The 71,580-nt window shown below is 38.7% G+C and overlaps 5 protein-coding genes across 10 annotated transcripts; 4 read left to right on the plus strand and 1 right to left on the minus strand.

Annotated features, from left to right (window-relative positions):
• Positions 1-1,355: 1,355 nt before the first annotated feature.
• Positions 1,356-33,539, plus strand: LOC127438108 (ceramide synthase 5-like). 5 transcript variants are annotated; one of them, XR_007896648.1, is made up of 10 exons: positions 1,356-1,703; positions 15,741-15,846; positions 18,213-18,343; positions 19,323-19,380; positions 19,634-19,684; positions 21,097-21,189; positions 22,556-22,684; positions 29,309-29,415; positions 29,707-29,929; positions 32,084-32,222. XR_007896648.1 is itself a non-coding variant. In XM_051693380.1 (10 exons), the coding sequence occupies exons 1-10, from the start codon at positions 1,531-1,533 to the stop codon at positions 32,243-32,245; spliced, it is 1,167 nt and encodes a 388-aa protein (XP_051549340.1). In that variant the 5' UTR covers positions 1,357-1,530; the 3' UTR covers positions 32,246-32,389. The 5 variants fall into 5 exon arrangements, 4 of the variants coding, with proteins under 4 accessions (XP_051549341.1, XP_051549342.1, XP_051549340.1 ...); XM_051693380.1 differs by having other exon boundaries at positions 1,357-1,703; positions 29,707-29,863; positions 32,084-32,389; XM_051693383.1 differs by lacking the exon at positions 1,356-1,703 and adding an exon at positions 3,649-4,923 and having other exon boundaries at positions 29,707-29,863; positions 32,084-32,389.
• A 2,382-nt stretch (positions 33,540-35,921) lies between these two features.
• LOC127438109 (pre-miRNA 5'-monophosphate methyltransferase-like) lies at positions 35,922-39,519 on the plus strand. 2 transcript variants are annotated; one of them, XM_051693385.1, is made up of 2 exons: positions 35,922-36,296; positions 38,710-39,519. In XM_051693385.1, the coding sequence occupies exons 1-2, from the start codon at positions 36,111-36,113 to the stop codon at positions 39,223-39,225; spliced, it is 702 nt and encodes a 233-aa protein (XP_051549345.1). In that variant the 5' UTR covers positions 35,922-36,110; the 3' UTR covers positions 39,226-39,519. The 2 variants fall into 2 exon arrangements, with proteins under 2 accessions (XP_051549345.1, XP_051549344.1); XM_051693384.1 differs by having other exon boundaries at positions 35,932-36,296; positions 38,668-39,519.
• A 2,430-nt stretch (positions 39,520-41,949) lies between these two features.
• On the minus strand, positions 41,950-49,735 carry LOC127438467 (keratin, type II cytoskeletal 8-like). Its single transcript, XM_051694074.1, has 9 exons — positions 49,053-49,735; positions 46,642-46,850; positions 45,862-45,922; positions 45,161-45,256; positions 44,345-44,509; positions 44,092-44,217; positions 43,795-44,015; positions 43,645-43,691; positions 41,950-43,417 (listed from the first exon to the last, which is right to left on the minus strand). The coding sequence occupies exons 1-9, from the start codon at positions 49,338-49,340 to the stop codon at positions 43,314-43,316; spliced, it is 1,317 nt and encodes a 438-aa protein (XP_051550034.1). The 5' UTR covers positions 49,341-49,735; the 3' UTR covers positions 41,950-43,313.
• Positions 49,736-52,244: 2,509 nt separating this feature from the next.
• LOC127438468 (piggyBac transposable element-derived protein 4-like) lies at positions 52,245-53,449 on the plus strand. Its single transcript, XM_051694076.1, has 2 exons — positions 52,245-52,945; positions 53,034-53,449. The coding sequence occupies exons 1-2, from the start codon at positions 52,590-52,592 to the stop codon at positions 53,209-53,211; spliced, it is 534 nt and encodes a 177-aa protein (XP_051550036.1). The 5' UTR covers positions 52,245-52,589; the 3' UTR covers positions 53,212-53,449.
• Positions 53,450-64,733: 11,284 nt separating this feature from the next.
• On the plus strand, positions 64,734-71,027 carry LOC127438466 (piggyBac transposable element-derived protein 4-like). Its single transcript, XM_051694073.1, has 3 exons — positions 64,734-65,019; positions 68,893-70,170; positions 70,279-71,027. The coding sequence occupies exons 1-3, from the start codon at positions 64,841-64,843 to the stop codon at positions 70,691-70,693; spliced, it is 1,872 nt and encodes a 623-aa protein (XP_051550033.1). The 5' UTR covers positions 64,734-64,840; the 3' UTR covers positions 70,694-71,027.
• The last annotated feature ends 553 nt before the right edge of the window (positions 71,028-71,580 follow it).

Raw genomic sequence — 71,580 nt, forward strand, 5'->3', positions numbered from 1 at the left:
AACAAGGAGTGTGGCGTGGATGAGGGTGGGGCTGGGCCAGAATGACGCACGCCCGGACCCCAATCAGCCTGATGAGGCGAGCGAGGGATAAAGGCAACCGGGGACGGCCGTTCAAGAGAGAAAGAGAACTATGGGCAGCTGCCCTGCATGTGTTTATGTTTGTGTGTTTTTGTTTAAGTTTATTGTTAAACTATTATTTATGTTGTCAAGCTGGTTCTCACCTCCTCCTTTCCCTATAACCCCTTTACAGCTGGAGTGTCCAAAAGTACAAGGTGCCAAGTGCTCAGAGACATGGCCAAGGTCAAGAAGGCTGAAACACAACCACCACTGAATATATTCACAAGTTGAAGTGTCAAGATTGGGCAAAGAAATACCTGAAGACAGATTTTTCAATGGTTTTATGGACAGATGAAATGAGAGTGACTCTTGATGGACCAAATGGATGGGCCCGTGGCTGGATTACTAATGGACACAGGGCACCACTTCGAGTCAGGCGCCAGCAAGGTGGAGGAGGGGTACTGTTATGGGCTGCTATCATTAAGGATGAGGTAGTTGGACCTTTTCGAGTTGAAGATGGACTGAAACTCAACTCCCAAACCTACTGCCAGTTTCTGGAAAGTACTTTCTTCAAGCAGTGGTACAGGAAGAAGTCCTCAGCATTCAAGAAGGCCATGATCTTTATGCAGGACAATGCTCCATCGCATGCATCCAAGTACTCCACTGCTTGGCTAGCCAGCAAGGGCCTCAAATATGCCCAAATAATGACTTGGCCCCCTTCCTCACCTGACTTAAATCCAATTGAGAACTTGTGGGCCCTTCTCAAACATGAACGCCTCTTTGAACAGCATTTGGGAGGCTGTGGTTGCCACTTCAGCGAAAGCTGATCGTGAACAGATCAGGAAACTGACAGACTCCATGGATGGAAGGCTCATGGAAGTTATTGAAAAGAAGGGTGGCTATATTGGTCACTGAATATTTTTGAAAGGCCAAAAATGTTATTTAATTGTAATTTTGTGTTACTTGTTTGTTGCACCTACTCTAAAAATTGAGAATAAACAAAATAAATTATTTTTGTAATTTAGTTGCCTAATAATTGTGCACACATATATTCCCCTGAGAAAGACAAAACTCACTTTCCTTCATTAAACATTCAGGTTTGAGGTTCAATAACATTTTGGATTGACTGAGAGCATTGTGTTTGTTCAACAATACAATTAATCCTGAGAAATACAATTAGTCTAAGAATTGTGCATGCAGTGTATTAGCAGGGTTGTACTTGCTCGTTTTGATTATTAGGGGTTACCTCACCGCATTCCCCCATGGAATCTACGCCCCTGACAGTGCGTGAGCGCGCATCCCACGGTTGAGCTGCACTTCCTCATGCAGCAGCTCCATCACGGGTGTGGAAACACCTTTAATACATTTACACTGAAACAAACAGTCGGAGGGAAAGAGAGAGGGAGGAAGGGGCGTTGAATCGTTTTTCTTTAAGTCCTCTTCTCTCTCTGAATCTTTACTTTTCCCTCTAACATGGCTGCGCTCTCAGTCTGGTTCTGGAACGAGCGCTTCTGGCTTCCGCACAATGTCACTTGGGCGGATCTGGCCGACCCAGCGCCCGGGGTGGAGTACCCGAAAGCCGGCCACTTGCTCTCCGCGCTGCCGCTGGCTCTGGGGATATTCGCGGTACGGATCTTTTTCGAGAGGTACGATGGTTCGGGTTGGATGGCAAACTGTTTTTGGGGTTTGCATCCATTTGATCACCAATAACTTGGACTGAAGTCATTTGAGATGGAGATTGCAATCTTTTAAACACACATGACATGTGACATGCATGGCTTTTTAATTCTGTAAATGTGGATGCATGCATGCATGTAAACATTTCTGGTCCAAACTTTTGAAACAAGTTGGTTCGAGAAGTTAACTAAGCCCATTTGGGCTGGTTGAACATCAGAGAGAAATTTCAAGCCTGCTGGCTATGAACTTACAGCCCAATGAATCTGTCAGCTGACCAGCAGGGCCTAGATTTAGTAAAGAGGATTGCATGTACTACTTGAAACTAAAAGTAACTAAAAATCTGTTTATTTGTCTTCTTGCGCTTGGCCTACCTTTTACAAATGAACCCTCAGATTATGGAGAGCATGCTTATCAGACAAACTCCCAGAAGTGCAGGTGGATCTACAGGAGATATGGTTGATTATAGTATATTTTGGCTATTGTTAGAAGACCTTTGAATTTAGTGTCATAAATGAATGAGAATTGAATTGCACATCTTATAAAACCTTTTTGCTGTGATCTTTGGAGGGGGCATTTTGACATTTAGGGTTGGCAATAGGTTGGTTCTCGGTCATCCCACTTTGGGGAGGGTGCACAAGGAATATCTATGGGTCCTATGCCCCCTTAGCCACCCCCCATAGACTCGGCAATGTCGAGAAAGCTACTTTTTTTAAGGGCTCGTTCATCTGAAAATGAAATATGATTTTATGTTATCATTGCATAAATCATATGCACTACTTTTATGGTGCTTATCTTCTTTTGTCATACAGGTTTCATCATGAGGGCGAGTAAATAATGGCAGGATTTCTACTTCTGTTTGAACTATCTCCCTAATAAACAAGCTACTGATTTTCACACTGTCTGAACGTTAAGGCAGATTACTATGCAAGTTACACCAAACCACAGCCAGTCATAACATGATTTTATCAATCACAGCTTCTCTCTATCGGCTGTTGGTTTGGTGCAGGAAACGCACTGAACGTCTTGAACTTGTATTTTAGATTTAGGACTAAGAATAGACTGCAGAAACATTCCAGAGCTTTCTCTGCTGAACGTTGGGTGGGTGGGATTCGCAACAGTTCTCACTGGACATTTAAACCCCAATGTGCATGGGTAAAACTTGCCTTTTTTCACTCTTACAAAAAGTATCAGATGGTAGAGCTATGGTACTTTGATATATACCATAAAACATGATCTTACAGCATGGACAGTCCAGGATACTGCTTGAAATTTCACATCAACGACCCATTTACTTGGTACGCCAAGGTATTTAAAGGAATTTTCCGTGTTCAATACGAGTTAAGCTCAAATGACAGCATTTGTGGCATGATGTTGATTACCACACACATTTATTTTGACTTGTTTCTCGTTTTGCCGAAAAAGAGGACAAATTTGGGTTACAGTGAGACGCTTGCAGTGGAAGTCAATGGGGCCGATTCGTAAACGTTAAAATGCTCACCGTTTCAGAAGTATAGCCACAAAATGTAAACGGTATACATGTTAACATGATTTTAGTGTGATAAGATCGCTTGCTTGTTATATCCAATTTTTCAACTTTTTTGCCATGACGACGTAATGCCGTAAACCTTAACACAACCGTAAAAACGACAATTTAAACAATTTCACAGCTCAAAAATAGTACTTGAGTTTTAACAGAAGAGCTAACCTGTGTTTTATAACATTTTAAGCTTCACATTTCAACCTTTTAACCCTCCAAAAATTTGCCCCTTTCACTTCCGTTGTAAGTGCCTCACTGTATTTAAACTTTATTTTTAAAGAAAACGAGGGATGAGTCGAAATTATTTTTTGCGGTAATCAACATTATGCCACAAACGCTGCCAATTGAGCTTAACTTGTACTGAACCCAGAACGTTCCTTTAAAAGAATACCTTGACGCTACCATTGAATATGTCAAAAAAGAAAAAAGAGAGTACCATGTAACTCTTATGTTAATGTCAGTTCCTGACGGTTTGTTGACATGACGAAAGACAGATGTCTTGAGGAACCTGTTAGAAGTATCGTCGTTACTTTCTTACCGATCCAGTTGAGGTAAAAGTATTTAGTGACTTTGATTCTGGTTGCACCAGTTCTGTTAAAGCGGTTTAAAAGAATATTCCACTTGTTTCACTTGTGCAGTATGCAGCAAAGCACTAAAAATATCAAGCAAAACCAGTTCTGAAAACTAGCTCATTGGTCTGTTGCCAGTTGTGATTGGCGAATGGTTTCTTCTTGTATACATGTAGAACTGTACGTAAAAATTAACATACAAAACAAGATTTCTGCAAGTGTACTTACCCTCACTATATAAGATTCCTCATAACGTGAGGAATCAAAATTTCCTTGATCTTTTTACATATAAGAGGTCATTGTACTATAAAAACATCCTGTAAGTTTCAGAACCAAGCTGCAAAAATATCTCGTTTGGAATTCGTGGAACTTGTGATGTCACAAGGACCAAATACTTCTATTTTTCATCATTGCACCTTGCTTAGTCAGTCACACAGGTGAAGAGGAGAGAGATTGGGCCTATCATGGGAAATTCATCCAAAGTGGACTTACATGGGACATCTTCATGTGCCTGTCTGGATTTAAATGTTTTTCTACATAAACGTGCACGGCTTTGACCATTATGATACATCTCGCGACGCTTTTAAAAGACGCAATGTCAAGTTATAACTCTAAAATGGAGACCCCCATTGTGTTTCATTGAGCTGTCTTGCTGTTGTGCTGTTTTGAAGGCGTCCTGGACCATTTTGCACACATCTGTGCTATTTTTCATTGTTGGCCTTAGTAAACATGCACTCGTTTGACGTCTTTGATCGTTTTGATGCGTGTTCGGCAATGTGCGATGCATTTTAAGAGCAGTACAAACACAACTTTCAAAAACGCGGCTCATTCTGCTGCTGCTGCTGACTTGGAGAAACACATGCAGTCCTGTGTGTAAACAAACATGGAAGACGTGAGATGTGATGACCAGCTTTTCTGCTTTGGCCTGTTGAAGCCAGTTGAAGCACCCAACATCACCACCATGGACTGTTTACGTTCGTGTATTCAGAACATCTCATATTATGAGCGTGATTGCTTGTGAACCAGTCGCAGAAACTGTTATTGAAGGATGGGGCAGATAAAACTGTATTGGACTGAAAATCTGTAAGTAAATATTTGAATTCATGAATATTTCATATGTCATGACTGTTTGATAGTTTATGGTGCTGCTTGAGTGCACAGTTTAATACATTCAGTTGAAATGCGTTGGATGTGGGTTAGATGTTAATCCTGAAATTTAGTTTTATAAATGTTGTGGTCTTGTGGAGTTTGTTCATTTTCTTTAGATTACATTTCAAATATGGCTTTATTGGAAGGGCTGCATGATGTTAGCCAGTCACAACAGTGGGCATTTACATTGAAGTCTTAAAGGGCCAGACATATTAAAACTGAGCGTTTCAGACAGAGGGCCAGAGAAAGGGTGGAAAATGATTCTATATGACTAAATTATGTTTTTGTACAAAAAAAAAAAACTATACTAACATTATAAGTGGACCTCAGCGAAGATAATAAAATGATAAAAAAAAAAAAAAAAAAAAGAGTATGTCATGACCCCTTTAATATTGCAGTTTGTTTATTATTATTATTTTAGTTGCGCCATGTTAGTAATGTTTTTGCCATTTACTATAATTCTTACATGGCATTCTTTGTACTACCATGGAATACTATGTAAATTCCATGGTGTAATAACAATGGAAAATGGAAAACTCCCAAGTTCCACCAAGTAACCAACCCATTACATCACTGTACCATTGTACTTCCAATGTACCATTTTTGTAAGGGCAATATAGACCATAAAAGGTAGCTTTTATATGTACTGTGCAAAAAGATTGACTAAAATGGAAATTAGTATTTTGTTTTGGGTCTAGTTTTCATATCTTTGTTTACTTATGGGATATACCCCCATTCACCTTCAGCATAGTTGCAGTAAGTGTGTTATTTATATAGTTGCAGTACCATCTTTGACGGTATGAAATCTTCATCTTGTTAATGAGCAAGTCTTGAGAATGAAGCCTCACCTCATTCTTATCGAAGAACTCGTAGATGTTTCCAATTATGGGTTGCTTCGGCGTTTATCATGCAGGTGTCAGAGTTAAACGATGTTTACATTGCGGATACTGACTCTCAGGTCAATTGGGTGTCTTGTTGGCCTACTTGGTTTCTTGTTAGACAAGCGTTGTCAGGCACGCCCCTGTCATGTTTCAGTATGTTCTGAATCTGATGTCGCGGATGTGGCCAAACCTCTGAGGAGGCCAATTAAGCTAGTTGGTCCACTGGAGGTTGGTCTGGTTTCAGAGGGACGTCCATGTGCAATGGGATGGCTCTTAATTTATTCATCAGTGACTGCAGACCACAGATAGTGTTGATGTCCATTGGCATTGTGGAGTTACACACAGATAAACCTATGTATGTGTCCAAAAGTCTGAGCCCACTATTGAAAATGCTTGCATGTTAATACTTAATTTTGTTTACAAATTATAATAGAAGCATAACAATTTCAGTGAAAAGTTGCAAAATTACCATGAATTTCAAGTATGTATTAAGGCCAATGTATACTTCAGTTTTCCACACGTCGCGCACAATGTGCATGACGCAAATGTCAGCATCAGTACGGTGTGCACGGACTGTCCGCGTGCAGCCTTGTTTTTCTAGACAGTCCGCGTCTTTGCACATCGTCTACACATGCTCCTGTTGTTGACTGTGCTGCGCGTCCATATGGGCTCACGGTCAAAAGAGTTGAACGTGTGCAAGACAGAACAGTTCGCAGAAAAACGTATTATAGGTTAAGTAAGTATTATGTTGCCCTTCTGCTTTAAGACAGCATGCACTTGAGCTGACATGAACATAACTTGATGATTATGTTATTCAGCATGATTTAAGAATGTTCCAAAAAGCGTCTTGTGTAATTGAATCAAGGAAATTTGACCTTCCGTACAAAGTAGTTATTGTCAATGTAATTTGCTTAAATTTGACTAGTGACCTACTGCAGATGTAATGCAGAGTCTTGTATATCTTCATTTTAATGCCATAACTTTGATTGTTTTTCCATTTTTCAAAGTAATAAAACTTGCCATTTATTTCCGTGTTTAAATGGAAAAAAGCCCCAGATTTTCAATGTGGTCTCAGACTTGTTCAACGTCAAAATTAGAGGCATACATTCATGCACAAACAATCCTGAGGTGTATCATTGTACTCAATGCACAATTATGCAAACAACTGCATTGTGTCTCTATTTGCTGAGGACTCAAAACTGTCATTCAACTTTCATTCGCACCACAGCGATTACTCACACTTCTGCAGCGCACACACTTGTGCTTATTCACACAGCGCTTGTTTGGGCTCATTCCCTCAAAGGAATGTGTTGAACTGTTGTGCCGATATCATCAGATCATAATGATGCTGCAGGAGTGAGTTTGGTATTTAGAGACAGTTACTCAAGAGGTTTAGTCTTGGAAATGTGTCATCACTGGTTTCCAGGATCCCTCCCTCTAGAATTCAGTCTGTCACTGAATAGTTTATGCAGTAAAGCTCTCCTCTAGTCTAGAAAACAGTTAATGTGGGTTAAGCTACAGGTGTAAAAATGAATTGATGCATTGTGATTTGGGATGTCTGTACCATTTTTTTGAGGACGAGTACAAGTACCGATACTTCATTTTTTGTGCTCACCGATACCGAGTCTGAGCTTATTTCAAAATGGTGTTTAAATAAGTGAATTCATTAAATCTTTAATCAAATGAAAATATAACAATTACTTTTCAACATAATATTTTATTATTTTTATCAATTGAAGTGCTTAGAACCTCACAGCACAATCCAAAATACAGCATTGGACTTATAATTGTCAAATAAATTGCTGCATAACAGAGCATCACGAATGTGAGATATTGCTTCAATATAATACAATTACTATTAATTTTTTGTTATTAGTAGTAGTAGTAGTAGTAGTAGTATTACAGTGAATAATGACGTACCTTTACAGTAGGATATATTTCTGCCATACTTTTTTTTTTATTTAAATTGAGCTTTTATTTTGACGGAGCTTTTATTTTGAAGTGTTTCTGTGTGATGACGGTAGCTTTTCAGTCCGGAAAAGCTGGTCGCTACGTGACTCTAAGTGAATATTAAACTGCAAAAGCCTGCTATTTAATTAAATAAGTATGTAGTCTGTATGTGCCTTGTGCTACAAAGTGACTTTGTCATCTACAGAGCCCTCGATGCTCATGACGGTGTTGTATGAGTCAAGTTGGAGCTTTAAAAGGAAGTGCGCCGCATATGCAAACTATATATTTATCTCATTAAATCGCAGGTTTTGCGGTAAAATAATCTCAATAGGACAATGTGATTTTAATCTGTGCGCTGTGTTTACAGAATGACATTCGTATGTCAGATGGTATCGGTTTTTGGTATCGGAGCATTCTTACGAGTGCGAGTACATGAACTTGGTGTTGGACCCGATTCTGATACCAGTATCGGTATCGGGACATCCATATTTGCGATAAAAAAAAGCAATGTGCTACCTGTTCGTTTCTCATCTAAAATACAATTCTTCACATATGATTTTTCACTTAGGTCACTTCTTAAAAATAAATGTGCTGTGAATGTTAAAAAAAAAAAGATCAGATTTTATTGTGTCGCGTAACATAGTAAAAATCGTAATGTTTCGAATCGTAACCAAATTTCAGATGTCATGATGCATCGTGGCATTTAAGTAAATGTAAACATATAAATTAAATCATGACCAAACTTCTGATGTCATTATACATCGCGTCATTTATTACCAAAAATGTAAACGTATTGAATCGAATAGTGACCAAATTTCAGATTTCATCATGGATTGTATCATTTAGTAAAAAAATTTTATAGTATCTAATTAAAGATCATCATGGCATTTTATAAGAAAACGTAAACGGACTGACACAAATAGTGACTAAATTTCATATTTCATGATTCAAAACATAATTTAGGAAAAAATCTTAATCGAATTAATTCATATTTTAGATTTTGTGATGCACCGCTTCATTTGGTAAAAAATCATAATTGAATCAAACTTTCATGATATATCGTATCGTTTAGTAGGAAAAAACGTGATAGTATCGAATTGTGTCCAAATTTCAGATCTTATTATGCGGCGTGGCATTTTATAAGAAAACCTAAACGTACCAAATTGAATTTTCTGATTTCATTTTATGCATAATTTAGTAAAAACAAAATGTTGTGACCAAATTTCTGATGTCATGATGCATCGCATCATTTATTAAAACATTTTAATCAAATTGAATCACAACCAATTTTCAGATTTTAAGAGGTATCGTATCATTAAATAAAAAAATCGTAATCGCTTCGAATTGAATCGTGAGCAGATTTCATGATACTTCGTCATTTAGTAAAAATGTTTAATCTAATTAAATTGAATCGAATTGTGACCAAATTTCTGGGTTCATGATGCTTTGAATTATTTAGTATAAAAAAAAAACGTGAACTGAATTGCGACAGATTTTCAAATTTCAAGATGGATTGTATCATTTAGTAAAAAATCTCAATCTAATTGCACTAAATCGGATTGTGATCAAATTTCTGGATGCATTATCCATTACATCATTTAGTAAAAAATCTGTTTTGAATTTAATCGTAGTTCAGATTTCATTGTGCATTGCATCATTTAGTAAAGAATCTTTACTAAAGTGAATATTTACAACCCTAGATTGAAAAGTTGTTGCTTGGAATGGATGTGATTTTGCAGGGGTGTTGGTCATTGAAGCTTAACCTGAGTCATCGACTGGTTATCATGTGTTGGGGGTCATGTTTTTATGACTTTGGCTCGTTTTTTCCAGGAGCTGTTGTCATTTTAAATCTTTAAAGTCTGGTAAAGACAGTGAGACTTGCAGGACGTGAGTCTGAAACAAGTTTACGCCCACTTGTGAGTCGTGACATGGTCAGATCACGTTACACTTATCAGTGACTCAAATCAAATTAGCAAGAAAATGCCAGACGTTGTAAGCAGGGCTGTCCTGGTTTGAGAGGGGTTGTACAGAGTGCAAAATATAAGCCTGGAAGACCAGTGAAGATTTTTACAATTCTGAATCTCTGATATGAAAACATCAGCGAAATCTGTGCCAGAAATGACGGATGTGACGGCAGTGATGTAATCCTTATGAATCAATCATTCAGCTTTTGACCCTGGGCAGTTGTACAGATGTCACACTTCTTCCTGTATTGGGAAAGTTCCCCCATTTACGTCCTAAAGTTGTTTCAAACCCATATAACTTTCTTAAAAGGTGAATTAGTGTTTGGACTACTATTCTGTCAATTTCAGGTCTTGAATGAAAATATTTTGTTCCTTTATCATGTGCTCAAGTATAAGCCAGCAACTGTATACATTCGTCTGGCTTTATACCCAACAAAAGATCACATGATTGCAGTGATAAGGCTGTCTATTGTCCTAGGAAAAGCTCTCGCTCCACATTGACTCTGAATGTTCTCATGGAGCCGATTGTTTGCCTTCAGACATCCCACCAATGTAGTCCATTGACCTGAAACAAAACACAGACGGTCATGTGACACGAGGCCAAGATGTCTTTAACAAACATAGTTGCTTAATGCACTCATTTTTGCTGAGACCGGCAGTACTAACCTCTGAGATTAACTTCCTGCCATTTTTAAACACCTTAGGTCTCCTAAGTAATCAAATTGGCCTAGGGAGGGTAGAGTCACATGGGGTAACCTACTTGTGGTCGTGATTAGGGGTTCTCGCTCTCAATGGGGCGTGTGGTAAGTTGTGCGTGGATCGTGGAGAGTAGCATGAGCCTCCACATGCTGTGAGTCTCCGCGGTGTCATGCACAACGAGCCACGTGATAAGATGCACAGATTGACGGTCTCGGAAGCGGAGGCAACTGAGACTTGTCCTCCACCACCCAGATTGAGGTGAGTAACCACACCACCACGAGGATCTACTAAGTAGTGGGAATTGGGCATTCCAAATTGGGAGAAAAGGGGATATAAAATAAAATTTCAGATTTCGAAATACTTAAAATATGTCTCTCTTTCTGGATTATATTATATCATGCAACAGTAATATCTCTCCGTCCTAAATACTTCACTTTCACACATTATTTTAAGGCTCTCTGATTGACCCACTTAATTCCCATGAAGGAAGACGATTATATTTTGGCGGAAATTTGGCGCAAACCACCGCGGACAGCCCGCACATCAGAGCGCTTCAGAAGCAGTCAATATTCACTCTTCAGCCATTTCTACATTCGCTTAAAATCTCCATATTTGGACAGTAAAATGTGGTTGGAATTTAAAGTGCAAAATAATTGCGCTTAGATCAAATAATCAGGACTAAGTTACTTAAATCAAGATCAGTTCTCTGGGGGAAAAAGTTGATATTTTTACTGAAATAACAAGACAAAAATACCGATTCTTTGTAGTAAACATAATTTTTTAGTATTAAAGATGTGTTTAATGGGATGTACTTGGGTATAAGTTAGGTTTTAGAGTTCAAATTAGTCATTTAGCATACCTAAAATGCTTTGGCGATGGTCCATAAGCTAATATTTAGTTCAAGCCCAACTGAAACTTTGGCCCTGTCGTTATAAGGGGATATTGCGAATGTCCTTGTGACAAACAATGGACGTCACTGTTTACACAACTTAGTTTGTGTCTTAGCCTTGTGCAAGCCAACAAGACCAGTTTAAAACACTACTGAGGTTTGAATACTTACCTCACGCTAGATTAAACACCATGAGATGCTAATGATTTTTTCCTGGTTTTAATTAAAACACATTGGTAAAGTTAATTTTTTATAGCGAGTGTCAAATTCCACAGTCTTGATTTAGACTTCATGGGTGACCAGCACAGTTTAACAGGCTTTGAGACATAGTTCACCAGCGTGTGCCGATTTCAGGTTAATGAACTGCTCAAAACGACCATTGTCAACACGTCTTCAACAGCCATTGAGTGTTTAGGGTCATTATAGAGCTGTGTATTTATTAAGCTGGTTTTATAGCCTGAGAGGCTCCGAGTGATTCTGTGTTATATTAAGAACTTTGACCGCAATCATGTTTGTGTTATGAAGAGATTCATTCAAGTAAACATGAAATCAAAATGTACTAATTTACTTCCTTAATACACATTCTTGCTTTTATTGCACACGATTAATCTTTTGTGCATTGTTCCGATGGAAAAAACACCCATTTTGTCTTCGTAATCTTTCATCAAAATATGCTAACTGTGTTGGTCCATCCTTCTTATGGAGCGCCCACTTTTCACAATCCAATCAATTCCCGCCTTACATTTATTTGCATTGAATATTCAGTCTTTTACAGAAGTTCAATGGGTTGCGTATGATGTTTCATGTTGATATATGATCTTAGTTGTTGTTTCTTAACTTCTTTAAGCTACATTTCTTAGAAAACCAAGTCTTGATCCATTAAAAGCAAGCATTTACAAAATTAGACATTTTTAACCTAACCCTAAGTGCCTATCAAAGCTTTTACTATAAAAAGCCTTGCTTAAGGCTCTATGTACTTGTTTTCAGTATAAAAATGTTTTTAAAAACTCTCCAACCTCCATTTCTTTTCCACTGAGAACAGATCACAAGTCAAGGACGTTTAAACTTGACAGTACATGGACGTATTTGATTCTTATTTGATTTCTTTATAGTGCGTTGCCTGACAATGTGAGATCTTTTGGATTTAGCCATGCAAATAAATTTCCATTTTTGACTGGCAGTTTGTTTTTGTCTATTCCTTGATCTAAACTAATCTGTAACCTCCTGTGCCACTATCGTAAATTCATCAGAAGCTGCTGAGACTCATAGACTCGATATTTGTTTTGCATTTTGTTCCATGTTTTAGGAATGTAGTTGGATTTTGCATCAAAGTCAAATTGAGTGTTGTTCTTCAACTTCATAAAAGCTGTTGATAAAGGCAATGTGAAACATTTCAGAGGCCCAGCTGCTGAAATCGTAAAAACCTGTTTTATCTGAATTAACTTCCTGATATTTACTATTTAGATCGGTAATCAAGCTGGCAGAGAATTCAGAGTGGAATCTTTGAGCTCTGAGTTCGGTATGTAAACATAATTCATAGTGTTTTTGAAATTCGGTAATTCCCACTCTGTAATAATATATAATTACAAAGGTCATGTTTGAATATGCAACACTATGTTGGGTTTTTGTGTTGAACTGGTTTGGAATTGGAAAATAAACCTCTTCTGACAAGGATTACCAACATATTACAGCATTTTTATGTATAATGACATTTTTTGCTGATTAAGTCATTAGTAATGAAATATACTGTATCGTAAGAAAAAAACAAAATCGAAGCATTTTCTCATTAACTTCGGGCATTTTCATTAGAGGTAGACCGATATATCGGTTTTACCGATTAATCGGTGCAGATAGTTGCTGATATTTTTATTTATTTAATCAGGTAATCTAAATTGAAGCAATGCATGCAAAGAAAAATGCGACTATATGTAAAGTGCCCTATCAGCACATATCTTATGAAAAATAATCAACTTTATTTGTCATTAAACCTCATCTGGTGAATATATAGGCTATAAAAGCTTAATTTGATGTGTATATAGTTAATTATACAACGTTGTGGGGCCTGGGTTGCTCAGTGAGTAAAGACGCTGACTATCACACCTGGAGTCGCGAGTTTGAATCCAGGGCGTGCTGAGTGACTCCAGCCAGGACTCCTAAGCAACCAAATTGGCCCGGTTGCTAGGGAGGGTAGAGTCACATGGGGTAACCTCCTCGTGGTCACTATAATGTGGTTCTTGCTCTCGGTGGGGTGCGTGGTGAGTTGTGCGTGGATGCCGCGGAGAACAGCGTGAAGCCTCCACACGCGCTACGTCTCCGCGATAATGCGCTCAACAAGTTGTGATAAGATGCACGGATTGACAGTCTCAGACGCGGAGGCAACTGAGATTCGTCCTCTGCCACCCGGATTGAGGCAAGTCACTACGCCACCACGAGGACTTGGAGCGCATTGGGAATTGGGCATTACAACTTGGGGAGAAAAAAATTATACAGCATTGTAACATGAGCCAAGTCAGTCATTTTAAAATAAGAACCTCTTGTTTGTTTTGGGCTTGTTTACAGTTAAAAGTCCGACAATATGAACCAAATCTTAATTTTTGTTTAACTAAAAGCTGAATCTGGGATTTTATTCATGTTGGACTCTTGTAGCCTCTATGTCTGTGCCCGTTATAGTAAGAAAAGACTGAGATTTTTTTATTTTTAAGAATTCTTTAAATCTATTTTATAAACTATCGGCTGATTAATTGGTTATTGGCCTTTTCCACCACCTTAGTTATTGGTATCAGCAAACCTCTAATTTTAGTCCCAGGGTCTGATTTTTATTCAAACAGATTTAACCTTTTTTTTTTTTTTTTTTTCTTTTTCTCCCAATTTGGAATAGCCAATTCCCAACGTGCTTTTAAGTCCTTGTGGTCACATAGTGATTTGCCTCAATCCGGGTGGCGGAAGACGAATCCCAGTTGCCTCCGCGTCCGAGATCGTCAACCCGTGCATCTTATCACGTGGCTTGTTGAGCGCGTTGCCACGGAGACCTAGCGTGTGTGGAGGCTTCACGTCATCCACCGCGGCATCCACGCTCAACTCACCATGCACCCCACCGAGAACAAACCACATTATAGTGAACACGAGGATGTGACTCTACCCGCCCTAGCAACCGGGCCAATTTGGTTGCTTAGGAGACCTGGCTGGAGTCACTCAGCACGCCCTGGGATTCGAACTAGCGAACTCCAGGGGTGGTAACCAGCGTCTTTACCACTGAGCTACCCAGGCCCCGCAAACAGATTTAAACTTTTTTTCTTTTTGTAATATGAAGGTCACATTAAAACTGAACTGGAAACTTTTTACCAGGCCTTCATCATTTATTTTTGGTACTTTTCAAATGCCTTTTACGTACAGATTTGACTGTTTTAGTGTAGTCGCAGACGTAGACTTTCAATATTAAACTATGAAAATCCGTTATAAAAATACTTATCATTACATATTTATGATTATCTAAACCATATCAATGTTTATATTGTGAAAATGGTTTTTATAAAAAAAAAATTCAATTACGACCGTCCCGCTGTTGTGGCATCATTTCCAGCACGCCAAACAATTTTGCCCCTAATAAAGTTTTTTCAAAAGTTAGTGTACTTGTTAAACAAGTGGACAAAAGTGTCAGTGAAGAGCACGCTTGAGATGAAATATGAGACGAAACAAAGAAAAATCAAGGGAAATATCTTGTATTTTTACTTGGTGCAATTTCCAATCAAGCTGTAATTTTGCCAGATTACACCAAAAGTGTGAAAGTATTATTTGTGTGTATTTAGGATACATAAAATGTTAGCTATGAAATTAGTCTTAGCATGACAAATGAGTCGGCCATGTTACTTCTAAAACATTAAAAATGTAATTTGTCGACATCATTTCCAGCACAGAAATCTATTAAACACAATACAGAATTTGAGATGTGCTGGAAATGACACTGTGGAGGAAAATGTTCATGACAAAAATGTCATAAATCTCCTGTGACACATGTACATACACTGTTGGACATTATTAGTAGACAAATTAAATAAACTAGTAAGAGTGTGAACAATGTTTTAATGAGACTTTCTAGTAGTCCACAGTGCTAAAAGTTTCCAAAGTTAATGGAACATCCACATACCGTATGTTAAAAGTTAATATGTCAAATGCAAAATGTATAAATCCGTACAGTGAATCCCAGTTTGTTCAATGTGAAATACTTAGTCTTATCTAGGACTAGATTAAGATCTAGATTAGTGGAAACGGCATGTAAATGTCTTCTGTTGAATTATGTGCTGATATTACATTGTGCTGGATTAAATCTCTGTTTATTACAGCTGATTAATCTTTGTTTCTCTCCTGCAGGTTTATCGCGGGTCCATGTGCCTCCATTCTTCAGATCCAGACTGAGGTGAGCCGCAGAGCTCAGCCTAACGCGGTTCTGGAGAAAGTGTTTACATCCATCACAAAGGTACACAAAAGTTCAGCGGTTTTAGCCAAAGAGAGCATCATGTGTCCTTAAATTCTTCTACACTGCAAAAAATTGAGAATTTTTGTCTTATTTTCTGGTAAAAATATCAAAACATCCTTAAAGCAAGAAAAAATTACTTGAAAAGCAGAATGGCGTGAGATTAGCAAGTTTTCAGAGAAATCGGACAAAATTTGGTGCGATTTATGTTTAAAATAAGAAAAAACTATTTGCCAATGGAGGAAGAAAAATAAACTTGTTTCCCCTTTGAATTGAGTTTTTTGTCTTAACCCATTTGAAAATAGTTTTTTCTTGCTATTAGCATAAACGTCACAAAATTTTGACTTAATATCTAATATAATTTTGCTTTTTAAGTAAATATATCTTGTTTTAAGAGTCTTTCAATAGTTTGACTAGAAAACAAGACAAAAATGATTTTTTTTTTTTTTGTAGTATAAAATGTTGTAATTTTACTTAGAAACAAGAGCGTATTGGAAAATAAAGCTTTAAGCCACTTCAGGTTGAACGTTACAGTGATTTTTACCACAGTTAAGATTATGTTTAGCCCCCATAACCGTAGTAAAACCACTGTACTATTTGTCAGGGATTTGAACAAACCGTTAACCGTAAAAAACCGTACTTCGTTGCGCAACTCATTTTAAAAGCTCTCTTTTGAAAGCAACATCTTTTGTTTAATTTTGTATGGTATGGCCATTTAACTCTCCGCACACTACTGTGATTTAGTTCTTAATGGTTTTTCAAAACATTTCTCAGGCCTTTTTTTTGTTTTGGCGACATCATATACGTACTTTAACGATTTTATGAACCTAACGCCCTGTTGTTCCTGTGCTAAACTCCGTTTTTATGAGGCCATCAGAGCAATATCTTCATGCAGAGCCTCACCTTTAGCCAAGAAATGGCGTTTAAATACAGTTTGTTCTTTTAGCCTGATTTAGCATTACCAGACAGAATAGAAAAGAGACTATGGGAGTTGTAGCATTTGTCTTTACAGTAGCCAATGACTTTAAAAGCCAACTGCTGCTTTCAAACTGAAGCGTTTTTTGTTATGAGGGTAGATCTTTTCTGATCACTTCAGTTAGCCACGGGAGAAGAGCTGTCGATATGTGGCCTCATTTTGGATTTGCTGTTTGACTGGATACTACGCCGATCAGCCACAACATTAAAACCACCTGCCTAATATTGTGTAGGATCTCCTACTCGTGCCACCAAAAACAGCGCCAACCCGCACCTCAGAATAGCATTCAGAGATGATATTCTTCTCATCACAATTGTACAGAGCGGTTATCTGAGTTACTGTAGACTTTGTCAGTTCAAACCAATCTGGCCATTCTCTGTTGATCTCTCTCATCAACAAGGTGTTTCCGTCCGCAGAACTGCCGCTCACTGGATGTTTTGTGTTTTTGGCACCATTCGGAGTAAATTCTAGAGACTGTTGTGCGTGAAAACCAGCCCGTCTGGCACCAACAATCATCCATGCGAATATCTAATCAGCCAATTGTGTGGCAGCAGTGCAGTGAATAAAATCATGCAGATATGGGTCAGGAGCTTCAGTTAATGTTCACATCAACCATCAGAATGGGGAAAAAATTTGATCTCAGTGATTTGGACCGTGGCATGATTGTTGGTACTGTAAACGGTTATTTTTTTCTGTTGTACACAAGGGCAAAATTTTGAAACATTTTAACGCAACTATCTAACATACAATGACAATACATAGAGACCACAATTAGAAGTTGACCGATAGTGGATTTTGCAGATACAGATAACTAAGTTGGTGGAAATAGCTAATAGTTTTCTAAATTTAATTATATATCTTTCCTTACTTTGATGGGCACAGACATAGAGGCCACAAGAGTCAAAAATGAATAAAACCCTTATGCAATCCCTATTATATATAGACCTGGTGCATAATGTGGGACTTTTAACCATAAACAAGCTCAAAACACTCAAGGGACTCTTCTTAGCAATGCTCTATATTTAAGTATTTACCAAAGTATGCTATTTAAAGCTTGTATATTTGCCAAATGAAGAGTTTTGTGTGTATATATAGAGTATATTCCCCAAAGTTTATCAAAAACACGCATACCAGAGTAATGCTTGTAAAGGTGCCAATTCAAAAAAATAGTCTGAATTTAGAGAAAAGAGAGAGCTCGCACACTTAATCACTGCTCCAATAAATTATGTATAGAATATGTATTCTAACTGTAGAATCAGAGGAATGTAAAAAAATCTATCGGCCTAAATTTTGGCCGATAACTGATATTTAACAATTGGCACCATTAATCTGTAAAACTGATAATATCGTCTGCCTCTAACCACAATTATCTCTTTATCTCTCTTTGTTTTAGTGCCCGGACACACGTCATCTAGATGGTTTATCAAAACAGCTGGACTGGGAAGTTCGAAAGGTCCAGAGATGGTTTCGACACCGGCGGAACCAGGACAAACCCAGCACAAGAACCAAGTTTTGCGAGAGCATGTATGTTTTTATTCTCCGCTTTTTATACACTGCAAAAAAACATATATATATATATATATATATATATATATATATATATATATATATATATATATATATATATATATATATAAAATTGAGTATTTTTGTCTCATTTACCAGTAAAGATCTGTAAACATTTCTTAAAACAAGAACAAAATCACTTGAGAAGTAAAATGGCAGATATGACGTCTTGTTTTAAGAGAAATCTAACTAAAATTGGTGTGATTTATGCTGATATGAAGAAAAAACTATTCACCAATGGGGTAAGAAAAATAAACTTGTTTTCCCTTTGAATCGAGTTTTTTCTTACCCCAAATTGGCGAATCGTTTTTTCTTGTAATAAGTATAAACGTTTCCAAATTTTGTTCGCTTTCTCTGAAAAAAATACTTAATATCTGATGTCATTTTGCAGTGTACTATATATGTGCACTAGTGCACTAGATAGGGTGCAACAGTAGAGTTCCAGAACTAAAAATACCATTTAAAATCTCCATATCAAATAGACAGAACTTCATGAGCTACAAGGCTGTTAAACAATGGTATATGCTTTTGTAAAAGCCACAAGTCAATGATGTCAACAAATAAATAGTTTTTAATTGCGTAATGTCCACTATCCACCAATCACAGAAGTCGCTGCTGTCATCTAAGTTTCACTAGGGCACGCTGAAAGCACTCTAAATGGGCCATACGAGCGTAAATACAGGACTTGATTTTGGAGATGGGTTGTTGTCATTCACAAGGGAAATTGTTGTTACATGTTCTGTGGTCATTGTGTACGCTGCCATGTTTTGGAAACCGAGCCATCTGGGGTCTACGTCTTTTCCTGATTTAGTGATATTAGATGCGTTTGATCATCATTGTATTGCGGTTCGTCTTAGTTTGTAATGATTTATCACCTGTTGTATCCGTGTATTTGAGCTTGTTTCCTCTGTAAATGATTGCTGTGATTTGTCTACAGGTGGAGGTTTATGTTCTATCTGTGTATATTTACCTATGGGATTTGTTTCCTCTGGCAGGTGAGCTAAAGCTGTATGGCTCAAAAATGAGTGTCGGTTTATGGAATTATGTACAGACAAATTTGTTATCTAACGCAATGACATTTGGACATTTTTAAGTGTGGCTACTGTATATAATCATAGCCAGATATCACATAAACAGTATATACCTTGTTTATCAAATGTTGCCATTATAAATGACCACTGTTTTGAGATCAGACTTCCATTTAATTCAGTGTATTTTAACAGTTATTTAATTGTGTCTGTGTTATAGTCTACCTGGATATGGGATACGAGACACTGCTGGTACAACTACCCCTATCAGGTAATGTTTCCTGTAAGATGATATCACATTTAACAGATGGGTTCAAATGAATCTTGACTGTGGGCATTTTCAGAAAACTGGGATTCTGTCAAATATTTATGTGTAATGAGCAATGTTGGGTGTAATCTGATTACAAAGTACTAAATTACTGTAATCTAATAACTATTATGTCTAGGAGTAGTGTAGCGCATTACATTTTAACTTGTAATCCGATTACAGGTACTGAGTAAACATCTTGAATTTACGTTACGGTAATTAAATATTACTTCAGTTACACGTTTCTAAAATAATATTATTTGCATAGAATTATACATTAAAAATGTAAATAACAGGGGGCCTGGGTTGCTTAGCGAGTAAAGACGCTGACTATCACCCCTGGAGTCGCGAGTTCGAATCCAGGGTGTGCTGAGTGACTCCAGCCAGGTCTCCTAAGCAACCAAATTGGCCCGGTTGCTAGGCAGGGTAGAGTCACATGGGTTAACCTCCTCGTGGTCGCTATAATGCGGTTCTCACTCTCGGTGGGGCGCATAGTGAGTTGTGCGTGGATGCCGCGGAGAATAGCGTGAAGCCTCCACACGTGCTACGTCTCCGTGGTAACGTGCTCAACAAGCCACGTGATAAGATGCGCGGATTGACGGTCTCAGACGCAGAGGCAACTGAGATTCGTCCTCCGCCACCCGGATTGAGGCGAGTCACTACGCCACCACGAGGACTTAGAGCGCATTGGGAATTGGGCATTCCAAAAAAATGTAAATAACGTTATTTACGTCTGTTTGCATTACTGCGACAGCTATGAGTTTTTGTGAGGGAGAAAAGTTTACGACTAGCATGCAACGTTAAACAAGGAGGAAATATAGCGACACGTTATTTTAAATTCGTTGAGGGGAAAAACAAACTTTTTTTTGCGAAAAGTGTTTTAGAAAGTAACTTTAAAGTAATTAGTAATGCGATGACTTTTTCGATTAAGTAATCTGATTACATTTTAGTTATTAGTAACTTGCAACAGATTACTTTTTGAGTAACTTTCCCAGCACTGGAAATTATTACTTCGCACGCTGGAATACTTGACTGTGATTGGTCTGCATTCAAGTAGTTTTGTATAATGAGCGCAAAACTGTAATATATGTGGCAAACTACAGAGCTGTGCTAGTTTAATTTCTCATATCACTCTGCACACAAAATAACGTAATTTTAATTCAAATAAATATTTACAGTATTTACTAAGTAGCCGTGTAATAAGCAGAATAATGTGTGTTCAGCTGATCTTTATCGCGAAATAACCCCCGATACAAGGGATACAAGAGCTCTGCAGTTTATTTAGCAATAATGGCCGGCTGACTGTACAATACTTAATTTTTATGACATCATTCATGTCGTTTTGGGACTTTAAAATCTGTCTTTGTGTGATGTAGGTGCTGACTCCAGGCATTTATTATTACTATGTAACAGAACTGGCCTTTTATTGGTCGTTGATGTTCTCACAGTTCACAGACATCAGAAGAAAGGTGAGTATGTATAAGTGTGTCAGTGTGTGTGTTCCTGTTTTGTTATGATTAGTCCAGTTACATATTCTGCATTGAGCATACGCAGCACCGATCCGCTTGACTTTCTTTCTTTAGTCTTAAAATGATCTCAGAAGTAGTCCATATGACTTAATGTGCTATATGTCTTTATGATATTCTGGTGTCCAGATATGACTCGAAATTAAACAAGTTATGAAATACTTTGTGTAAGGGGTTTGTTCAAATCACTCAAAGTATGAGTCGAGAGTATTCTCTAGCTACACATGTTCCCATCAGCTGTCAAATGCACATGGCTTTTGTTTGGCTGTTTGTTTTTGTTTTTTGTCAGTCTTTCGATTCCAGGTATCTCACCGTTCCCTTTTTCAATTCAGCTGCATGTAGAGACATACTTCAGCTTTTTGCAAAGTGGAGCGTCAGTTTGTTCATGATACAGCCCGTGGTGATGTGTCCATTACATAAGCAGTGTTTTGTATAAGTTAGAGTGAGTCCTCAGGGCACAATGATAACAGGGAAATATTGTGCCTATTTTATTGGTGGGAAATGCCTTAAGGGAAGTGACATGGTGGAGACAGATTTGTAAAATTCAGCCTTTAGCATTAGCATTTTAATGCTTTTCTTTGCCTATTCAAATCTGATATTTTCAGCATCTTTTATTGGTGTTTTTATCCACACAAGAAAACTGCAGAAAGAATAAGAGCTTCAAAAAAACAGACCGCTTCAGTTTTGCAGAGACCTAAAACTAAAATGGTTAAAAAGTTAAAGTCTTGGGGGCCTGCTGGGTGACTCCAGCCAGGTCTCCTAAGCAACCAAATTGGCCCGGTTGCTAGGGAGGGTAGAGTCACATGGGGTAACCTCCTCGTGGTCGCTATAATGTGGTTCTCGCTCTCGGTGGGGCGTGTGGTGAGTTGTGCGTGTATGCCGCGGAGAATAGCGTGAAGCCTCCACACGCACTAGGTCTCCGCGGTAACGCGCTCAACAAGTCACGTGATAAGATGCACGGATTGACGGTCTGAGACACGGAGGCAACTGAGATTCGTCCTCTGCCACCCGGATTGAGGCGAGTCACTACGCCACCACGAGGACTTAGAGCGCATTGGGAATTGGGCATTCCAAATTTTGGAGAAAAGGGGAGAAAAATCTAAAGACTTTTTAGCATTTAGCATTTTAGTTCTGTCCTTTCCTCATTCACATCCAAGTTTTATGTATTTTTTTTAATAGTTTTTATTTTATTTTTATTTATTTGTAATGTAAATGCACTTTATGTAATTTACGTAATGTTTTTGTGGAATGTTTGTATTGTACTCTGAAATTCAGCTGTATTTAATGCATTTCTTTTGTATTTCTGCAGGATTTCCTCATCATGTTTGTTCATCATCTGGCTACAATCAGCCTGATCAGTTTCTCGTATGTAAATAACATGTTGCGTGTGGGAAGTCTGGTCATGTGTGTTCATGACGCGTCTGACTTCCTGTTAGAGGTAAGAGCACCTGCAGTTCTGCTTCATGAGGTTTGACGTAATGATGGTCTTGAGTTGTGCTGTCCATTGAGGAATTTTGTCATTTAGTATTTATAAACCAACTTTTAAGGGTTGATGCACATTGTTTGTTTTTTTCCAATGCTATATGGATAGTATGATTATTAATTATTTATTATTAGTATTGACAAACAAGCATTAAACTGAGGGTCATTTTTAAATTCTTCACAAAATTACCATGATTTGTTTTTCTAATGCTACATTTTCTAATGATCCGCCAAATCACATACTAAATGAAAGCTCTTATTCTCGGGAATGTGACTTTATACAGTGATGTGAAAAAGTATTTGCCCCTTCCTGATTTTTTTTTCTATTTTTGCGGGGGTTTTTTTATACATAATTTTTTTTTGGATCTTTAAACGAGATATAACATAAAACAAAGGCAACCTGAGTAAACACAAAACACAGTTATCAAATATATATTTATTTTATTGAAGCAAAAGTGTTATCCAACACCTATATCACCCATGTGAAAAACTAATTACCCCCTTAAACTTAATAGCTGGTTGTGCCACCTTTAGCAGCAACAACTGCAACCAAACACTTCTGATAACTGGAGATCAGTCTTTCACAACACTGAGGGGGAAATTTGCCCCACTCTTCTTTGCAGAACTGCTTTAGTTCAGCCACATTGGAGAGTTTACGAGCATGAACTGCCCATTTAAGGTCCTGCCACAGCATCTCAATGGGGTTCAAGTCAGGACTTTGTCTAGGCCACTCCAAAACTTTAATTTGGCTTCTTTTGAGCCATTCAGAGGTGGACTTACTCCAATGCTTTGGATCATTGTCTAAGTTTTGCTTGAGCTTCAACTCACGGACTGATGACCGGACGTTCTCCTTTAGGATTTTCTGGTAGAGAGCAGAATTCATGTTTCCCTCAATTATTGCAAGTCGCCCTGAAGCAGCAAAGCATCCCCACACCATCACACTCCCACCACCATGCTTGACCGTAGGTATGATCTTCTTTTTGTGGAATTCTGTGTTTGATTTATGGCAGATGTAACGGGACCCCTGTCTTCCAAACAGTTCCACTTTCGACTCATCAGTCCACAGAATATTAGCAGTGGTTTTCACCTCGCCGCTCTTCCATGGATGGCATTTTTGCCCAGTGTCTTTCTGATAGTGGAGTCATGAACGGTGACCTTTATTGATGCGAGTGAGGCCTGCAGTTCTTTGGATGTTGTCCTTGGCTTATTTGTGACTTCCTGGATGAGTCATCGCTGTGCTCTTGGAGGAAGATTGGAAGGTTGGCCACTTCTGGGAAGGTTCACTACTGTGCCAAGTTTTCTCCATTTGGAGATAATGGCTCTCACTGTGGTTCTTTGGAGTCCCAGAGCCTTTGAAATAACTTTGTAACCCTTCCCAGACTGATGTATTTCAATCACCTTTTTCCTCATCATTTCTGGTATTTCTTTTTCGCTTGGCATCGAGTGAGACCTTTTAGCCAACTTCATGCAGCTGAAAAAGTTGTATTCAGGTGTTGATTTGATTGAACAGGTCTGACAGTAATCAGGTCTGGGTGTGTCTAGTCCAGCTGAACCCCATTATGAATGCAGTTTCATAGATTTGGGGATTTAGTAACTAAGGGGGGGGGGGGGGCAGATACTTTTTCACACAGGTCCAGTTGGTATTGGATAACTCTTTTGCTTCAATAAATAACATTATCATTTAAAAACTGTATTTTGTGTTTACTCAGATTGCCTTTGTTTTATGTTCGATTTTGTTTTGTATTTTTGAAACAATTTAGTATGAGATATACACAAAAACAGACAAAATCAGGATGGAGGCAAATACTTTTTCACAGTACTGTAGATAATTTTATTTCCCTAATACCACAGTTTGAAAGATTTTCAAAAGAACCACAAAGTGAATTATGATTTCTGTAACTCATCAAATACAAATGTCTCTTAAGCGCCGATCACTGCTGCTGAAACCCCCAGATACAAAAACTTCATATCTGCTTTTACCTTCGGAAGTTCTCTGGAAAAATGAGCCATTGTTTACTTGTATGAACTTGCTTGTGTGAATAATACAATGTTGTCTTATATGTCCAGAACAACATATTTGGTCCAGCAGGAAAAGCATGCTAAACAAATCATTGGAAATATATGTTATCAACTATTGATTATAAAAAATGAAATTACTAGTATTTATATATATACTTTTTTCTTCTCCCCAATTTGGAATGCCCAATTCCCAACGCCAAGTACTCGTGGTGGTGTAGTGACTCAATCCGGGTGGCGGAGGACGAATCTCAGTTGCCTTTGCGTCTGAGACCGTCAATCCGTGCATCTTATCACGTGGCTTGTTGAGCGCGTTACCGCGGAGACGTAGCACGTGTAGAGGCTTCACGCTATTCTCCACGGCATCCACGCAAAACTCACCACGCGCCCCACCAAGAGCGAGAACCACATTATAGCGACCACGAGGAGGTTACCCTATGTGACCCTACCCTCCCTAGCAACCGGGCCAATTTGGTTGCTAAGGAGACCTGGCTGGAGTCACTCAGCACGCACTGGATGTGAACTCGCGACTAGTTAGCGTCAATACTCACTGAGATACCCAGTCCCCCATATACAGTGGTGTGAAAAAGTGTTTGCCCCCTTCCTGATTTCTTATTTTGTTGCATGTTTGTCACACTTAAATGTTTCAGATCATCAAACAAGTTTAAATATTAGTCAAAGATAACACAAGTAAACACAAAATGCAGTTTTTAAATGAAGGTTGTTATTATTAAGGGAAAACAAAATCCAAACCTACATGGCCCTGTGTGAAAAAGTGTTTGCCCCACCTGTTAAAACATAACTTAACTGTGGTTTATCACACCTGAGTTCAATTTCTCTAGCCACACCCAGGCCTGATTACTGCCACACCTGTTCTCAATCAAGAAATCACTTAAATAGGACCTGCCTGACAAAGTGAAGTAGACCAAAAGATCTTCAAAAGCTAGACATCATGCCGAGATCCAAAGAAATTTAGGAACAAATGAGAAAGAAAGTAATTGAGATCTATCAGTCTGGAAAAGGCTTTAAAGCCATTTCTAAAGCTTTGGGACTCCAGAGAACCACAGTGAGAGCCATTATCCACAAATGGCGAAAACATGGAACAGTGGTGAACCTTCCCAGGAGTGGCCGGCCGACCAAAATTACCCCAAGAGTGCAGCGACAACTCATCCAAGATGTCAAAAAAGACCCCACAACAACATCCAAAGAACTGCAGGCCTCACTTGCCTCAGTTAAGGTCAGTGTTCATGACTCCGCCATAAGAAAGAGACTGGGCAAAAATGGCCTGCATGGCAGAGTTCCAAGACAAAAACCACTGCTGAGCAAAAAGAACATTAAGGCTCGTCTCATTTTTGCCAGAAAACATCTTGATGATCCCCAAGACTTTTGGGAAAATACTCTGTGGACCGACGAGACAAAAATTGAACTTTTTGGAAGGTGTGTGTCCCATTACATCTGGCGTAAAAGTAACACCACATTTCAGAAAAAGAACATCATACCAACAGTAAAATATGGTGGTGGTAGTGTGATGGTCTGGGGCTGTTTTGCTGCTTCAGGACCTGGAAGACTTGCTGTGATAAATGGAACCATGAATTCTGCTGTCTACCAAAAATCCTGAAGGAGAATGTCCGGCCATCTGTTCGTGACCTCAAGCTGAAGCGAACTTGGGTTCTGCAGCAGGACAATGATCCAAAACACACCAGCAAGTCCACCTCTGAATGGCTGAAGAAAAACAAAATGAAGACTTTGGAGTGGCCTAGTCAAAGTCCTGACCTGAATCCTATTGAGATGCTGTGGCATGACCTTAAAAAGGCTGTTCATGCTCAAAAACCCTCCAATGTGGCTGAATTACAACAATTCTGCAAAGATGAGTGGGCCAAAATTACTCCACTGCGCTGTAAAAGACTCATTGCAAGTTATCGCAAACGCTTGATTGCAGTTGTTGCTGCTAAGGGTGGCCCAACCAGTTATTAGGTTTAGGGGGCAATCACTTTTTCACACAGGGCCATGTAGTTTTGGATTTTGTTTTCCCTTAATAATAATAACCTTCATTTAAAAACTGCATTTTGTGTTTACTTGTGTTATCTTTGACTAATATTTAAACTTGTTTGATGATCTGAAACATTTAAGTGTGACAAACATGCAAAAAAAATAAGAAATCAGGAAGGGGGCAAACACTTTTTCACACCACTGTATACACTATGTGGCCAAAGATTTGTGGACACCATATGTGCTTGATGAACCTTCAATTTCAAAACCATAGGCATCAGTTTCCCCCTTTGGTGCAATAACAACTTCCACTCTTCTGGGAAGGCTTTCCACTATACTGTATGTAGTAACATGGCTTCAGGGATTTGCTCCCATTCGGACACAAGTGCATCACTAAGGTCCGGCACTGATGTTGGGCGATGGGGTCTGGCTTTCAGTTGGCGTTCCAGTTCACCCCAAAGGTGTTCAGTGGGGTTCATGTCTGGGCTTTGTGCAGGCCAGTCAATTTCTTCCACATCAGACACAGTAAAGCATTTCTTTATGGACATTGGGTCGATTTGATATTTTTCCCAAGATTGCCAGAATTTGTTTTTTCCAATGCTATGATTAGTGTGATAAGTATTTATTAGAGCTGTCAGAATTAACGTGTTAACACGTGCGATTAATTAAAGTTTCATGTGTTCATTTTTTTAAATCACGATTAACGCATTTACCATTACATTTTATGGGCAGTACTGTAGTAATACTCTCCTATGATAGAGCCGTGGAGGTTGTTATCTCAGTAAATAGAAGAATCTCTGACAGCGCTTCCCTGTTAGTGATAAAATGATGGAGAAAGGAGCTCTCGCACTGTATGATGTACAAAACAAGCCCAGATGGGACTTGTAAGGTGCATTTTAATTACCACAGAAGCAAGTCAAGTCTTAACTATCACTAAAACACAGAATGAGACGTTCTTGTCTGGAAGCGCTTCATGGCGAGTTCAAAGTGGCGCTGACGTCCTGATGCGAATCATGAACGCAGCTTCACGATTGCTGTAACAAAGCGGATAGCCACAATCTACCGGCAGATTAATATTGTAAAAGATGAGAGTTTTAAGAGATTTTATGCGCATTACAATGAATATGCATCCTATGTGTGGACTAGTTCTTTCAGTTAGTCAAACTCCCACTTAGACTTTGGGAAACGTTTAATGTTACTTGAATTGCTGCAATTTTAGTGCATTTCTTGTGGAAGGCTTTGTTTGGAAAATTTTAATAAAGCATTATATTGTTACATATTGTTTTCTTTTCTAAGATGGAAATAAATGCATTTTGACAAGAAAATAAGTATATATAGTGTCAAATCTCAGCACTTTCAAAATCTGCTATTAATCGCAATTAACTGCAAAAAATTATACAATTAATCACGATTAAATACACAAAATGATGCGATTAATCGCGATTGAATGCAAAAAATTATGCAATTAATCGCGATTAAATACAAAAAAATGATGCGATTAATCGCGATTGAATGCAAAAAAATTATGCGATTAATCGCGATTAAATACACAAAATGATGCGATTAATCGCGATTGAATGCAAAAAAAGTATGCGATTAATCGCGATTAAATACAAAAATGATGTGATTAATCACAATTAAATACAGAAAATTATGCGATTAATTGCGATTAAAAGAATGTATCGACTGACAGCACTAGTATTTATATATAATATTTATATATGATTAATATTTATGTCATCTTTAAACTATGGGTTTATTTTCAATTCTTCCCAAAATTGCCACACAAAAAAATGCTTCATGATTAGTGCAATTAGTATATATTTACATTATTTATAATATATATTACTATTTATATTTAATTAGTATTAATAATCTATTATTTAATTGAGGGTCAAGTTTTAATTCTTACCAAAATTACCATAATTTATTTTTCAAATGCTATGTGATTTGTATGATTGTTATTTTTATATAATATTTATATATGATTAGTATTGGCAAACAAACCTTAAATTAAGGGTTGATTTTTAATTCTTTCCAAAATTGCCATAATTATTTTGTTTGTTTTCTCTAATTTTACATGATTAGAATGATTAGTGTTTATAGATTATATTATATAATTAAAATTCGTATATGATGAGGATAAACAAGCATTAAACTGAGGGTAAATTTTTAATTCTTCCCAAAATTACCATAAATAAAATAAAAAATTCTAATGCTACATTATTAGAATTATTAGTATTTATCTCTAACATTTATAAGAATTGATAAACAAGCATTAAACTTGGGGTCGATTTTAAATTCTTCCAAAAAGTACCAAAATCTTTCCAATGCTACATGGTTTGTATGATTAGTATTTATAAATAATATTTATATATGATTAATATTGAGTAACAGAATTTGATTGTTTTTTTCCAGTGCTACATGATTAGAATTTAAACCAGAGATGCTGTAAAAGTCTGTCCAACATTAGCAATATTTTATTATTATTATTTTTTTTTTTATCAATGTACATACATACTGTTTACTATTAGTATTTTTTTAACAGCTAAACCATATTTGTGTCTTTTTATAGGCTGCGAAGTTAGCAAATTATGCCAAATACCAGCGTTTATGTGACATCCTTTTCGTGGTGTTTGGAATCATCTTCTTCGGTACAAGACTGATCATCTACCCTTTCTGGTCAGTATCAGTTCTGTGCGTGTGCGCTCATTTAATAGGCCAATTAACTGTGTTTTGGATCAGTGGCTCGTTAGACTGTTGCTGATGGTCTCCTGCAGCTGAAACTCGAGTGGCTTGTATTCAGTGTCTGTGTTTTGATGAAGGGCTGCTGTTACTGCACACTGAAACATATATGATGCTGTGGGGGGGACGTTCTGCTGACAGAACTCAACTATAGTCCTGATTAGACTGACCTCCCCAATGCAGCAATAATAAAAGAAAAATCCATTGACGTGTGTTGGTGTGTTCCAGGATTCTGAACACAACACTCTTTGAGAGTTGGGACATCATTGGGCCGTACCCGTCCTGGTGGCTCTTTAACTTCTTGTTGCTGGTGCTACAGGTGTTGCACATCATCTGGTCCTACCTCATCGCTCGCATCGCCTTTAAAGCCATCATGAGAGGAAAGGTCTGAACAAAGCAGAACCCTTGTGCTGTCCCTCACCTTTGATTAGTAGCAACTGTTTTAGCACAAGTATGCATGAAGAAAGGATTACAGCGAAATTCACATTCATTTCTTGTAGTTACAGTCACTCTTTTTCTTATCTTTCTGTCCTGCAGAACTGGTTTATATTTTCCTTCTGTTGGTGGTTGGAATTCTGTCGCTGTCTTTCATCTTCTCTCCTGATAGAGATCTTTCACTCTTTCTGCTAAACTCACTCGCTTCTGTCGTCTTAATAGAGTCTTTCAATCTGTATCTCTTCAGCTGTAAGTCTGTCTTCTGTTCATCTTTTATCCTTTTTTATTTTATTGTGTTTACAGATTCAAAATACGTTAAGCTCCATTGACAGCATTTGTGTCATGTTGTCCCATTGTGATATTGTCCCTCAGGGGGGGGGTTTTATGGCAAAAATGATGATTACAGTTACATACTTTAAATGGAAGTAAACAGGGCATTGTACTTTGGATGTAAAAGCAGAAATTTCTGTGAAATTGGTTTATAAATTTACTTGAATTAGTAAATGTTTATTATGTTGGCTTGACATAGCCAACATACTGTTACTCTACAAACTTGGTCCCTAAACCGAGGCCAAAAGTTCTAACACCAACTCCTCCTTGAGCTTTCAAGCTACATCCAACAAAATTGGTACAGACCTTCAGACTGTTCTGGAAAAGTGTGCTTTGTCTTTTCTAACTGATTGGACGTACAGTTTTTGTACAGCAGACAATTAAATATCCCAAAAATCGCATAGACTTACATTGACTAGCTTGCTGGCTGCCTGTTTGTCTGCATTGCCATCAAGCTTCAAACATTTAAGACTAGTTTAAACTTTCAGACAAGGCTTTGCCAAGGCAACATCAAAGTTTGTCTTGACAAACTTAACCTATCTAGGTAATAAACATGTATTTATAAATACAAGCCAACATACTGTTATTCTACTGACTGTTTAGTGTTTTTCCAAAACCTTAAACCGAGGCCAAAATTTCTGACTGTAACTCCTCCAAGAGTTTTCAAGCTACATTCACCAAACTTGGCACAGACCTTTAGAGTCTTCTGAAATAGTGTGCTATGTCTTTTCTAATTGATCGGACTTACAGTTTTCCAGCAGCAGACGGTTAAATATCCCAAAAATCGCATAGACTTACATTGACGGAGTGTTCAAACAGGCCAACAGAATGCTCATTAATTCAAACTCCTACTGTCAAAAATTCAAATGCAAACAAACCCACTCAAGGCTTTTAATCTGCCTTTGGTTTGTCTCTCTCTTTCACCTGTCTGTTTTACGGTAAGGTCTGTTAAGCTCAGCTTACCTCAAGCTTTTAAGATTTTTTTTAATTTTAAGGCCAGCCAACAACAAACTTTACCTATCTAGTTCATAAAAACATCCATCTATAAAATATACTGTATGTGAAGTTAGTGTTTTTGTTAAAGCACCTATAGTAATTGTACAGTGAAAAAATACATATTATTTGAGTTAAAATTTTCTGACTAATAGTCAAGGTGGATGGACTTCCTGTTATTTGTGAAACTGTGTGTATCGAGAGAAATGTATAGGGTTTTGCAGCTTTACATGGTCTAAAACATTAAAATATATGTCGATTTTAAAATTACATAAAATGCAGACATTAATGAATAGTTAAAATATTGGATAAAGCTTTGGAAAGACAAGGTTAGTAAGCGATTTTATCAAGTTCACAGGTATAAAGATTTGCAAGCATGTTAACATGTGTTGCATTGCCCCATTACATTACATTTTAAGTGCATTGCTGTTACTGTGATTTATGTAATGGACATTAGGCCACAAATGCTGTCGATAAAACTTGTATTGAATCTGGAATATTCCTTTAATTGGTCACTGAACATTGGATAGTTAACAATACAAGTATGCGAGATTGCCAAGATATTGAAACAATGTACATTAGATTACACCCAAATGTTACATAACAAATCGATTATTAACGATAACTTATAAACCATTATTAAGACAGCCCTACCGTGAGCTTCGAGGTTGTTAATTGATGACTACCCATGATTATGCAGAGAAATATCTATCAGTCTAAGTTTGTAAAGTTGTGATAAACCTTGGAACTGGTTGGTTTTGTTCATGGGTTGGGGGTGGGGGGGTTATTGTTGTGCTCAATTAAAAACTGAAGTGTACTATGGCTAATAATTGTGGTGTCTTTCCAGGTGTCCAAAGACGATCGCAGCGACATTGAAAGCAGCTCAGAGGAGGAAACTGAAACACCCACCAAAGAGCGACTCAAAACAGGCACTTCACCCCGAGGAGAAAATGGCACCAATGGCCATTTTGGCTCCAAATCTTGGAACCAGAACCACAACGATTGGTGACACTCCATGTGGCCTTGTGCACAAAGAACTTTTGTCTCAGAAATATCACAATGGGACTCGTCGCTGTACCTCACTTTCCGTTCAAAACCAAAATAAGAAAAAACACAACAAAACGATCCTGTTATGGGATATTTTGAGACTGCTCTGAATTTCTAGGCTCTCTTTTGAGAGTTTGGAGCTTAATTTGGGTGATTATTACAGTGATGGACAGTAATGATGACAAGATGGCCACTATAAGAAGCTTGTGAAAGAGAAAACGGTTAAATTAGTAATATTTGCATTTGCTCGTTTCCTTGTTTCGGGAGCTGAGAAGAGCTTCAGCGTTCTGCTCCGTGCTTCGCATTTTACTGAAGTTGGAGAGGAACGTTCTCTTACGAATTTAATGGTCAGATGTACTTGATTTTCTATATATATATATATATATATATATATATATATATATATATATGATTTGTTTTCGTAACTGTTGTGTTTTTAATTTGTTTCCTGTTCTGTTTTGCATTTCGCTTTTCATTTTGGAAACTATATTATTAAATGAAAGCTGGGCCTTTATCCTGTAATTAGACGATTTTTGAAAGCAGAGGTTTTTTTTTTTAATATATATATTCAAGGTTTCAACGGTTATGGAAAACCAAGAAATATCTGGGAATTTTTTTAAGACTTGAAAAGTCATAGAAATGAAATAGTTTTGCTCAACTCTAATGGGCTAGAAATTGGTCTTCTGGGCATTTGATGCTTGACTTGTCAATGGTCTTCACCATCAAGATTTTAGGTTAACATTTATATAGAAGTATAAGATAAAGTGTATATTACTGGTCTTGTAAATTGTCACCATTTTTAATAACCTTTTTTTCTTCAGTGGTTTATTTTAAATGGTCCAATGGTGTGACAAATGAAATTTTCAAAGTTGAAATATTCCATGTAGTTTCTCAGTTAATTTGAGGTTTTAAGAGCTACATGCATAATAATTATAAAATAATTACTGCTTAAAATCGTTTTAGATGGAGCTTAACATGTCAACTACCCAAGGCTATTTTACACACACCATTTCCATAGTAAAGACTTCATTTACAGCCACTGAACTGCATGACAATTCAAATAAACTCCCAGACCCACCCTGAAGGTCATGGATTTTGGATTTTCAGGTGGGTTTTCTGTTGACACATCCACATTATCTGCTGGGCCACATAAAACATCCCACTCGTATGACATGATCAATGTCTGCTTAATTGATTATTTACAGCTGATCTCTTTTGAAATGGCAGGCATTGTTGGGTTAGCCTTTAATGGCCTATGAAGCTGTGCCGTCATTCTGTGCGGCCAGCTCGAGTTGTTTCTTCCTCTGCATGTATCGTTGAGCCCGCAGGATGCACAGATATCCTCCGTAGACCGTCAACATCATCATGGAGCCCGAGAAGAGCTTGTATCCCATATCAGCGATGCGCTTCACACTGGGCATGATGGATCTGTGGAGAAAATGCTTTAGTACTGTAGATCTGATAAGCAAAGTTAGCGGAATATACATTAAGATGTCGAGGTTTCTCAAAGATGACTATATGACATTTCAGTATTTAATTTCAGCCCATATGAACATTTACGTAAGTATAGTAACTTGTATTTCAAAGACTCAATGTTGTAGATTCAAAAGTCATTCACAAATAAACTCTTACACAAAAGTACTAAAGTTGTACCATGGTATAGAGATGGTAAGATATTGTAATACCATGTCAGAGGTTAACCGATATTTCGGTGTTCCCAATTAATCGGTGCTGATTGTAGCTTTTTGGAACTATCAGGCTGATAGCTGCTGACATTTTCTATTATTATTCCTCCTCAATAAATCTCATTTGGTAAAATATATACAAACAAAACTCTTCATCTGGTAAATATAAAGGCTATAATCTGATTAATCAGTTATCGGCCTTTTCCACCACCTTAGTTAGCGGTATCGGCAAATCCACTAACGGTCGACCTGTATACAATGATGCTTTGATGCCATGGTGTAGTAAACACAATTACGTTTGTTTGCACACCTGACATACTTCAAAGAATAAGTAGTACTATGTTACATATTCAGAAACATAGTATTATCATGATACTTGTACCAAAACCATTGTATAGCCATGGAAGACGTCCAAAACCTTGTTATTCCCATGGTACATGTCCAAAAACCATATCTTTACCATGGTACATATCCAAAAACCATATCTTTACCATGGTACATATCCAAAAACCATATCTTTACCATGGCATATATCCAAAAACCATATCTTTACCATGGTACATGTCCAAAAACCATATCTTTACCATGGCACATGTACAAAAACCATATCTTTACCATGGTACATATCCAAAAACCATATCTTTACCACGGTACATGTCCAAAAAACATATCTTTACCACGGTACATGTCCAAAAACCATATCTTTACCAAGGTACATGTCCAAAAACCATATCTTTACCATGGTACATGTCCAAAAACCATATCTTTACCATGGTATATGTCCAAAAAACATATCTTTACCACGGTACATGTCCAAAAACCATATCTTTACCAAGGTACATGTCCAAAAACCATATCTTTACCATGACACATGTCCAAAAACCATATCTTTACCATGGTACATGTCCAAAAACCATATCTTTACCATGACACATGTCCAAAAACCATATCTTTACCACGGTACATGTCCAAAAACCATATCTTTACTACGGAACATGTCCAAAAACCATATCTTTACCACAGTACATGTCCAAAAACCATATCTTTACCATGGTACATGTCCAAAAACCATATCTTTACCATGGTATATGTCCAAAAACCATATCTTTACCATGACACATGTCCAAAAACCATATCTTTACCATGACACATGTCCAAAAACCATATCTTTACCATGGTACATGTCCAAAAACCATATCTTTACCATGACACATGTCCAAAAACCATATCTTTACCACGGTACATGTCCAAAAACCATATCTTTACTACGGAACATGTCCAAAAACCATATCTTTACCACAGTACATGTCCAAAAACCATATCTTTACCATGGTATATGTCCAAAAACCATATCTTTACCATGACACATGTCCAAAAACCATATCTTTACCATGACACATGTCCAAAAACCATATCTTTACCATGGTACATGTCCAAAAACCATATCTTTACCATGACACATGTCCAAAAACCATATCTTTACTACGGAACATGTCCAAAAACCATATCTTTACTACGGAACATGTCCAAAAACCATATCTTTACCACAGTACATGTCCAAAAACCATGTGTTAATCATGATGCATATCTAAATACCATGTTATTACTATGGTACTTGTTATTGGTTAGTTTTATTTCGCTATAGTTTTTAACTTAATCGTTGTGAATTTGGATCTCTGCTTTATTTCCTGAACCACTTTTCGAATCTTTCCACTAAAACAGCCTACATGCATCTTAATTCTACACAAATACCATCCTTATAAAGTCTTAAATAGTTTGACTTTACTACATTTCCATAAAATTTCAAGGATGTGACTCAACCTGTGTAATTTCTCAGGAAATGCAGCTGTGTTTTCAACGTCAGGGGGCACGTGGGTTCCATGCGCATGCGCAGTTTCATTTCGAAACTCTATGGGAAACCAGAAGGGACAAATGTTGTAAGTGCGGTTTTTCCCCACGCAATATTCCAGTGTTTACGATTTGCACATTTGAGAGCTAACACACTGACAGACTGACTCAAATGTCTCTAAATTCCTGCATTTATTATTTTACCTATACATTGATGTAAATGAATGCAATATCAGGAAGGAATGTTTCCATGGCAACACGACCCTTCCGGATGAGTTTAACTGTTACACAGACATGATGGAGGTGAGCTCAGAGGAACATGTGGAGAATGAAGATCCAGGAGCTGCGCCGTATGGAAACTTCATCAATTATTACTCCTTCAACCCACCGCAGAACCGCGTCAGTTTGATCCCAGCATCACTGCTTGAGCACATCAGCAGTCAAACTGTGTTGATACTGGATGTGGGGTGCAACTCAGGGGTGAGAAGTGAACAATTCTTCTCATTTAGTGTTAAAATCAAGAAATGTGATGTTTTAAACCATGGAGTCCCAGTAAAAGTACAAATGGAAGTGATCAGTAAACATTAAAATACTCACAGTTTCAAAAGTATAGTCACAAGACATAAACAAAATGTGTGTTAATCATTATTTCAGTGTGATAAAATCACTTACTAACCGCATCTGTGTATATTTATGTCCAATTTTACAACGTAATTGCATGACGAATAAACACGGCGATTTGATCAACTTTAAAGCTCAATAATACATGAGTTTTAACAGAATAATGTAAGTGCTTTTATAAAATTATAAACTTCACATTTCTACCTTTAAACCCTCCAAAAATTGGCCCCATTGACTTCCATTGTAAGTGTCTCTCTGGAACACAGATTTGTGCTTTTTTTATTATTATTTTTTGTGGTAATCAACATTATGCCACAAATGCTGTCGATTGAGCTTAACTTTTATTGTATGGAGTTATACTAACAAATTGTATTATTTCTATCATTATGAAATTACATTTTTTGTGTGCTCAAAATATCATCTTGTGCATGCAAAATAATTTTTTGTGTGCTCAAAATATCTTGCACGTGCAGAAAAATGTTTGCGCGCTCAAAATATAATCTTAAGCATGCATAAAAAATTGTGTGCTCAAAATATCTTACGCGTGCATAAACATTTTTGTGCGCTCAAAATATCATCTTATGCGTGCATAAACATGTTTGTGCGCTCAAAATATCATCTTACGCGTGCATAAACATTTTTGTGCGCTCAAAATACCATCTTATGCATGCATAAACATGTATGTGCGCTCAAAATACCATCTTGTGCATGCAGAACATTTTTTGTGCGCTCAAAATATCATCTTATGCATGCACACATTTTGTGCGCTTAAAATATCATCTTACGCAAGCATAAACATTTTTGTGCGCTCAAAATATCATCTTACGCGTGCATAAAAAATGTTGTGCGCTCAAAACATCATCTTACGCGTGCATAAACATTTTTGTGCGCTCACAATACCATCTTACGTGTGCAGAATTTTTTTTGTGCGCTCAAAATAACTTCTTACATGTGCATAAAAATTTTTGTTTGCTCAAAATAACATCTACGCGTGCATAAACATTTTTGTGCGCTCAAAATATCATCTACGTGTGCATAAACATTTTTGTGTGCTCAAAATATCATCTTATGCATGCATAAACATGTTTGTGCGCTCAAAATACCATCTTGTGCATGCAGAACATTTTTTGTGCGCTCAAAATATCATCTTATGCATGCACAAAAAATTTTGTGCGCTTAAAATATCATCTTACACAAGCATAAACATTTTTGTGCGCTCAAAATATCATCTTACGCGTGCATAAACATTTTTGTGCGCTCAAAATACCATCTTACGCGTGCATAAACATTTTTGTGTGCTCAAAATATCATCTTACACGTGCATAAACATTTTATTTTTGTGCGCTCAAAATACCATCTTACGTGTGCATAAACATTTTTGTGCGCTCAAAATACCATCTTACGCGTGCATAAACATTTTTGTGCGCTCAAAATACCATCTTACGCGTGCATAAACATTTTTGTGCGCTCAAAATACCATCTTACTCGTGCATAAACATTTTTTTGCGCTCAAAATACCATCTTACGCGTGCATAAACATTTTTGTGGGCTCAAAATACCATCTTACGAGTGCATAAACATTTTTGTGGGCTCAAAATACCATCTTACGCGTGCATAAACATTTTTGTGCGCTCAAAATACCATCTTATGTGTGCATAAAATTTTTTTTGCGCTCAAAATATCATCTTACGCGTGCATAAACGTTTTTGTGCGCTCAAAATATCATCTTACGCGTGCATAAAAATCTTTGTCCGCTCAAAATTTCATCTTGCGCATGCAGAAATATTTTTTTGCACTCAAAATATCATCTTGCGTGTGCAGAACATTTTTGTGCACTCAAAATATAATTTTGCGCATGAGGAATTGTGGCACATGTATAACTCCATAGAATTGAACCCGGAATATTCCTTTAACTTAGTAGTTACCCTTCAGATTTTTACATCTTTTCCTCTGAACTATTTACAACCCAGCTGACAGATATTAACCCTCTGTTTTACTCCCTATTTTTTTTTTATCAATATTAACTGTTCTGTTACCCAGTATAGTAAATAATGCTCTTTTGTGTTTGAGGTCAATTAGACCCCAGCAAGAACCAATTAACTTTACTACTACATCTTCTTTGATCAGTTTGTGTATGTAGAATTGTTTTAAGAAGGGAAAATGAGCTATATATTCAGAATAACATTCTATATTTATCACCAACATGTGTATTATTGTCCCTGTTTGACAGGACCTGTCTGTTGCTCTGTATAAACATCTATCACATGAGCAGACTTCTGGAAGTGACGATAAAAGAGAAGTTCATCTGCTTGGATTTGACCTGGACCCAGATCTCATCCTTCGGGCGCAGAACTCCAACCCCTTTCCCCAGAATATCCAGTTTATCCCTCTGGATATCACAGATGATGGAGAGAGCCAGACGGTGCTGGAGTCTTACCTAGAGAGATTTGGAAGTGCTCGTTTCCACCTGTGCACCTGTTTTGCGGTGACTATGTGGGTGCATTTGAATCACGGAGACTCTGCGTTGCTGTCTCTCCTCTCCAGACTCGCATCTCTCGGCGAGTATCTTCTGCTGGAAGTGCAGCCATGGAAGTGTTACCGCTCTGCTGCACGGCGGTTACGCAAACTTGGGCGCAGCGACTTTGAACACTTCAAGACTCTTGAGATTCGTGGCGACATGGCAGCTCATGCTAAAGAGTACTTGGAAAAGCAGTGCGGCATGGAGCTAGTGCAGAGCTTTGGTAATACAACATGGGACAGAAGTCTTCTGCTGTTCAGGACACGATAATAGAGGACAAATATACGTTTATAATTAGAGTGAAGATCACGATCTATAAGACTGACCCTAAACCCTAACTGTAAGTTTAGCACTCCGAGCCGGCCATAAACAATAAAATTATGGGTTGTTGTTGTTGTTATTGTTTTAAAAATGTATTTTGTTTTACCAGTTACAAGCAGAGAAGCTTTCTTGTTTTTAATGAACTTGAAATAAGGCAGTGACTGTTTTCTCAGTGTTCGGTAATATACTACTGCCCCATAAACATCATGTAAAAAATAAACTGCAGCCAAAATGCAGAAGGCAGACCTGTTTGGAAATGTTTATTGACAGAAAAGTGGATGTCGTTGCTAAATTGTGCGGTTCAGTGGTAATTATCTTAGCTTGGCATAGTTAAGGTTAATTGGATGTTTAAAGTTAAATTACTGCTTGCGGTTTTGTATCGAGTTATTATGATGTTGTGGTGACGCTCCAGAATGAATGAAAGCCATAGAAATTCGATTAAGGCTTAACTTAGAAATGGCTTTCACCACATTGGAGCAATGGGGTATTAAGGGATATGAAATGTAAAGTTAAAATAACAATTTTAACCACCAGTGATGGATCAATCACTCAAAATAAAGCTTTGGGTTTCCCCACTGTTATGACAAGTTTATACATTTTATAAAGCTTTTAAGATGCTCGTCTTTCAGAGGGGTAAACTGACTGTTTACGCCACCCATTTAAAAATGTTCACATTGTTTTTATTATTTTCAGGGTCAACTTTAACTCTTGTGCATCAATTTAAAAAAGTTACTCTAAGGACATCTAAGGACATAAATGTCCGCGTCAAAAAACTGCCATAATATTATATATTAATATTATTTTCCACTTTCAATGAGTTAATTTTTTAACCAACATCAGTCCTGATCGTAACTACCAAATATTCATTCATTTTCATTATTTTAAACCTTTAAATGCCAGTTTGTTTATATAATGCCACTGTTTACACACACACTTCTCAATACACACATACAAAACACACTCTGACATCCATACCAACACACACACACAATTCTAGCTGCATCATTTATTCAGTTGTCCTGCAGTGCTCTATAATACAGCAAACAGAAAATAGGGAAAAAGCTTGTATTTGCTCCATAGGCTAAACATGAGAAAAATGGCGCCATCTGGTGGAAAATATTAAACATGTAAATTTTGAAGCCAGGGCTCCAGAATGAAAGCATAATATCATAGAATTCATGATTTTATGCTTTAATGGCACTGGGATCAAATATTGCATTGTATTTAATGGGTTTCAATGGGGACATTTTTGTCCTGAAGGTCCTGAGTGTAACTATTTTGTGTACACAGTGTATTATAGATGTATTATAGGAACTGAGGCTGAAATATCAAAATCCACCCCAAAATACACACCTTTGGCTAAATTTATGCCATTGGCATTAACACAGACAAAATGATCGAAATAACAAAAATGAAAAAGACAAAAATGTCCCGAAGGTCGCACAAGGGTTAATCATTTTCAGTACTGTATTATACACATTTATATATATATTATATTAAGCTTTTAATATATGTCTATTAACTGCTTATTTTCTCATACACCACCCTGTGTTTCAGACATTGGTCAACTTTGAAAGAACTGAGGGAAGCATCACGACCATCATGGTGCCATTCCTCTACAATAGTCCATGTGTCTCCCGATTCAGATTCTTTTCATTAATTTGGTGGAAATTAGGTTTATTTGATTTGAGATCATGTTAACCCCTCAGTGCCTTTTCAGATATCATATTCAGTTGTCTCTTCCACTAATATTACTCTCATTCTCATCTCTAGGATTACAGTAAAACTGAAACCAGTATTTCAGCTGCTTTTACTCATGTTCCTCAAACACAGGTTTGTCCTGAAGGCTGATGGTAGTGTCTGTATCCGCCTCTCGGTTTATGTAGCTTCAAGCTGAGATCAGGGAACATGTTGAGACCTGAAGAATATTATCGTCATATCATGTTTTGGTGTCACACAGTGCATACTGTCCTATATGTGTATTTATCTGTAGCCAGAAGACAAATTATTGTTACATTTCAGCAGGTCTCACAGAATCAGCTTCTTGTATTTCTCTGTTGATAAAAGTCTATGGGGCTCATTTGGTGTTATATTTCAGACCCACATTTCTTGCTACTCAGGAGGGTAAGTGTTTGTTCGCCTGTATGTTTTGTGTTCTTCATTCATCTTATTTATCCCTTGTGCGACCTTCGGGACTTTTCTGTCTTTTTCATTTTTGTTTTTTCGACAAAAATGTCCCCATTGAAACCTATTAAAACTGTAATATTTGATCCCAGTGCCATTAAAGCATAAAATCATGAATTCTATGATATTATGCTTTCATTCCGGAGCCCTGGCTTCAAAATTTACATGTTTCATATTTTCCACCAGATGGCGCCATTTTATTCATGTTTAGCCTATGGAGCAAATACAAGCTTTTTACCTATTTTCTGTTTGCTGTATTATAGAGCACTGCAGGACAATTGAATAAATGATGCAGCTAAAATTGTGTGTGTGTCTTAGTATGGATGTCAGAGTGTGTTTTGTATGTGTGTATTGAGTGTGTGTGTAAAAAAACAACAGTGGCATTATGTAAACAAACTGACATTTAAAGGGATAAAATCCTGAAAATGAATGAATATTTGGTAGTTATGATCAGGACTGATATTGGTTAAAAAATCTAAGTCAGTGAAAGTGGAAAATAATATTAATATATAATATTATGATGGCAGTTTTTTGACAGACATTTTTGTCCTCTAAGGGACCTCTGAGTAACTTTTTTAAATTGACGCACAAGGGTTAAATATGTACATTATTTTAGAGATTATCAGATTTTTACATAATGTGGTTTGAAGACGCTTATTGACAAAATAATAAAATAATTTCATTCTGTAGAATAAATGATTCCACAATTTCATTATTATTATTATTATTTTTATTTTTGTTGTAAAGACACAAGGTCTTCGATAATTAAGAACATTTATTTCTGATTCCACCCATTGATTCACAAAAATAAAACTACTTCAACATTTAAAGCCAACATGAAACAACCCATTTTACTGATGATGTGGAGTATTACTCCCCTCCTGAAACACCACCGGCACCCATTTTTTAGGAGGTTCTCTTAACAAGGATGTGGAGGCTGAAGATCAGGTTCACCCTCCAGAACATCTCCACATATCCCAAAGGTAATGCTGCTTTTTCAAATCTATTTTCATTTGCTATTATTGCCATAACCTTTATTACATCAGTGTGAACTAAATTACTGCGTTAACTGTTTGCAAGATTTTCAGATGGCTGCATTACCTACAAAAGTTGCCTTAAAGGAATATTCCAAGACAAGTTACGCTCAATTGACAGAATCTGTGGCATAATGTGTATTAACACACAAAAAAGCAAAATTCGACGTTCCAGTGAGACACTTAAAATGGAAGTCAATGGGGCCAATTTTTGGAGGGTTTAAAGGTAGAAATGTGAAGTTTATAATTTTATAAAAGCACATACATTAATTCTTCTAAATTATTTGACCTGTAAATTTTTTTAAATCACTGTTTTTTTTTTTTTACAGTCGTTTTAAGGTTTATGGCGCTACACAGATGCGGTTAGGAAGCGATTCTATTACACTAAAACGTGTTAACACTCATATTGTTTACGTCTTGTATCTATACTTTTGAAACTTATTTTAACGTTTACGAATTGGCCCCATTGACTTCCAGTGTGCCTCACTGTAACCTCGATTTTTGCCTTTTTTTTTTTAAGAAAATGAGGGACGAGTCGAAATTAATTTTAGTGGTAATCAACATTATGCCTCAAAAGCTGTCGATTGAGCTTAACTTCTATTAAACCCGGAATATTCCTTTTTTTTGGCCTACCAAAGCAAATTGCTATTAGTCGTTTCAGAGGCAGAGCAAGTTATTTTGTCTTGACAAAAAATTACAAAATGGTGTGCACAATAAGACCTGGAATATATAAGAAAGTAAATAGGGTCTTTTGACTTAAGGATAACTGTCACAGCTATAGTATAGTATTTTCTATTATTTTGATTGTAATTCAGACTTTTAGTGAGTACTGAATCTGGTGTTGTTTCTGGTTTCAGCAGTCTTGATCAGGATTTTCGGGGAAGGAGAGCTGCTCTGCTGATAACCATTTGACGATTTGGAACCTGTGAAGAGAAGGTAAAATATAATGTTACATTTTTAGATTAGGTCAATGTATGATCACATGGTACGTGTTCTAAAACACTGTTTAATGTCAAATCAGTTACACATATTTAATACACATTGCCAGAATTCCATTTAGAAGATTTATATAGTCATGTATATTTTATAAATGTTTTAATTTAAATTATATTGTGGCCATTGTAATGTAAAATGTCACTTTAGGACTCACTGTAGTTGGGGACAGACTGGATGTTCACAATGGATTGATGCCCAATTCTGTGAGAGGCATAAAAAAGAAGAATGAATCAATATTTATCAATGTAACCAGTTAAGTTCCACTCCTCTTATGTGCTATAAGACATGCTGAAGAGTCTGTAACCTGTCCTCCTCGCCCTCCAATAGCTTCCTGTAGGTGGCGATCTCAATATCCAGCGCCAACTTGACATTCATGAGCTCCTGGTACTCGCGGAGCTGGCGGGCCATGTCCTGCTTGGCTCTCTGCAGCGCCTCCTCCAGGTCTTTGATGCGACCTTTGGCCTCCTTCACCGTCATCTCACCATGGTCCTCAGCCTCCGCGATCTGGTTCTCCAGGTTAGCACGCTACAATATTTAGTGCATCAAGAGTTAATGACCATCATGGTTGAAGGTAAATAAATACTTGGAGTACATTTCTCACCTGAGATTTAATGACCTCGAGCTCGCTTTGCAAGCGATTGATCATACGGTTGATATCTGCGATCTCCCCTTTAGCGTTTCGCAGTTGATCGTTGTACTGAATGGCCTGAGAGGACATCTGATCAAACTGAGTAGAACGAGGTGAAAAAAACGAATCCGTACAATCCATCAGGCACAATTTCAGTACACATAATTTAAGACAAAAATCAACCAATTTTCAGATACTCTGGAAGAAAGTTTGCATTTTTATCCACCTTGGACTTGTACCAGGATTCAGCATCTTCACGGCTCTTGGCTGCGATCTCCTCATATTGAGCCTTGACTTCAGCCACGATGTGATCCATGTTAAGGCTTCGCGAGTTGTCCATCTGCACGACGACGGACGTGTCTGTAATGCTGGCCTGCATCTCACGCAGCTCCTGATCGTGAAAAAACATTATTTAGAAATGTGTTTTTTGAGCTTGCCTTCTGAATTTAATGTGATGAGAAAGAACACAGACAAAAAAAAAATAGACAACCTCAAATAATTGCTATTGGAATAAAGGAACGAAACAGAATCGTTAAATTCGTTACCATTCCAATCCCTATTCTGCTTGACCTGATTTCCTTAGAATGACTCTATCTTTATAGAGACAAAGAAACAGTCACACCACTAGGGGATGCCACCCTGGGCAAAGGGTCATCAATTGTAGAATGGGAGCCAGAGTGGGCCATCGAGGACCAATCCAGACAATTGAATACCTTAATTATCATACAGACCACATCTTTCTTAAATTACACCAGGAGCAACATAATTTACGTTTTGAGTGGAAATCACGAAGACCCCATTTTCACCTGGTATTAAGGTGTGTTTCGGGTGATCTGATCACAAGTGGTCAGTGCTAAATACAGGTGTTGACGAGCTCCAAAGTGTTTTGCGATCGAATCACAAAAACCACGTATGGAGGTACTCAAAAACCCAATTCCAAATGATTCCAAATCTTACTGCAAACACTATATTTCTAGCAAACCAGATTGGTTTAGATATTTCTTTTGGTTAGACTCTATACAGGGGTATGTGTGTGGATCACCTCTTCGTAGATGGTCCTCAGGAAGTTGATCTCATCAGTCAGGGTACCAACTTTATCCTCCAAGTCAGCTTTCACCAGATACGCCGAGTCCACATCCTGTGGGACATACAGCACTCAGCTTTTCATTCTCGATTTCAACCCTAAAGAACTTGTGTCTTACTTTGGCATTGGACGCCATAGTACCTCATGTCAATCTATGAATAGAGCTACATCTTGTAGATCAGTGCTGTTCAGTTCCGTGTTCAGAGGGCCAAGTCCTGCGCAGTTCAGCACCAACCGTAAACCAGCTAATTGGTGAAGTGGTCTTGAAGATTATTTGAAAATTTGGACTAATCTGCATGATGTCGCCCACCAGGAAAAAAACTGTATGCTTCACTGTAGGCTATTGAAAATGGATCTACTACAGTGTATAAGTAATGCTGTGTCTCCACCCAGGCTTTTGTCGGTGGTGATTTGATCCCTCCAGGCTCAAATTGAGGAGTGCTTTACCACTCCTAAACTTTCCATTGTTCCCTCTCCTTGGGTCCTTGTTATCGAAAGTATTGTGAAAGTTTAACTTTCTCTGGTCCTAAGTCCACCTTTTTTCCTCTGGTACCCTATCCTAACCCCTCATCACCATGAGGTCATACCTTTTGCATTGTGTTTCATAAGTAAACATGTACAATTTTTGACCTTTAACCATAAACATCAAGAGTTTAAACCTTTTTCAGAATCACAAAGTCGTTCTCCAGGTTGTTCCTTTTGTTGATCTCGTCTTCATATCTAAATCGAAGAGGAAACAAAGTAGATATTTCAGTGCTTAGCAAAGAGCTGGATACAGCCTGATGTAAATGACGTAACTGTGGGAAATTTTGCAAAATAATATTACATGGTTTATTACACGTATACCGTGGCAGGTTAGGGGTGTAAAGTCCACTACGTGACGCTGAAAGCGAGTACAATTTTCAATAAAACCTACCTCCCAACCGTAAACCTTAAACCTAAATCTAACCGACAGTGTCAGAAAGTGAATGTGAGATGAAAAATGTCATTTTTGGGTGCTTCCATGACACTTTCAGCTCACATGTCAATTCACATGCTCTTCAGGTTTCCAGTCCTTTGCATCGCAAGCGCAACACTCTATCATTTGAGCTACCGCGCAGTCCTTTGCATCGCAAGCGCAACACTCTATCATTTGAGCTACCGCGCAGTTTGATCGCACATGAACAAGCTTGGAAATGTAGTTGATTTTGGAATGCAAACATTAAAATGAGTCATGCGCTATAGTTACTTGTGATTTGTGTGAAAGTGAATAAAAGTCATTGTTGTTGTATTGTGTCAAGTGCTCATTTCACCAGGAAACCACCACGATACTTACAAGAAGCCACGTAAAAATTGTTTTGCAAAAATGTAGGCATAGTAACATGATTCTATGAGACCAGGTTGGCTGGTTTTTCCATTAGACACGTATGTATACTTGAGTATACATCTGAACACTATACTTGTGTTTGAAGTCCTCCACCAGACCCTTCATGTTCCGCAGTTCTCCGTCCAACTTCGTCCTGTCGTTGTTGACCACATCCAACTGTCTGCGCAAGTTGGCCATGTAAGCCTCAAACATGGGCTCGACGCTGGACCGACCCGGGGTCTGACACTGCAGAACATCCCATTTTGTCTCTAGCATCTTGTTCTGCTGCTCCAGGAAGCGCACCTGTAGAGGTGAAAATAAATTGTTGGGATGCACTGATACATTATTTGTGTGCCGATACCAATATCCAATTATGTAGAATAACATCTGCCGATACAGATACTGATAGTTTGGTGGTTCTGCTTTTTTTGCTACCTTGTTTCAAATCACTGATAATTCTACAACTTTGAAAGACATTTGAATTATTCTCTACATATTCTCTAAGTCTTCCATGTTTTTTAACAGGACATAATCGGCCCTGGTCTTCAGCTTTTCTTTTAAACAATCGGCCTATACGGATGTTTGGCCGATACATCGTTACATCTCTTAAAAAATTTTATTAATAATTTGGTGTTCAGATATTTATTATTTTACTATAAATTTGTCTTTTGGAATGTAGATAGGCGGGTAGATAAATGATAAAATGGAAGATTTAAAGCAAAGAAAGCAACAGGGCCTGGGTAGCTCAGCGAGTATTGATGCTGACTACCACCCCTGGAGTTATGAGTTCGAATCCAGGGTGTGCTGAGTGACTCCAGCCAGGTCTCCTAAGCAACCAAATTGGCCCGGTTGCTAGGAAGGGTAGAGTCACATGGGGTAACCTCCTCGTGTTCACGATTAGTGGTTCTTGCTCTCAATGGGGCGTGTGGTAAGTTGTGTGTGGATCGCGGGGAGTAGCATGAGCCTCCACGTGCTGTGAGTCTCCGCGGTGTCATGCACAACGAGTCACGTGATAAGATGCGCGGATTGACTGTCTCAGAAGCGGAGGCAACTGAGACTTGTCCTCCGCCACCCGGATTGAGGTGAGCAACCGTGCCACCAAGAGGACCTACTAAGTAGTGGGAATTGGGCATTCCAAATTGGGAGAAAAGTGATAAAATTATAAAAAAGAAAAGAAAGCAACCAAATTCGGACCCTGAGAATCTGACCTGTGTAATCTTCACTTGAACGGTGGATTTTTAGCACTTCAGATTAGCACTTGTTCATGTAAGTATTTTTTGTGAATTACCACATGCTGAATGTCAGTTTTTAAAAATTAGTTTTACAATCAAATATGGATTTCATTTATTATTTTTTTTCTCCGGAAAATGAATGGGTTCCGTATCATGGCATCTCTCTCTTTGATGTGCTCTGACTGAAATAATATCCTCAGGCAGTGATTATCTATAGTATCATCTGAAGAATTGTGATCAAAGTAACCATCGAAGTATGGCGCTATTCCTATTTACCCTCTCCAAATATTGATATATTGATGTTGACTAGAATTCAGTAGAAATCAGAACCTGAAGCATTGAAGCTAAGTGGTATGTTCTCTTTCTACAGGTTGGCTTGTTATTGATATATTGAGTATTTTATGTTGTCAGTTTAACTTGTAAGTTAGAGGAACACACTGTGAACATTGTCGACTAAAAACCCTCTGAATTAGCTCAGTGTTTGACTGGAGGTCTGCTACAAAAGTTATTCTTTTCCTGTATTTCTGTCATCTCTCTGTTTGAACAGAGAAGAAAGTCTCTTTCTGTGGAATTTCAGCATTTTAAGAGGCTCTTCTTTGAGGGTTTGTCAGTCCACTGCACATCCTGAAAGCCTGACCGCTTTTAATTGATGTCCAACCTGCCAGACTCATTAACAGAGCAATATGACTCCACATTAGCAACACCGTAACACTCCAGAGAGTAGTGGCTGACATAGATGGGTTCTTTACTTGCAAATCCTTAATTTCAAGCACTTTAAAAGCTGACCTAAGGCCCGTGTTGGAGGACTCAACCCTGCCCCGACCCACAACAGTGACTTGGTTGTACTGCAATGCGATTGAAGTGTCGATTTCAGTCCAGCGGGCTCTTGGGATTTGGTTGCATTGTCCTCCGGCACACAAAAGCTTCCTTCATGCTCTGTGGAATAGTGCTGTCTTCGATGATTGGTCAGATCTGACCTACTTTTTATCAGGTTACAGGCTTCAGAGAAGTAGGTCGTGCTACAGAACTATCATTTTCATTTAAGTCTACCAAAGAGTGAAAGCTCCTGAGGCCCTCAGAGGTATGAACATGCTGTAAAAGATGATCATTTGTAGAGACAATCATCATCACCAATAAGATTCTGCATTGATTTAAACCAATATAAAGACCTCTACCTTTTGAAGGGACTCAACAAAATGTCAAGCGTCTCAGTATACACTTCCACTAACTTATCACACTCTACCATCTCAGGGAACAATAGACCCAACTGTACCTTATCGATGAAGGTGGCGAAGCGGTTGTTCAGTGATTTGATCTGGTCCTTCTCATGTGTGCGCACCATCTGGATGTTGGGGTCGATCTCCAGGTTGAGGGGCGCCAACAGGCTCTTGTTGACCGAGACGCTGGCGATGGGAGTCCCAAGGTAGGCTGAGCTGGTGCTGAAGCTCGGGGCAGATGCTCCCAGAGATATCCCGCTGAGACTGCTGTAGCCATAACCTCCCATTTTCCCGCTGCTCCTCACAGAGCTGCTGGAACTGATGCGCTTGTTTCTTAGACTCATGGCTCGAGAAGGAATGAGTAAGTGAACAGCGGAGGGCTAAAATGGAAGATGTTTCAGATGAGAACAGGTGGGCAGACCTGAGCGAACAAGTGTCCTTGCGGAGAGAGGCTGGGCTTTTAAAGTCCAACCAGGATGGGGTGGAGAGTTACTATTGTTGGAAAACCTGTTTCAGGACACACTCGCACGTACACACTATCCACTTTATCTGAGTTCACTGATCTGCATGAACGCATGCTCCATCTCTCGCTCTCTTTCTTACTGTTTCAGTGTGCTCAAACGGCATCTAAATTTTTAATGTAATGACCTGTTGTAAACTCATTTGAGAATTAGCATTCGTAATATAATTCCCTCCATGTGAAATACTAGATATTTTAGATGTTAGGGCCTCTTGAGCCAAAAACCATGTACCTTATGCAACATTTTCAAAGACAACAGGTGCCCTAGTGCAAAAACCAAAACTCTAAATTTGCTTAACCAAAATATTTCAATAGATACAAATGTCTACAATGTTGAAATGATCTTTCCTGCTCATTGTACTTGCTCATTTAAAAAAAAAAAAAAAGTCAATGCCTTGGTTTTACATTTTATCAAGTAAAATCTGTTAGCTTTGTTTTTGATAGAGCTCAGAATAAAATCAACCCTTCATATTACTGGTTTGGTAGGTGTGACAAAAAGCAACAATATTAATGTATTTCTGTTCAGAACAATTGGCTGTATCCATGACAACATGAAGTTTAAATAGATAAAGACACATTTAGAGCACCACCTGATGGGAAGGCTTTCTTTATTGCACCATTTTCATCTAAAATATTTCGACTTTTTATCTAGCACCAAATCTTTCAGCACTTAAACGGATTTTGTGCAAATGTTTAAACAGAGAAGTACTCTATTTGTGTTTGTTGTTTCTGAAAATCTTCATTAGCCTTCTCTGTTACTACCATGCTCTGTGCCCTCATCTTTTTTGCATCTCTCATTATACTTTTTAAATATATAATAATAGCAATAATAATAATGGCGGGGGTCTGGGTAGCTCAGTGAGTATTGACGCTGACTACCACTCCTGGTGTCGCGAGTTCGAATCCAGGGCGTGCTGAGTGACTCCAGCCAGGTCTCCTAAGCAACCAAATTGGCCCGGTTGCTAGGGAGGGTAGAGTCACATGGGGTAACCTCCTCGTGGTCGCGATTAGTGGTTCTCACTCTCAATGGGGCGTGTGGTAAGTTTTGCGTGGATCGTGGAGAGTAGCATGAGCCTCCACATGCTGTGAGTCTCCACGGTGTCATGCACAACGAGTCACATGATAAGATGCGCGGATTGACAGTCTCAGAAGCGGAGGCAACTGGATTGAGGTGAGTAACCGCGCCACCACGAGGACCTAGTAAGTAGTGGGAATTGGGCATTCCAAAATTGGGGATAAAAAGATAAATAAATTTTTTAAAAATCTGATCTGGAATGCAAAAAACTAAAGTAAACCCAAGCCGACGTTCTTACCGGCTAAAAAGGCGAAAGTATACTTTGGTTGTCTCGTTGCTGATCGCTCCACGCTCAATATGCATGACGCAAATTTCATCATCAGCACAGTCTGCAGTCTCCAGATTTTCTCGACACGCAGACAGTCCTCTTACGTGTGCATCAGCGGTGCATGCATTTGCTGTTGACTTCTAAAAGAGTATCACAAAGCAGTTGTAGTGCGCATGTGTCAAATGCATTCATACTCGCTTGCGGTCAAAACAGTATACTGTAAAAGGCAACGCTTTCGACTGATCTGGAACGCAGAAAAACTAAGTATACCTGGGCCTTAAAGGCCAAAATATGTCCATGTTGCTGATCGGAACTTACAAATGTTCCACTATTACAAAGGTAATTTTATAAAAGCAATTATTTATACATAATACTGACGATGAAGCATTTCTTGCCTATTATGCACTTGTTATCTTGTCATTTATTTCTTCTTCCTTTTGATCACCCCACTGATTTTTTTTGCATGCCACAGCTTGTGAGGATTGCCTACTGACTTTTATTGTTCTTAAATTTAGGGTACGTTTACACGACAATGATGTACTAAAAACGGAAAAGTTTTTCCTTTGCGTTTTTGAAAAGTTTCGCGTACAGACGACAACGTTTTCAAAACGACGAAATTATAATTATTTTTGTTTTTGATCAACAAAATGACTACCTACATGTTGGGAAATTTTTTTGCAAATGTTTCAACATCTGTCTTTTAAGAATGTCAGCTTTTAATTCACATTCACAATACAAAGCGACTTACAAAATGAGGAAGGATACAACATAAGCGATTCATCTTAAGACAGTAACATAAGTGTTGCAGTGCAAAGTTCAATTGTACAGTTACACCACATGACATTTCTGACTTTTAATATTAAAATTTAAAAACAAAGAAAATGTGATTTGAATGTGAAATGTTGCGTCTGTACATCACTAAAGCCATTTGCTTCTTTAATCTTGCCGTAGTCTTTCAAGCGACGATGCCTTCTCTGATGAGGACTGGAGTCCAAAGGCCACCCTACAAAAGAGGAAGAGATCTGGTCTGTCTTCCAGATCACCATCTCTAGCAAAGTCTTTGAAATCTGCTTCACCTGCCTCTGTAGAAAGTGGCCAAGGGAAAGACAGGAAAAGCACTGGTAGACGGTCCCTTCCATTTTCAAAAAGAATGTCCAATGGTAAGTGCCGCGGAGTAGATGAGCCTGATATTGAACCCCCTAGACCGTCGTTTGTACCTCGCCGAACTCCTGGCCCACAGTTGGTCACCACCGCATCATTCAGTCCTCTACAGTTCTTTGAATTGTTCTTTTCTCATTTACATGGGTCTGTTGAAATGTTCCACATTGGCAGACAACTGGAGAACATCTAACATCTACAAGCTGCCGTATCCTACTCAAATTATGTCTGGTAGGAAATTTATCACCATCTCTGGTGCTCTTCATATCAGCGATCCCAAAGAAGATGAAGACAATGACAAGAAGAAGGGAACGTCTGAATATGACCGGCTGTGTAGGATCAAGCCGCTGTACCAGAACATTCGAGAGGCCTGCAAGTCCTATTTTCATCCCTTTCAGAACATCTCCGTTGATGAAAGAATGGCGGCAACAAAGGCAAGAAATAGCCTTAAGCAATATATGGGGCTACAAACTATTTGTACTGGCAGATTCCCTCTGTGGCTACACGTGGGACTTCTTCATTTACGAGGGAAACTCAAAGAGTAGAGCAAAGGTATTAGCTATGATTCCGTCATGACACTGGTAAATGAAAAGTTGTTGGGCACTGGCTACAAGCTGTTTGTGGACAACTCCTACACCAGTCCTACACTCTTCAGGGACCTCCTCAGTAAGAAGATCTGGGCTTGTGGCACAGTTCGTGCAAACAGGATAGGCCACTCAATAAAGCCAGCTCCTCACGGCAATATACGTTGGTTTCGGGACGACAACCTCCTGTTTGTGGAGTGGAAGGACAAGAGGGACGTGCTGATGTGCGCCACCTTTCACAAAGCCTATAATGGTGACACAGTGAAGAGGAAGGTGATGGGAGAAGATGGCGTTTGGACCGTTGAGGACTTCCCTGTTCCAGCTCCAGTACTGGATTACAATAAGTTAGTAACATTTATTCATTTATGAACTTTGCATGTTTGCATGTACCTTTTAAATAAGTTTTGTAATCAAACATATCTTTAATTTCAGGCACATGGGGGGAGTGGATCTGTCTGATGCACTTATTGGATATTACACAGTTCTACACAAAACAAAAAAGTGGTATCGATCCTTTATTTACCATTTTGTGGACATCGCTATCGTAAATGCCTTTATTTTGCACAAGCACATGGCCAAAGTGAAGAAACAGAAGCCTTTGACCCAGTAGTAGTTCCGGGAGGCACTTGTTTCGAGCTTGCAGGAACGGGGCTTTCTCATACCTCTGCACGAGTTCCTAAGCAATCTCTTTCTCAGAATTTCCACCTACCCAAGTACATCAGTGGGGACAGCACTTTTGGAAGGAAGAAATGCAAGGCGTGCCGTAAAAACACTCCAATGGTGTGTGTGACTTGTAATGTGAGTTTGTGCTTTGTTGCCAAGCGTGTATGTTTTAAGAACTGGCATGAATCGGGTGGTTGTAGCGAGGATGACGCAGAGTAAATATCAAAGTGCATAGATTTTGCATGCTCTAATATTCCTTAGTTCATGATCTGTCTGCTACATTTGTAAATAGATGTAAAATTACTTTTTTACTCACTGTGACTGGTGAAATCTAATACATTTTAACTAGTCTTAATATTATAGTTATTTAGACATTCAAATAAAGAACATTTAGATATCATTGTGTATGTTCTGTTTCATGTGTGGTTTGTGTGGTTTCTTACCTGAACAATGATTATATAATTTATCGGAGGTGTTTGTCATAAAATAATTGGTTACCAAGTGTCCTTTTAGAATATTTGGAAGTAGGTCCAGGCATGGTTTAAACTGAAAACATTTGGTAGTATCATCAAGGGACGGGAACAAGTTTTCAAGCACTCGGAAGTGACCAGTTTTGGAAAGCAGTGATGCTACTAACTACACTTTTCAGTTGTGTGAGAGTAGTTAAGCTATTTTCCCGATAGTTTCATTTTTGTAGTTACTAATGTTTTTCCAATGAGTAGAGGTATAGCAGTATTAAAAGGTTAATCGCTGTTTTTGTCACATTGTATTGGGCACACAGCTTTACAGCCGAGCGAACTGAGAAAATGGGCTGATCAAATGCGTTAACTTCGTCCCAAGGCCGATACAAGGTTGTGTTCTTTGGGGGTGGGGGCATTTTGACCTTAGTGTGGGCAATAGGTTCTCTGCAGGGGTCCCCCTTGGTCATTTTGCCATCCGACTGGGGGGATCTTGGGGGCCAATGGCCTCTTAGCCCCGCCTTAAAGGCCCAAATATATTTCATACGTCATTTAGAACCAAATGTGGCCTAAAAGAAGGTGTTTTCGAGTTCATTTTGGTGGTTTGTAACAGTTCGCCTGGGCGAACTTTAAGGAAAACTTCTAACCGGTTGCTAAACACCTTCTTGTCATTGGTCCATGACATCGGTAGGTGTGACCTGAAGCTCCACCTACCTAGACACCGACAGCTCATTCTATTTATTTTGTTCAGTCAGTAAAAATCAGTGAACACACTGGCATTTAGAGTTATTAGCAAGCTGGTGCAAATGTACCTACGATCTGTACGATCGTTCATGTAGAGAAATTTACCAAGACCATGTCGTTTGATTTTTTGTTTCACCACTGCCTTGCATACCCTTTAAAAATGATCTGCTCTTATGTGGATTGTCTTCATAATTGATTTCATATTGCTGCATTTTTTTTGCCGAGTTCTCTTATATCTCTAATATAATATACAGTGTATCACGGCATCTTTGCCTTTGTATCACCTTTTTAATAAACAACTTTACAGATCTTAATTGTTTTCCTTTTGCCAAATATGTATAATATTAATACTATTGCTGTCCGTTGCAGTGCACAGCAGTTTATATATGACTTTCTATTCAGAATGCATTTGTTTACCAAAAATGAGGTCGTGTTTCCACAAAATCGTTATTTCGGTGCTATTTTTAAAAGTTGTTAACCACCTAAAAATGGGTTTTGTTGGGTGAGATCTGTGTTTTATTGCTTGCATTATAAAGACTCTTGGAGCGTTTAAATTTCGTCACGTTTAATTAGTAACATGCAGGGTTTTGGGCAAATATTACACACGTAGATGTACATTGTTTTACCAAAAAATGTTTAACAATCATTTTGAGTGTGTATTAATTTTCAGTTGCATACAGTATAGTCAGTATTGTTCTAAATAACATGTTTTGACCGTTAATATTATTTTTTACACTCAGTTCTTTCTAATCACCCTTCAGACTGAGTATACATTATAATACACCATCACAATCTACTTGTGAACTGAAATAGTTTATCAAGTGTCTCGAATGTTTTCATTCTCACTGAGCAAATCAATCCACTGTCGGCCATCTTTGTAACTCTTTCGGGACGCTATTTCCAGTCATGCCAGTGCAGCTCCTATCTAATTGAATGGGGAAAGACCGAAATCTCAAAAACAGCAGTACAATCTGACAATACTGGTATAATAAATTGTGATTCTTTACCTCATATTGCAATAAAAAACTAAATTTTCCCGGCTTGTATAGCTAATGCACAATGTGCGTTCTCGGTTTTGATTGACAAGCAATGTCTGTATCTAAAAGGTGATTGGCTCTTTTAACTGTAAGGCGGGACTTCCTTTCTACATCCGTTGACCGTTGGGTGCTCAGAGCTCCTTGGTTGAGTGTTCCAATTTCTCCCATTTATTTTAATAGAAGTGGCCCATCTCTGCTAAATTATCCCTGTTAGTTCTCATTGTGATGGGCGGAGGGTGGACCAGCCCAAAGGTGCGTTGAGCAACTTACTGTTCCGGGGTAAAATCGCTTGTCGATTGGCACCATCTATTGTAAAGGCGTGAATGTGCTAACGTCAAACATTCGTGTCGCTTTCTATGGGAAAGTGCCATTCGTCGGTGATTCGCCTCCCATATCGCATCGCCTTTGGTGTGCGAAGGCCTTTAGACCCGGCCATGCTCTGTCTTTTCACATGTGCCACTGGATAGTCTTTAGACATTTGAGTAATTCATTCTTGAACCGGTTAAAAATAAACGTTTCACCAATTCTATGTAGCTTTGCGAAGTACAATTAATTTTATTTAGTAAGTTCGTTCGGATGGTTCATTAAAAAAAAAAATCATCACAAATTCAATTCAGCCTTTGTGCATAAGTCACAGACTCTTTTTGGTTTAAGCAAAATATTTAAGTGTTTGCTACTATATTTCAGTAGTGTTTTGTAGTTAGTTGTATTTAGTATAGAAGTATTTATGTTTGATGTTGCATTGGTGTGTGCTGTGTTGCTCATGATTGGTCACGGTGACATTTTGAGGCTTGAGCTCAGGGGTGTAGCAGTCATTTTAAAAGTGGAGGCGACAGCTTTTAGTAGGTTGCTCGCACAAACCCAACACTGACAGTGCAGTATTAATATTTTACGGTATATATTAATATATAAGTATTATATAAATATATTATATTTTAAAGATTCAGTATTGCAAATGAATTGCAAAATTTTGCAAAATTAGCTGCAAAAATAAAGGGCTTCTTGTGGAGCTTCTGTTTCACACATGACAATAAAAGACTGAGCACAAGCTGGTCCTGAATAAATGTAATCAGTTACAATAATGACAGCTGTGCGTGGTGGAATTTAAACTGATCCAAGTGGCTCGAGTGTTTTGACTACATTCACCAAAATTTGTTCAGATCCATTTAATGATTCATTCAGTGACCATTTCTGTTGACAAATGGTGAAAAGGTGGTGACAAATGAGTGTCTTGTGTGAAATTAGTCACTGGATCAACGATCAAAAGAAAATTTTAATCCTTTAAAATTTGTATGTCTACAGACTCAAAAACAGACTTTAGTAGAGGTTTTAAGCATTATAAGAACAAAGCAAATCTGTAATTTCCCCACAGTTTGTGAGCTGCTGAGCATGACTTTCTTTCCAGAGCCCTGGCTTTTATATTTTCCACCAGATGGCGCCATTTTACACATGTTTAGCCTATGGAGCAAATACAAGCTTTTTCCCTATTCTCTGTTTGCTGTATTATAGAGCACTGCAGGACAATTGAATAAATGATGCAGCTAAAATTGTGTGTGTGTGTTGGTATGGATGTCAGAGTGTGTTTTGTGTGTGTGTGTGTGTGTGTGTGTGTAAAACAACAGTGACATTATGTAAACAAACTGGCAATTAAAGGGTTAAAATCCTGCAAATGAATGAATATTTGGTAGTTATGATCAGGACTGATGTTGGTTAAAAAAAATTAACTAATTGAAAGTGGAAAATAATATTAATATATAATATTACTATGGTAGTTTTTTGATGTGGACATTTATGTCCTCCAAGGACCTCTGAGTAACTTTATTAAATTGACGCACAAGGGTTAAATATGTTGTTAGAACATGGATAATGTTCTGTAATTGTTGTTAATTAATAATTTAAAAAAACTAAAATTAACCATGGTTTTACTAAAGTTATATTGCGGGTAACCATGGCTGTGTTTTTTTTTTTTTTTTTGGTTAAACTAGTTACTGTAGTAAAACCATGGTAGTTTTTTTAAGGGTAAACAAAATAGAAGTCTAATAATGTTATTTTTAGGCTTATACATGTAAAAAAAAGAATGACTCGAATTATGACTAAACCGTAAGAGAAAGAAAAAGGACATAGTTAGCCCAGGTGGAACAGAGAGTGAGGGAAGAGAAAACGAGGAGAAAGATCCAAAAATTGGGCTGCTTAATGTGGTGGGACGATTTGAAGGAGATTGGGGAGTAAAGAGAGTTGATCTGCTAAAGCTAACAAAAATCATTAGAGGACAAGTTGGAGAAGTGAAATATGCAAGAGTTTTGGGAGATGGGAACTTGCTTGTTGTGTTGGAAAAATTAAATAAGTAAAAGTTGTAAGAGTGAGGGAGATGAGGGTTGATGGATGCAAGGGAGTGATGTCTGGAGTACCTCTAACTGTTATTATGAAAGAACTAGTGGAGAATTTGAATGTGCAGAATAACTCCGTAAATGACGGAAATCATTTTGGTTGAGTTTGACACAAAGGTTATCCCAAAGGAGTTATATTATGGATTTATGAGATACAAGATAAGAGAGTACATACCTAAGCCTATGAGGTGTTATAACTGCCAGGAATTTGGGCATGTGGCTGAGGTATGTAATGGAAAGAGAAGATGTGCTAGATATGGTGGAGATCATGAATATGGAAAATGTGGAGAGGGAGTGAAACCAAAGTGCTGTAACTGTGGAGGTAATCACAGTGTTGCCTTTTGGGGTTGTGAAGTAATGAGGTGAGAGGTGGAAGTGCAGCAGATAAAAGTAAAGGAAAAAGTAGGAAGGGGCCATTAAGAAGGCTGAACAGAAAAAACAGATTAATGACAGAGAATAGGGATGAAAACAAGAACGGAAAAAGGTATGGGGTGAAAAGAAGAAACTGGTAACATTTATAGCGGGGGTGATGAATGCAGCATCTGAGGTCCGATCTAAAACCGAATGGATCCAAATTATTGTTAAAGCAGCAGTGCACCATTTGGATATGGTAGGGTTGAAATGGGAAGCAGTAAGGGATGAGCTCAATGTACAGTCAAGTCAAGAATCAGCATGTGTGGGTTGATAACATTAATCATGTTACTCCTTCAGTGGATTGCAAGAAGCCTGATTGCAAATGGTCAAGATTTTAAACAGTTTATAGCCAGCAGTAGAGAAAAACCAGACATTATATGCATAAAAGAAGACAAGGTATAATATCAGCAGCATGAGAATCCAATCCTAAAAGTAAAGGTAAAGAGGAAAGCAGTACCATGGTGGGATGAAAAATGCAAAGCAGCGGTGAGAAACAGAAATAAAGCATTTAAGTTAATGAAAATAACCCATCATTTTCAGCATATGATTGAATATAAACAAGCTCAGGCAGTAGTCAGAAGTACAATTAGACAGACAAAAAGAACATATTGGAGGAACTGCTGTGATTCAATTGGGAACATCGCTCAGATAGGAGAGGTGTGGGGGGTGATTAAAAAGATGTGTGGGGATAGGAGGGAGTGGAGCTATCCTGTCTTGAGTATTGGACTTGAGGTTGCAGTAACCAATAAGGAAAAAGTTGAGATGATGGTAAATACTTTTGTTAATGTACACAGCTCCAATAACTTGTCTGAGGAGGGAAGAAGAAACAGTGAAAAAAGCCAAATCTGAAAACTTGGGGGCACTAAGGAGAAAGGAAAGCATTGAAGATGAACCAAATGTCCCATTTAGCATGGGACAATTAAGTAAGGCGCTGGCTAAAACTGGGAAGACTGTACCAGGGAAAGATGAAATATGCTACATCATGTTGAAGCATTTAAGTATGGAGGGACAGAAGAGGCTGTTGAGGTTATTTAATAAAGTGTGGGAAGAAGGAAGAGTACCAGAGAGATGGAAGGAAGCGATAATTATCCCGATATGGAAACCTGGAAAGGATGCCAGTAAGCTAACAAACTACAGACCTATTGCTTTGACATCACATGTCTGTAAGTTGATGGAACGGATGGTCAGTGAGAGGTTAATATATTTCTTGGAGAAAAGAGAGATGATGACTGAATTCCAAACAGGATTTAGGAGAGGAAGGGGTACAATGGATTCAGTGTTGTGTCTGGAGGATGAAGTCAGAAAAGCTCAAACAAATAAAGAGACGGTGGCGGCAGTGTTTTTTGACGATTAAATTACATGGTATGGGAATTGGAGGGAAGATTTTTAACTGGATAGTGGATTTTCTGAGTGGAAGGTCCATCCAAGTTAAAATAGAACTGTCAAGCAAACATGCTGTAGAGAATGGAACACCTCGGGGGAGTCTTGTAAGTCCCACTTTATTTCCTGTGATGATAAATTATATATTTGGAAATATACCAATGGACATGGGAAGATTACTGTTTGCGGATGACGGGGCTCTGTGGAAAAAAGGGAGAAATGTGTAACACATAGTTAAGAAAATACAAGATGGGACACAACAGGTTGAAATGTGGAGGATGAAATGGGGATTTACATTTTCAGTGGAGAAGACCAAAGTGATGCTTTTTACAAGAGAGAAAATCAGGGAAGGTAATAATCTGAAATTATATGGAAGTAACCTGGAACGAGTTGAAAGTTTTCATTTTTTGGGAGTGCATTTTGACTCTAGATTAACCTGGAGAGAGCATATTAGAAATGTGGAGAGTAAGTGTGAAAAAGTAATAAATATAATGAGATGTCTTGCAGGAGTGAAATGGGGAGCTGATATTGAATCACTGAAATAAATATAGTTGTGCTCAAAAGTTTGCATACCCTGGCAGAAATTGTGAAATTTTGGCATTGATTTTGAAAATATGACTGATCATGCAAAAAAAACAAAACTGTCTTTTATTTAAGGATAGTGATCATATGAAGCCATTTATTATCACATAGTTGTTTGGCTCCTTTTTAAATCTTAATGATAACAGAAATCACCCAAATGGCCCTGATCAAAAGTTTACATACCCTTGAATGTTTGGCCTTGTTACAGACACACAAGGTGACACACACATGTTTAAATGGCAATTGAAGTTTAATTTCCACCTGTGGCTTTTTAAATTGCAATTAGTGTCTGTGTATAAATAGTCAATGAGTTTGTTAGCTCTCACGTGGATGCACTGAGCAGGCTAGATACTGAGCCATGGGGAGCAGAAAAGAACTGTCAAAAGACCTGCGCAACAAGGTAATGGAACTTTATAAAGATGGAAAAGGATATAAAATGATATCCAAAGCCTTGAAAATGCCAGTCAGTACTGTTCAATCACTTATTAAGAAGTGGAAAATTCAGGGATCTCTTGATACCAAGCCAAGGTCAGGTAGACCAAGAAAGATTTCAGCCACAACTGCCAGAAGAATTGTTCGGGATACAAAGAAAAACCCACAGGTAACCTCAGGAGAAATACAGGCTGCTCTGGAAAAAGACGGTGTGGTTGTTTCAAGGAGCACAATACTTGTTGACCCCTCTCCAAACATAACGCTTATGGTTGTGACCATAAAGCTCTATTTTGATCTCGTCACTCCAAATTACAGTGTGCCAGAAGCTGTGAGGCGTGTCAAGGTGTTATCGGGAATATTGTAACTGGGCTTTTTTGTGGCATTGGCGCAGTAAAGGCTTCTTTCTGGCAACTCGACTATGCAGCTCATTTTTGTTCAAGTATCGTCATATTGTGCTCCTTGAAACAACCACACCGTCTTTTTCCAGAGCAGCCTGTATTTCTCCTGAGGTTACCTGTGGGTTTTTCTTTGTATCCCGAACAATTCTTCTGGCAGTTGTGGCTGAAATCTTTCTTGGTCTACCTGACCTTGGCTTGGTATCAAGAGATCCCTGAATTTTCCACTTCTTAATAAGTGATTGAACAGTACTGACTGGCATTTTCAAGGCTTTGGATATCATTTTATATCCTTTTCCATCTTTATAAAGGCCCATTACCTTGTTAAGCAGGTCTTTTGGCAGTTCTTTTCTGCTCCCCATGGCTCAGTATCTAGCCTGCTCAGTGCATCCACGTGAGAGCTAACAAACTCATTGACTATTTATACACAGACACTAATTGCAATTTAAAAAGCCACAGGTGTGGGAAATTAACCTTTAATTGCCATTTAAACCCGTGTGTGTCACCTTGTGTGTCTGTAACAAGGCCAAACATTCAAGGGTATGTAAACTTTTGATCAGGGCCATTTGGGTGATTTCTGTTATCATTATGATTTAAAAAGGAGCCAAACAACTATGTGATAATAAATGGCGTCATATGATCACTATCCTTAAATAAAAGACAGTTTTTTTGCATGATCAGTCATATTTTCAAAATCAATGCCAAAATTTCACAATTTCTGCCAGGGTATGCAAACTTTTGAGCAAAATTGTATATGTAGCTCTAATAAGATCAAGGCTAGACTATGGGAGTGTGGCATTTGGATCAGCAGCAAAATCTGTGCTTGCGAGGTTGGATGTAATACAGGCTCAGGCTTTGAGAATATGTTTAGGGGCAGTGAGAATATCACCAGTGTGCACGCTTCAAGTTGAGACAGGAGAAATGCCATTGAGTCTCCGCCGAAAACAGCTGCTTGTAAATTACTGGATAAATCTGAGGGGGCATTGAGATAATCATCCAACTAAATGTGTGATACAGGCCAGCTGGGAAAGGGAGAGATTGAAAAAATTACGTTTTGGCTGGACAGGAGATGCAGCAGCAAGAGACTTGGGAGTGCATGGAAAGGACTTCTGTCCAAATGTAATATGGCCTATTACCCTTGTGTGGATGCTAGAAACTGGTGGTAGATTTGGAACTGCTTCAAATCAAGGCTAGAAATAAAAGTATAGATCTGGTGAGTGAGTTTAAGGAATCTAACTATAAAGACTATGAGACAGACGGACAGATTTTTACAGATGGATCAAAGGATCCAATGATAGGAAGTACAGGATCTGCGGTTGTAGTTCCTAACCACAGAAGTGAGATATGTGTAAGGGGAGCCAGCTGGTATGTGCTGTGCAGTGTGTGTAAACCTCACTCCCCTGCCACAAGAGGCGCACTAGCGAATGACACTAGAGGCTGCAGCCTTTGGCCTCCTCGTTAGCGTGCCCGCCTCCCATGCTGGAGACACTGGTTCAAATCCTGTTCAGAGTGGGTCGAGCAGGACCAGTTACAGTGGTGCCGTGACACGGATGGGAGTGAGGTTAGGGGGGTGAGTGTAATGGGAGCCAGCTGGTATGTGCTGTGCAGTATGTAAACCTCACTCCCCTGGCCTCAAGAGGCGCACTAGCGACTGACGCTAGGGGATGTAGCATTTAGTCTCCCATGCCGGAGATGCCAGTTTGAATCCTGTTCGGAGCGGGTTGAGCAGGACCAGTTACAGTGGTGGTGTGACCTGGATGGGAGTGAGGTTTAGGGGGGTGAGTGTAATGGGAGCCAGCTGGTAAGAAGCTGTACAGTGTGTAAACCTTACTCCCCTGGCCTCAAGATGCGCACTAGCGACTGACGCTAGGGGCTGTAGCATTTAGCCTCCCATGCCGGAGATGCCGGTTCGAATCCTGTTCGGAGCGGGTTGAGCAGGACCAGTTACAGTGGTGTTGTGACCCGGATGGGAGTGAGGTTTAGGGGGGTGAGTGTAACGGGAGCCAGCTGGTATGTGCTGTGCAGTATGTAAACCTCACTCCCCTGGCCTCAAGAGGCGCACTAGCGACTGACGCTAGGGGATGTAGCATTTAGTCTCCCATGCCGGAGATGCCAGTTTGAATCCTGTTCGGAGCGGGTTGAGCAGGACCAGTTACAGTGGTGGTGTGACCCGGATGGGAGTGAGGTTTAGGGGGGTGAGTGTAATGGGAGCCAGCTGGTATGTGCTGTACAGTGTGTAAACCTTACTCCCCTGGCCTCGAGAGGTGCACTAGCGACTGATGCTAAGGGCTGTAACATTTAGCCTCCCATGCCAGAGATGCTGGTTCCAATCCTGTTTGGAGCGGGTTGAGCAGGACCAGTTACAGTGGTGTTGTGACCTGGATGGGAGTGAGGTTTAGGGGGGTGAGTGTAACGGGAGCCTGCTGGTATGTGCTGTGCAGTATGTAAACCTCACTCCCCTGGCCTCAAGATGCGCACTAGCGACTGACGCTAGGGGCTGTAGCATTTAGCCTCCCATGCCGGAGATGCTGGTTCGAATCCTGTTCAGAGCGGGTTGAGCAGGACCAGTTACAGTGGTGTTGTGACCCGGATGGGAGTGAGGTTTAGGGGGGTGAGTGTAACGGGAGCCAGCTGGTATGTGCTGTGCAGTATGTAAACCTCACTCCCCTGGCCTCAAGAGGCGCACTAGCAACTGATGCTAGAGGCTGTAGCCTTTAGCCTCCTCGTTAGCGTGCCCACCTCCCATGCTGGAGACGCTGGTTCAAATTCCGTTCGGAGCAGGTCGAGCAGAACCAGTTACATATGCAAACGGACTTCAAATTACTCAAGTGTGTATACTGTTGAATTATATGCCATATTGATGGCATTAGAATGGGTGGAACAAAACAAAACAAACAGAGTCCTAGTTTGTAGTGATTCAGTCTCTGCCCTGTACACTCTTATATCAGGTATGGCCAGTAATCGGATTTAGATCAGGATTTAATCTACGATATAATATCATTACACTCAAGAATAAGGAAATAAGGCACTGAGATCATATTCATTTGGATTCCCGCTCATACAGGCATTATGGGTAATGAAAGAGTGGAAGCAAAACAAGCTGTTAAAAAGAAAAACAGACACAAATATTAGTATCTCAAAATGAGAAGGAAAGAGCACTGTATGGAGAAAAATCATTAAAGAGTGGCAGCAGCAGTGGGGTCAGGAGATAAAAGGAAGACATTTATATTCCATTCAACATAGAGTTGATATTGTGAAAAGTAGGGGAGGAAATAGAAAAGAGGAAACAATCAAGACTAGGTTAAGAATAGGACACAGTAATTTGAATAGTACACTTCACATTATAGGAAAACATCCAATGTTTATGTGACCATTGTCAGGTATCAGAAACAGTAGAGCTTGTGCAGGAAATATGAAGCAGGTAGAAATGACATGATGGAAGAAATGGAAAGTTTTGGAATATCAGGAACAGGAGTAAAGAGTATTCTGGAGTGTCGTGTGAATGGACAAGGTAGAAGATGCTTGAACAGCTTCCAAATAAGAACAGGATTGATGGGGAGAATATGATATACTGATCAATTTAGGAGTTAGGTAACGCCAGAAGATGGCAGTAGTGCAAATGTAAGGATGCAAGCTGCCAGTAAAACTCAAAGAAGAACGAAACTCAAAGAATGGGATGAACCTCTTAATTTGTGCAGCGATCGATCGGCTCGTTAACCGGGACTTTGTTTGCTGTTGCGTTTTGCAATGGATTCACACACAAAGAGATTAACTGATACAGCTGAGCACAATGCAGAGCATTTTCTGTACAGTATCGATGAAGAACAAGACGAATCGGATGAATTTTCTGACCTGGACAGTGTCGCTTCCAGCGTGGAATCAACAGAGGCGGCGTTCATCGATGATCTTGATTTCGTCCTCGATCAGTAAGTTTATTAACTTTTTAACGGCATCTATCCTAAGAGAAATTGCTTGTGAAAGGCGCATTATAAATGAATGAATGAACAAATTAGATAAACCTGATTTATATATATATATATTGATCTAAAGGGGGCTTTTTCCAGTTTCTAGTGGCTATGTTTGCAAAAGCATACTACAATACTAATATGCATTATGCTATGTATGTTGCAATATTCAGCATATTTGTTTTGTTTCAGATTTGTCTTTTTTTTTTTTTTTTCCACAAATCAACTTTTTCCTGTTTTATTTGTTCCATTTTCTCTTGAAGACAATGAGCTCTGGCTCACAGAGAATTAAGGTTAAGATTATTGTCTTGCAAGCTTTAATTGTTTTTAGTAGGGCTGTGTGTCACCAACAATGTCACGATACGATACCTATCGCGATACCAAGGTCACGATACCTATCGCGATACCAAGGTCACGATATGATAGGTATCGCGATAAGGGTCAATTTTGAATTAAATCTCTTGAGCAGAATTTAGTAACAGTAACATCTGTTTATTGTACACTGAATAACAGTATAGAGAATACTCTACATTTTATGCCATTCAAAACAAAAAGTTCTAGTGTCAAATATTCTGGATCAGATGCTGAAATGTGTGACATAAGGCTTAAGGATTAAATAACACTTGTACCATAAAAATATGAACTTTACTGTTCTCAAACTTCTCATTTTTAAACTCTTAGTATTTAACATTTTGGTTTCAAGTGTTGGAATGTGCACCTAACAAATTCAGTTCTTCACAGAATTAAATGTGGAAATCCTTGTATGTGCTAGTTTAAGGCATTTTCAGATTTTTATTTAGAAACAGCAGTTGATCAACATACTCCGGGTTAAGAGCACTCCTCTTAGCTTTAATGATATCTCCAGCGGTGGAGATACTTGAACCAGGTTTGCAGAGGGTGTATCTTGCCAAGTTTGACAGTAAAGGGAAAGCAGACTGGTGCTCCTTCCCCCAGATGAGTGGATCCCCAGTAAGAGGTAATGGCTCTGTCTCTTTGTATTTCCTGACTTCATCCTCTGCCTGATTATACAGTGACAGAGGCGAATGAGGCCATGTAAAGAAGGGGCATTTCGCTCTCATCTCTCTTCCCCAGATCTCCAGATACGGCGATCTTTATGTCTCACGTCACTGCTGAGTCGGTTGTATCGATTCGAGTCCCGTGACTTAACTGAGCATGCAAAGGTGCTATAATAGAAACCGTAGGGGTTTTCTCCTCGGACATTACGTGAGTTGCAACTTTAAGTGGCTACAGGGCATGTATTACATCTTCAGCACAGGTTATGTCTGCTTCTGTTAATGTCCACAGATCTTTGGCATTTTTCCGCACCTCGGTTGAGAGTAAAGCAGCGCAAATTGAGGGCTGTTGTTCTATAAATCACTCCAACATGTCATGGGCACTGTTCCACCTCGTGCAGACATCGGTCATCAACTTATATTCAGGAAGTCCAAGTAACTTTTGCTTCTCATTAAGGACATGGCAGCCAATTGTGCTTTTCCTAAAAAAATGCTGTGATGCTCCAAACTCTTCCGAGAATACGGGGAACTGTGTGTAGCTTCAGAGCCTGTTGAGCAGTCAGGTTCAAACAATGCGCAAAGCACCTCACGTGAACTAATTTGGCCATCTCTGCAGCTACCGACATGTTAGATGCATTATTAATTACCATTACAGTATCTTTGTCTCCTATATTCCCTATTCATGCATCACACAATTTAGCAAATCTGCCATGTCCGCTCCGGTGTGATTATCAAACATTGCTTTAGTCTGTAAAACGTTTGAAAAATGTTCCCATTCTGGAGAAATGTAGTGGCTGGTTACCTTAACGTATGATTGAGTTGCTCTTGACGTCCACGCATCACAGGAAATGGAAACCCTGTTCGCTGAAGAGAATGACAGCAGGACGTCTTGTTTAACTTGATCATACAACCAGGGAATCGCCATTTCTTTTAAGAACTGGTACGTAGGTATGGTGTAGCGTGGCTCACACTCTTAAAGCAATTGTCTGAAGCCCGTATTCTCGACAACGCTGTATGGCCATAAATCCTGACATATGAAGCGCATTAATGCATTCGCTATCTTTTGAGCACGCTGAGACTTGGGTGGGAGTTTCGAGATGAAAGAATCAGGCAGCGTTGGTTGCGTCTGAGACAACAAGTTTGTGCTGTTACCTATTGCAGCCAGGGCTGGTTGGTCTGGATGGTGTCTTAACATATGCAGATGGAGGTTCGTTGTGTTACTGTAGTACTTTTGTTTTGCAGTACTTGCATATCGTGTGAGTCATGTCTAACGCGTTACTCTCGGGTTTAGTTAAAAAGCCAAAATTCTCCCATATTTTTGATTTTAGTTTTGCTGGCGGTGGCAAAATCCTCACATCCATTTTTTTCAATTAGTGAGCTGCTGCTGCTCACGTTGCTAAAATGGCAGCCAATTGGCATGGCGTGTGATTATTGGCTACCTTCAAAAGTGCGGCAGAATCGATACGGAAGCAGCTGTATCGATGTGCGCATCGTCAGGAGTTTGTGACGATGTATTGTCATATCGATATTCTGAGCACAGCCCTAGTTTTTAGCCCTCAGGATGCCCGTTTTGTCCCAATATTGAGGATAACATAAGCAGTTAACATTGATTAATTTTTAGGATGTGTTCTGAGCACAATTAATTCAGTTAATGCACATTAATTTAAAGTACAATCAGTTCTTTTCTCAGTGGACTTATTTTAGGAGCAACGGGGAAATAACCTCAATCTTGTTTTTTGTTTTTTAGGGTAAATCAGGGACATTGCAAGGGTTGGAAGAGATAAGGGGTATAGCCCCCAGATTTCCCCCAAATAATGTCAAAGTTCAAACTATACATTTTGTAACTTTGTAACTGTGAACGCATGCACCTCACACATTCTTTTAAACAACAGTTTGCATTTTCACGTAGTAAAGGGGTGCTGTGGACCATCAACTCTTGGTGAAAAATATTTTCTGTGCTCTCACATGTAATCCATTTTTATTGACTCTTCTCAGTAGCTTCAATGCAAACCAGAAGTTAAGAGACAAAACATGGAAGCATGGAGCGCTGAAAAAAGTAATTAAATGCAAGTAGGTGTACCTGCAGGCCAGAGATCTCCAAATGGGGGTGGAATCTCCCAAAGAGGGTGGGGTTAATCCAAAAGCAATTGCACCAACTCAAAGGGGGTGTCACTTCCGCACATGGAAAGGGTAAGGTTAGGGGCTCGCTATATCTTTGCAGGTGGATCGGAGCTCTGCGTGCAGCTATATCCTTGTCCCTTTCAGAGCTGGGCAACCCACGTTCTGGAGTAAACCCGCCCACTTTTGGAGTCACCCCATCCTCTTGGAGATTACTTCCCCATTTTACGTCTCCGGGCTGCAGCTTTACCTACCTGTAAAACCCAGCTGATGTCCATTTCTGCAGTGAACTCAATAAATGCGCAAGAAGTAATCCGCCACTGCTAGCACCCATTGCTTTTCATTACAGACTACTGAGCAGTCAAAGTCATAAAATATATTTTATTTTAGAAGTGGAATGTGTAAATCTTCAAAAAAGATCAGGGACTTGGAACAGTACATCAGTGGGCTTAAACTCCCGAAGTCTCTCCCTCGCAATGCCCTTGGGGAAAATGTTATTGGTGATGACAATAGTATGCTTTCAAGCTAAACCCATTTAACGAAAATGTTAGGCTATGTGTATGGATTATAATGTTATGTGAGCTTTGGGGCATTTCCCCTAAATGAGTAAATAAATATATAAAAATGTATGAACAAAGAAAATACTTCATGAAATTTTTCATAATTAAATTTTTTTATGTTGTCTCCTTGTAATGTGCAACAGGCTTTCCGATGACGATATCTCATTTGATGAGGAATGTAATCCAGAGACCACCCCACGAAAGAGGCAGAGAACTGGTCTGTCTTCCACGTCACCATCTCCAGCAAAATCTGTTTTCTCTCAATCACCTTCCTCTGTACCAGTTGTTCAGTGGAGAGGCAAGAGAAGGAGTGTATGCCGATCCATCCCTGGTTTTTCCTTTACCATCTCAGAAGTCAAGTGGCAGAGTGGAGATAAGCCAGATATTGAGCCACCTCAACCAGTCTTCAGACCTGCGGGAACACCTGGCCCACAGGTGGTCACCACCGCATCATTCAGTCCTCTACAGTTTTTTGAACTGTTCTTTTCAACATCAGTGATGCAGACAATTGTAAATAACACAAATGCCTATGGGGCCAAGTGTCGCAATGGGAAGAAGCCATGGCATGACATTACTATAAAAGATTTCAGGTCATACTTGGCTCTGGTGATTTACATGGGTCTGTTGAAATGTCCCTCACTGAGAGACTACTGGAGGACATCTAACATCTACAGTCTGCCGTATCCTGCACGAATTATGTCTTCTAGGAAGTTTCACATGATCTCTCAATCTATTCATATCAGTGATCCTAAAGAAGATGAAGAGAATGACAAGAAGAAGGGAACGTCTGAATATGACCGGCTGTGTAGGATCAAGCCGCTGTACCAGCACATTCGAAAGGCCTGCAAGGACTCTTTTCATCCCTTTCAGAACATCTCCATTGATGAAAGAATGGTGGCAACAAAGGCTAGAAATGGACTTAAGCAATATATGAAAAATAATCCTACACGATGGGGCTACAAACTATTTGTACTGGCAGATTCCCTCTGCGGCTACACGTGGGACTTCTTCATTTACGAGGGGAAGTCAAATTCAGAGCAGAGCAAAGGTATTAGCTATGATTCCGTCATGACACTGGTGAATGAAAAGTTGTTGGGCACTGGCTACAAGCTGTTTGTGGACAACTTCTACACCAGTCCTACACTCTTCAGGGACCTCCTCAGTAAGAAGATCTGGGCTTGTGGCACAGTTCGTGCAAACAGGATAGGCCACTCAAAAAAGCCAGCTCCTCACGGCAATATACGTTGGTTTCGGGACGACAACCTCCTGTTTGTGGAGTGGAAGGACAAGAAGGATGTACTGATATGCTCCACCTTTCATAAAGCCTATAATGGTGACACAGTGAAGAGGAAGGTGAAGGAGAATGGAACTTGTATCATGAAGGATTTCCCTGTTCCAGCTGCAGTTCTGGACTACAATAAGTTAGTACAATTTATTCAGTTAAGTTATGAACTTTGTCTCTTTGTGTCTGTCTCTATCTTTTAAAACCACATATTATAGTATTAATCACTATTTTCTTTTTATTATAGGCACATGGGGGGAGTGGATCTGTCCGATGCGCTAATTGGATATTACACAGTTCTGCATAAAACGATGAAGTGGTATCGGTCATTTTTTTACCATTTTGTGGACATTGCGGTAGTAAATGCCTTCATTTTGCACCAACAGACGTCCAAGGAAAAGAACCAGAAGCCTTTGACACAAAAAGCGTTCCGGGAGGCACTTGTGTTGGAGCTTGCAGGAACAGGGCCTGCTTGTCCGGTTCCTTCTGAAGTGTCCCACCTGCCCACGTTCATCAGTGGGGACAGCACTACTGGAAGGAAGAGATGCAAGGTCTGCCACCTAAAAACTCCAGTCATGTGTGTGACTTGTGGTGTGGCTCTGTGCTTGGTTCCCAAGCGTGAATGTTTCACAGACTGGCATGAATCGGGTAGTTTTGAGTAAATATCCAAGTGCAGAGAGTATTTCAAAATACAGTAAATAAGGGTGCAGAAAAGGGTTCAACGGTTTACACAGGCCAAGTTCATTGGCAAATGGTTGAACTGGAAATATAGGATGGAAAGTTGAAGGTAACTTTCAAAAACTTGGGTGACGGCGACTCCTGGTGTTAGGACAATGGAGATGCATGCTCTGATATTCCAGTAGTTCATGATCAATGGGTGCCACAATTGTAAGTAGTTGTAAATATGAAGTACATTTTTCACACTGTTACTCTACTGAAATGTAACCAGTCTTAATATAACACATTTTGATCTCATTGTGTGTGCTCCAAAGTAGTAATGTCAATAAAAAAAATTATCTTCATGTCTGGTTTGTGAGATTTCTTACCTGAACGATAATTGTATAGTATATAGGTGGTGTATGTCAGAAAATAATTTGGTTACTGAGTCTCCTATCAGAGTATCTTTGGAGGTATACCAAGGCATAGTTTAAACTAAAAACATATCATTTAAGTCCCTGGTACACTTCATACGAAATCGAAGAACGAACGGGTGTGACGTCATGTCGAACAAAATCTGGCCAAAAAGAAGGTGTTTTTGAGTTTGTTTCTGTGGTTCGTAACATCTCGCCAGGTTGAACTTTCAGGAAAATTTCTCAAATCAAATCTACTCAAAAACTCTCAAGTGTCTATTCACTTATGCCATCTGCAGCGAAAGACATTCACACATCTGCCCAAAGTTAGATATGTCTCTCTTATCATTCTTTTGTCTGTATTCTACCCATTAACACACTGTTATACACCCATCTTTGCAGTAGTATCAGTGTCATCATAAATTACAATAATTAATGTAATTAGCACATATTATTGCTGCATTAAGAGTGTTAGCGCA

Source organism: Myxocyprinus asiaticus, chromosome 49, assembly GCF_019703515.2.
Source record: "Myxocyprinus asiaticus isolate MX2 ecotype Aquarium Trade chromosome 49, UBuf_Myxa_2, whole genome shotgun sequence".
In the NCBI taxonomy this organism is placed as follows: domain Eukaryota; kingdom Metazoa; phylum Chordata; class Actinopteri; order Cypriniformes; family Catostomidae; genus Myxocyprinus; species Myxocyprinus asiaticus.

Bases quoted from the DNA above. Each gene is read 5' to 3' on its own strand.
- LOC127438467 (XM_051694074.1), bottom strand. From the start codon at position 49,340: ATGAGTCTAAGAAACAAGCGCATCAGTTCCAGCAGCTCTGTGAGGAGC. The intron at 45,923-46,641 runs GTATAGTGTTCA...TCTTCGATTTAG, and splicing joins GTGGAGGACTTCAAACACAA to ATATGAAGACGAGATCAACA. The intron at 44,016-44,091 runs GTGAGAAATGTA...TAAATATTGTAG, and splicing joins TCGAGGTCATTAAATCTCAG to CGTGCTAACCTGGAGAACCA.
- LOC127438466 (XM_051694073.1), top strand. From the start codon at position 64,841: ATGGATTCACACACAAAGAGATTAACTGATACAGCTGAGCACAATGCA. The intron at 65,020-68,892 runs GTAAGTTTATTA...AATGTGCAACAG, and splicing joins CTTGATTTCGTCCTCGATCA to GCTTTCCGATGACGATATCT. The intron at 70,171-70,278 runs GTTAGTACAATT...TTTTTATTATAG, and splicing joins GCAGTTCTGGACTACAATAA to GCACATGGGGGGAGTGGATC.
- LOC127438108 (XM_051693380.1), top strand. From the start codon at position 1,531: ATGGCTGCGCTCTCAGTCTGGTTCTGGAACGAGCGCTTCTGGCTTCCG. The intron at 1,704-15,740 runs GTACGATGGTTC...TCTCTCCTGCAG, and splicing joins GTACGGATCTTTTTCGAGAG to GTTTATCGCGGGTCCATGTG. The intron at 18,344-19,322 runs GTATGTTTTTAT...ATTTGTCTACAG, and splicing joins ACCAAGTTTTGCGAGAGCAT to GTGGAGGTTTATGTTCTATC.
- LOC127438109 (XM_051693384.1), top strand. From the start codon at position 36,111: ATGATGGAGGTGAGCTCAGAGGAACATGTGGAGAATGAAGATCCAGGA. The intron at 36,297-38,667 runs GTGAGAAGTGAA...CCTGTTTGACAG, and splicing joins ATGTGGGGTGCAACTCAGGG to GACCTGTCTGTTGCTCTGTA.
- LOC127438468 (XM_051694076.1), top strand. From the start codon at position 52,590: ATGACACTGGTAAATGAAAAGTTGTTGGGCACTGGCTACAAGCTGTTT. The intron at 52,946-53,033 runs GTTAGTAACATT...CTTTAATTTCAG, and splicing joins CCAGTACTGGATTACAATAA to GCACATGGGGGGAGTGGATC.